This window comes from Hippopotamus amphibius, chromosome 4 (assembly GCF_030028045.1).
Source record: "Hippopotamus amphibius kiboko isolate mHipAmp2 chromosome 4, mHipAmp2.hap2, whole genome shotgun sequence".
Lineage (NCBI taxonomy): Eukaryota > Metazoa > Chordata > Mammalia > Artiodactyla > Hippopotamidae > Hippopotamus > Hippopotamus amphibius.
The window spans coordinates 27,450,395-27,522,483 of NC_080189.1; the positions used below are offsets into that span (position 1 = coordinate 27,450,395).

A 72,089-nucleotide genomic window follows, 5' to 3' on the forward strand; every position below is an offset into this window, starting at 1 on the left:
AAAGGGAGTGTGATAATTTCTACATTGTCACAATGGAATGGTAACGTGATTGACAGAGAGATATAAGGCTTCAGTGGCAAATGGTAAGGAAATTTACAGCAATGGGAAAAACAGAGAACAGTTACATAAAGCAGGGTTTACACAGTGAGGTCGCAGAGACCAGAATGGCTTCTCATGTTCCCCCGCGTTCCAGTGAGAATGTACAGCTTTGGATGATGCTGCCAGAGTGCAGTGGGGATCCCGCTAGCTGGGAGAAGCTTCCTTTGCCATTTTCAAGGGTTTTTTAATTCCCTATTACTGGTATCAGCCAGGCTGTTCTGGAGACTCTGGCTATATGCCTGCCTCCTGACTAGGTGCAAATAACTAGCACAAAACAAAATTAGCACCTTCCCAAGTGTTTACATGGTGGTGGGATGAAGAAAGTTTCTGTTACTCATGATCAGGCTTCAGCAGGCCTGGGCTTCAAAGAGCATCCCTCTTGCAAACAACTAGCTCACAAAGATTCGATATGGAAACCTTTAAAGCACCTGGCCCATGAGGGGCACCCAATCGATTGAAAACTACGATTCCGTGACATGAATAATATTGGCCATGTTACTGTATTACTAAAACATCAAGTAAAGATAATATTCTATAAGCTGGGTTCTCTTTATTGCTAAAGTCACTCATAACAGCAAGATATCATTATTATGTTATTCTGTATATTATCATCTAATTTACTATACTTAGAGTACATTCAGATTTTTTTATTCCCTACGTTGTATATTTACTACATCCTAAGTTTCCTGGAAAAATACTTCACCTTCGAATGTAACTAATACTGGTGGTTATATAATATTTTATTCATTATTTTTCTCAGGAACAATGGTGTGCATGCTTAAAGATGATTATTCACATATTGAACTGGTTTTAGTCAAAATGAGCTTTTCTTGGTTTTCTTCATGTTAAGAATAGCAAACTATACTATTTTTGAATACAAACCATGCATTTAAAAAAGCCATTCAGTTGCATTTACGTTACAAAGGAAAGCATGCAAAACTTGTGATTGTGTTTTTACATAGCTTTAATATTTTCTTTATATATGATGCCATATTTGTGTTTTCCACAATCTAGATATAAAACCACTTTATATTCAACTCCAGTTACTCTTACGATGTGAAGAAACTGTTAATAAGGACTGTTGGCTGTCGGCAAAATTAAGAAGTGATTAAAGTTTAGAGTATGAAGGCAAATCTGATCATGCCATGCCACTCAAATAGCATGACACCTCGCCATCAGCAAACACACACCATTCATGTACACACACACACACCTGAAAGACTCCCTTGACTTTATATATGTCTCGGGATAGAGTCAAAACCCTCTCCCACACCTCTGAAGTCTCATATAATCTGGCTCCATCACTGCTTTTAGCCCCACTGCATTCTGCAATTCCTTGGCGTGCTCTGCTTTAGCCACAGTGACCTCCTTTCAGTCTCTCAACTGATCATACCCTCTCCTGTCACCATGCCTTTAAGACATGGATGTTCTTCTACCTGGAGCATCCTCCCTTCCCCTGTTGAGTAGTTAACTTCTAAGAATTCTTCAGAACCTCTTTATAGAAGTGCTCTTTGACCTTCAGGATTTGATAAAATACTCCATCCAGAGTCTAAGCATCACATAGCTCACCATCAAATTTGTCTCCACTGCAGTTTCACATTTGCTTGTGCCAGCACTTCATATGCCTGCCTCCCCATCCCCATTAGACCGTGAGGTGGGTGAGGGAGAGTCCTTGTCATTTTCTGCTCACCATTACAGCTCCCCAGAGCCCAGCACTGTGCTTTGAAGTAGCAGAAGCTTGATAAATATTTGTAGGGTGAAAAGGGTGAAAAGTGAATACGAGCCGTGTGTGACAGCATGTAATGTTGGCCAAATTTCAAGCTCATACATTAGTGCAATTGAATGTCAGAAGACATAATAGATGGTTTAATTTATCTCTTTGGAATATTGAGATGTAACAATTTCAGTGAATGAAGTGTGATTTGTTCCTACCCCTGCTTTTGATTCCTTAGGGAATCATTTGCCAAGTGCCTTTGATGAAAATATTTTCATTTTGCTTAATTTTTGTTTGTTTTCTTGTTGTCCTCAGGGAGCAGAATGCCTGTCTGACTCCCCCTGACAGATCAGCTATGGCAGGTCTGCTGTTATAGAAAATTCTCCACCCCAAAGGCCGTAGATCTCCTGCAGGGAAGACTGAGCAAATGCTGTCATTAGCAGCCATGCACAGCTGAAGACATGCAGTGAGAAAATATGTCAGGCATTGTTTCAATGTACAGGTTTTAATAGAAAACCATGAAGAATTTTCAGGATATTGATTACAGATTAAAACAACAATAACCTTTAACTTAAATCCTGAAAGTTACCCCTTGTCATTTTTCTTTTCTTATTTTTCTTGCCCATTTAAAAAAAATGCATTTGCCCCCATATTTTTCAGGGAAAGATGCTTTCATCAGAGAATTTTTTAGCTATACTATTTCGCTTCATTTTTTACATAGTCTATTTCATATTTCTTTGTTTAAAATCATAAAAGAAACCTTCCCTAAAGCTAGGACAAAAGGCATATTGAGCATCCTTAGATAAGGTCTGTCTTTTCTTTTTTTTTAAATGTGCATGCAAGCACACTGCACTGTCTTGTGCATAACAGTCAATGAATATTTGTTGAATTAGTAAGTATTTAAAATAGTTATATAATCTGTATACTTCTCCTCTAATAAATCATTCTAAAAAACAGTTAACACTTCATTTAATTTGGTCAAGACAAAATGTCTTTTAGTATTCAAAATTATTAACTAGAGTAATAATCCTTCGCTCTGTATGGGACAACAAAGTTGGGTGAATGGGCTAATTTGACCAAGAATGAGTTCCCTTGAAAATAACAGTAGTGTGAATAATAGTCAGCATTAAAGGCAGATTGTTAATGGGTACTTCTGAGATAATTGTCTTCAGGATCTTTTCTTTCAGGTTGTTATACTTTAGGGCATATCTATGCTTTGTTGATAATTAAAGAAGGACTTGAAAGGAATGAAAACATTAGAGGCTCAAGTGTAAGACGTAGAAAAGGAGCCACAGAATGATATATACTGGCATCTAAACAAATAGTTGTAATAGAAATTCTCTTCTCTGATGAGTAGAACCTGTTGTTGGTTACATCACTGAAAAGCAGTGAATTTAATGAAAAGAATCATTAAAAAGTTATTAATACTTACCTTAAATATTTTATTTTAATCTAAAACATATAAATTTACTGGTTAGTCACCAATCTTTTGAGATGAGGTCAAGAATTTGAGTGGTATCTTCTGACTGAAGGTCCTCATCTTCTTTCTTATACAAACCACATCCATAATGCATCATTCACATTTGCAGTTTGAGTTTCATCATACAAGTTTATGCTTGTAAAGCCATCTAAAAGTGTAAGCATTTTAAGTTTTTATCATAATATTTTACAGTTGTCTCAGTCATACCTAATTTAACAGCATTTAATCAATTCTTTATAAAATATTCAAAGAAACATCTTTATTTTCATGAAAACATCTCATCAACTTTTATATAATGTTAATTTACATAATTACCTTGACAAGAACAACTGGCTTTCACAGGTAAAGAAACAAGCACAACCAATTTTGACTTCAGTAACCAACATAGTCCAAGGAGCAGGGAGGGAGCAGAAGAGCCCAGGTTACCTAGAGAATAGTCTATCAGCAACTGGGCAGGTCATCTGCAGCCTGTGTTTTACAGGTGGAATGAAGAGTATTAGTGAATCCAACAATGTGACTAATTCTAACCAAACAATTTTCTTTTAAAAAATTACTTTTGCTTATTTTAAAGATAACATGTCGATTATAGAAATTTTAAAAAATATATGAAAATAAAAAAACACATGAACATAATGCACCACCTGGAAAATCACTATAAATATTTTCCATCATTTCTTCAGTCATTCTAAATCCATAAAGTTCTTTTATGCATGAATCACATACAATAGTTTTAAAGATAGTCTGTGTTTTTAGTTAATAGTGCATGTATCAATATGCACTAAAATATAACAATATGTGCTTATAATTAGCTGGTCATAACTCATAAATATTAGTAGTGATGTTGGACCTATAATTAGAGTTTCTAGATCTCCTTCTCTTCCATAAAACCCTGTAGAAAAGAGAGATTTTTTAACAATATAAAGGATATGAACCACTAATATGAAAATTATATAAACATTTAAAATACTTATAACTTTTTGGAATACTATATTCTTTAAACTGTGACTTAACCATTTACAAATGAAGATACGTGGGTATAGAAAGATTAGAGACACTCCCAAGATTACGCTGCTGGTAATTAACGGTAGAGTCAGAATTAAAGCCCAGATCTCTTTTCCATATTGTAATATATACTGGTACCTGATAAAAACCTAGTCTTTATGATCTAAGTGAATAGTATCCTGTAATGGTCTGAGGGTATGTATTTTCCTAAATGTATTTTCCTCTAATAAAATGGCAGATTTCTAATACCTTTAAATATATTTCCATTAATAATTAAAAATTGTAGCAATTTTATAAACAATTAGAGCAGCAACAAATATCTTCAAAAAACAAAACTCTGAATTGCATTTTCAAAATGGTACCTGAAATCAAAAGAATTTCAAACCTGTTAGAGATAAAAGCACCCTATGTTATTGCCTCCTAAGTCCTGTATATAATTTTGAAGCCCAGTTTTAGACTGTAGACATCTCCAAATTAAGAATTACCTCGGCTCAGCTCACTTCACCAGGCATCTAGCAAAACGCCACATAAAATGGTGCAGATTCTTGTTGGTTGACTGACTGCCTCCCGTCTTTTTTTTTTTTTTTTTTCTTTAATATAATCTCCAAGCTTTCTTAACTGTTGTACGTATTTTACTTCTCTTCATCTTGTGCCTGGAAAGAAAAAATGCTTTCTTCACGCACCTCCCATACTTGGTACTAGAGCTAGGTAGAATGTTGTCCGAAGCTAAGGACCTGGGATGATTAAACCATGCGGTTGTATTTCCCAGAAAAGTGTGTGTGGCTGGTGGTAAGACAAATAACTGGTCCTTGTAAAAGCTTCAATCTCTTCATTGATATTCAAGCAACTAAAACAAATCAGTTCAACAACAGTTACTGAGGACCTGCTGTAGGTCAAGGTGTGCTTTGAATTTACATACATTACTTTTTCAATCATTACAGCAACTTTGCAAGTAAACGAAGTGAACACCCCTGACTTTCCCTGATCAGAACTCTGTCTCATATTGGGAAATACCCCCACAATTCTTCTGTGAACTCACTTCTTTGCATAGGCAGGTGTCTGTGGAAGCTGTCTATTTCAGTTTTTCACATGTTCTCTGACCACATCTGAGAAACCCAGGTATGATCATCTGATCATGTTAGGTCCTTCCTTTCCTGGAGTAATGGAACTAAAAAAGGGAAGTCAATATCTTTCTCCCTCTAATGAGTGAATTCTTTAATGTGTAAATGTGTAAGATGTTGGCAGGTGTATTTTATCACATATTTGAGGTGCAAAAAAAGCTGGGATGCTGGAAGAAAGAAAAGATGGCAACTGGCAGAAAGAAGCAGAGACAAAGGATGGATCGAGATTCAGATTAGAATCCTGTGCCTTCATTCACTCCCATCATGTCTTCAAGGCTTTCTGTAAGACCTCCTGGCAGGGGTCTGCCCTCTGAAAATCACTGGCTCTCAAGTTTATTCGTAATGCATCTGTTTATTGCCTCTCTGACCTGTCTCTCCCTCCTTCTACCTTCAACTCTATTCCCAGCCACACAGTACTACTGCCTCTATTACCAATCTATCACATTGAATTTTAGTTCTGCCCCAGTTTCTTCTGGATGTCCAACACTCCTCTCCCTGCCTTCCTTCCCCACCTTCCCCCATATTCACTTGGAGGGCTCAGTTTAAAACTTTATTCTTCAAGGGCATCTCTTTTGACCCCTTGAGAGTAAAACACCTCTTTATGTTTTCATAAGCAACCCCTATTTTCCTATTCTAGAGATAACTTTGTCATCCTATATTCTAATTAAATGCTATGTACTTGATTGGATTCTCTGTTACAGTGTGAGCTCCTTGAGAATGCAGATCATAACTGTTTTGTTTACCACTACACATCTAGCACACATAGCACTCTTCCTGGCACAGAGCAGGTAAGCAATAAGTATTGTTGAATAAATAAAAGATTAATATATATTTAAATATCACAGAGTAAGTAGACCTCAGTCAAATATCTCTAAGTATTGTGATTAAGCACTCTTCAAAAAATAAAATTGACATTAAGCTTTTTTGTTTTAAAGAACACTCATACATGTGGAATCTAGAAAAATGGTACAGATGAACCTATTTTCAGGGCAGGAATAGAAACATAGATGTAGAGAACGGACATGTGGACATAGGGAGTGGAAAGGGAGGGTGGGACAAATTGAGAGATTAGGATTGATATATATACAGATAACTAGCAGGAATGTGCTATAAAGCACAGGAAGCTCAGCTCGGTGCTCTGTGATGACCTAGATAGGTGGGATGGGGATGGGGTGGGAGGGAGGTCGAAGAGGGAGGGGATACAGGTATACATGTAGCTGATTCACTTCATTCTATGGAGAAACTAACACAACACTGTGAAGCAATTATACTCCAATGAAAAACAAAACAAAAAACCAAAACCTAAACCAAAAAGCATGACATAAACACCCCAAATTCTCATACACCATTCCTAGCGACACTGAACTGCTGGTTCTATACACTTCATTCTTTTTCTCTTCTCCCTCTCTTGGCTAGGGTCAGTCCCTCTGCTTATAACATGGGTTCTTCTTCCTCCACTTAAGTAACTGACTCCTACCCTCCTGCCCGATTACCTTCTATCTCCTTCAGGAAGCCTCTCTGAACCATGACTGGTAGCCCTTCCTCAACACTCTCAAAGAACTTAGTTTTTAGTTCAAGTTCTGCATCTGCTTTACTGTATGATATAGGGTAAATAACCTCACCCACTTTGGCCTCAGTTTCCTTATTTCTAAAGTGAAGGGGTTGTACTGGATTATTCATCTTTAATTTCTTTTTAGCAGCCAAATTCTCTTAGTTTATAAATAAAATTCCTTTATGAAGTCCAATCTATCCATTAATGGAAGTCTTGTCAGGGCGTGAATGTATCTTCTCCCCAGTGAGCTAAGAAGCATCTTGGAATCATGGAAACGACCCCAGCCTATACTGCCTAAAAGAGGCCACCCTTGTGCCAGGAAGTGCCTTTCTCAGAAGGTAGACCACTGCAAGGGGCCTTGGTCATATTATCACTTAAATGTCCTCTCTCTAGTACAAGGGGAAATAATCGGCTTCTTTGTCATCTGAAAGTGGAAATGAAAGCCTCCCCTTCTCCTAAAAGGGATACTCAGGGGAGGAGATTGGGTTTATAAAGGAGTGAACATGAAGCCAGTCCTGAAAAAGCAATCTGTGGACCAGCTGGGGCCTTGGAAGTAGCTGCATATGGAAACCTGAAAATACAAACACTAAAGCACTAGTAGTCTCAAGTATCCAAGGTTGATTACCTTGAGCCACATCTTAACATTTTATTCATTTGACCGTTCAAAATTTCTATGTTATCAGATCAATTTGTTGTAGTGATAATACCCAGTCCCACCCTCTCCACATACTAAATTAAAAATAAAGCAAATCTTCTAAAACTAGTGAACACAAATTAGAGAAGTTTTACTGGTAAAGTGCATTGTTTCCTCTTTGTTGACCAATCTCTGGGGTGAAGTTTTACGACTCTCACAAAGCAAAGCTTGTCTTGGCACCATGTATATTTCAACTACTAATCAAGAAAATAATGGCTAAAAGTGCCAAGACTCAAGGCTTAGATGAGTCCATTGAATCGATTCCTTTGCTGGAGCTAAAATTTAATAGCTTGCCAAGAGAGCCAATCAATGATGCATTCTTTTTAGAAGTCCTTCTATCTCAGTGTTTCACTTTTCATATAGAAATGCATGTTCTTCCTTAATGGCTTTGTATAGAAAAATTATATTCTAATGAGTTTGCTAAAAATTCAAATTTACTAATATTTAAAAATTTTAAACAAAGATAATGCTTCTGTGGTCTGGCTTGACTTAGTTTTATACTTGAGTATTTTTTTTTAACGACCATTTACATGATGAAAATAGCCTTTTTGTAAAAAATAAATTTATTTATTTATTTGGCTGCATTGAATCTTCATTGCTGTGCTCAGGCTTTCTCTAGTTGCGGCTAGCGGAGGCTATTCTTCATTGCAGTGCACAGGCTTCTCACTGCAGTGGGTTCTCTTGTTGCGGAGCATGGTCTCTAGGCCCACGGGTTTCACTAGTTGCAGCATGCACTCTCCGTAGTTGTGGCACACAGGCTTAGTTGCTCTGTGGCATGTGGGATCTTCCTGGACCAGGGATGGAACCCATGTCCCCTGCATTGGCAGGCGGATTCTTAACCAGGAAAGTCCTATACTTGGGTATTATGCAGTGTGAACATTACACAGAAAACTGATTTAAAGAATAATGCTCGGTCAGAGATGGAGCAAAAATAGAACAGGATGATTTGTTGAGGAGAGTCATAGAAGGAGTCTTATTGATACAAAATACAGCTTGGATCCAAACAATGAAAGAAGGAAGTAAAATAGGTATCTTTATAATACCATGTTTTCTTTAGATAACTGTTGAAAAGCTCTGCCTAGTGTGATTATTTACAGGATTTAAAACTACTGTGATGTAATTGCTAGGGAAAATGTATTATTTGAGAAGTTATGAGAGACAAAAGCCCGAGGTGGTCTGGTCTCCTGCTATATCATAATGACTCAGTACCAACCAAATATGTTTGTTTCTCAATGGATTTTCATCAAAAGGTGGGGCTGCGTTTCACAGAGAATTTACCTCTAAAGAATTGAGAAAGGTTAGAATGTTTGTTTATATATGTGTTAATGGATCTTTAATGTAACCCTTTTTGACATTCAAGTTTCTTTTGCAACATAGTGTAGGTTTCTAAGCATATTTGATGTAGCCCAACACTGCATTTTCTTCTGTCATCGTTAAAGGACTATTTTAATTATTGTTGATTCATTTAAAAATTTAAATATGTTAACATTGATATTTGACTTTTAAGGTAGACATCATGTTGGTATTTTACCCAAACATTACCACTTGTTCCCACCAATTGATTCTAGTTGGGAGTTGAGCTCTCATATGTGGCACAGGGACAGGATGGAGCAGGTAATCAACAGAGACTTCTAAACTAACAATTTACACTAACAATGAAAGAGCAGAAAGAGAAATTAAGGAAACACTCCCATTCACCATTGCAACAAAAGAATAAAATACCTAGGAATAAACCTGCCTAAGGAGGCAAAAGACCTATACGCAGAAAACTGTAAGACACTGATGACAGAAATCAAAGATGATACAAACAGGTGGAGGGACATACCATGTTCTTGGATTGGAAGAATCAACACTGTGAAAATGATTATACTATCCAAAGCAATTTACAGATTCAATGCAATCCCGATCAAATTACCAATGGCATTTTTCACTGAACTAGGACAAGAAATTTTATGATTTGTATGGAAATGCAAAAGACCCCAAAGAGCCAAAGCAATCTTGAGAAGGAAAGATGGAGCTGGTGGAATTAGGCTTCCTGACTTCAAACTATATGACAAGGCCACGGTGATCAAGACAGTATGGTACTGGCACAAAAACAGAAATATAGATCAATGGAACAGAATAGAGAGCTAAGAGATAAACCTACACACATATGGGCAGCTTATCTTTGACAAAGGAGGCAAGAAAATACAATGGAAAAAAGACAGCCTCTTCAATAAATGGTGCTGGGAAAATTGGACAGCTACATGTAAAAGAATGAAATTAAAACACTCCCTAACACTATACACAAAAATAAACTCAAAATGGATTAAAGACCTACATGTAAGGCCAGACACTATAAAACTCCTAGAGGAAAACATAGGCAGAACACTCTATGATATAAATCAAAGCAAGATCCTTTTTGACCCATCTCCTAGAATCATGGAAATAAAATCAAGAATCAACAAATGGGACCTCATGAAACTTAAAAGCTTTTGCACAGTGAAGGAAACCATAAACAAGACAAGAAGACAACACTCAAAATGGGAGAAAATACTTGCCAATGAAACAACTGACAAAGGATTAATTTCCCAAACATACAAGCAGCTCATGCAGCTTAATACCAAAAATAACAAATAATCCAATCCAAAAATGGGTGGAAGACTTAAACAGACATTTCTGCAGAGAAGACATGCAGATGGCTAACAAACACATGAAAAGATGCTCAACATCACTAATCATTAGAGATATGCAAGTCAAAGCAACAATGAGGTATCACCTCACACTGGCCATCACCAAAACATCTAGAAACAATAAATGCTGGAGAGGGTGCACAGAAAAGGGAACCCTCCTGCACTGTTGGTGGGAATGTAAATTCGTACAGCCACTATGGAAAACAGTATGGAGGTTCCTTAATAACTAAAAATAGAACTACCATATGACACAGCAATCCCACTACTGGGCATATACCCAGAGAAAACCATAATCCAAAAAGAAACATGTACCATAATGTTCGTTGCAGCACTATTTACAATAGCCAGGACATGGAAGCAACCTAAATGCCCATCAACAGATGAATGGATAAAGAAGATGTGGCACATATATACAATGGAATATTACTCAACTATAAAAAGGAATGAAGTTGAGTTATTTTTAGTGAGGTGGATAGACCTAGAGTCTGTCATACAGAACGAAGTAAGCCAGAAAGAGAAAAACAAATACCATATGCTAACACATATATATGGAATCTAAAAAAATGGTACTGGTGAACCCAGTGACAGGGCAAGAATAAAGATGCAGGTGTAGAGAATGGACTTGAGGACACAGGGTGGTGGGGTGGGGGGGTGAAGGGGAAGCTGGGACTAAGTGAGAGAGTAGCATTGACATATATACACTACCAACTATAAAATAGATAGCTAGTGGGAAGCTGCTGCATAGCATAGGGAGATCAACTCGATGATGGGTGATGACTTAGAGCACTGGGAGGGAGTCAAGGGAAGGAGGGGATATAGGATATATGTATAAATACAGCTGATTCACTTTGATGTACAGCAAAAACTTGCACAACAGTGTAAAGAAATTATATTCCAATAAAGAGCTTAAAAAAAGATAATAATTTCTATAGATCTAACATACAACATGGTGACTATAATTAATAAATGCATTATACATTTGAAAGTTACAAAGAGAGTAGATCCTAAATGTTCTTTACAACAAAAAATGGTAATTATGTGATTTGATGGAAGTGTTCACTAACACTATGGTGTATCATTTTGCAATATGTAAGTGAATCAAATCAACACATTGTACAACGGTAACACTGACATGTTATATGTTATATGTCAATTACATCCCAATAAAGCTAAAGAAGGAGAAAAAAATAAATTAACACTTTGTAATTTAGTGACAGAGAGAGTATACAACCACAAACTGTTTGTAAAAAGACATATTTTGAATCTCAGAGCATAATAATCTGTTGGTTGCATGTTACAATTTCTTTTAGAAAATTGTCCTTTTGATTCTATGAAGCCAGACAAAAGGACAGGAAAATTACTTGAAAAATGAATTGGGTGCTGAGTAAAACTTCTTCCCTTGTTCAGTGATGTATCTTAGAACCTGAAATAGTAATTTTTCTTATTTTGTAATGTGCTTTATTTCAGCACACCAAACACTAAATGAAGTGTAATAGACTGTATAGAAATGGCAAGATGTAATAATTTATATGTTCTCTTTTGTATATATGTAAAGTCAACATTATATATTATAAACCCTGTGGAATGCTGACACAGAAAAATCCATGTTCAAATCAGTTCCTGTACAGGTAAACCACCTCTGATATAAACCAGACAATGATTAGCCAACATCTTTTCTGATCTGCTTTTCTAAAACAGAAACTACAGAAATAGAGAAATTGTGACTATTCCCATTTTAAAAATTATAGTTACATAGGAGATAAACTTTGGGAAACGATATGAAAGACTTGTTTTTCCTTTGCAGTGAATGCTTTCTAAGTTTGCTTATATAATAAGCCTATTACTTTAGACTTTTATTTATCAAGGATGATCTCCTTCAAGGTTTTTATGTTCTTGATCGCCTGTAAAAACAAATAGTTGAACTACTAAAAACAACAACACAAATATTGTACATTTGTAAAGTCTTCTCATATCTGTGTAATTATCATAACAATTTGCATGGGCAGAACTGAGAGGAGATATGAGTATCCTTGTTTTACAGATAAGAAAATTGTATTTCCCAAAAGATAAATGATTGACTTTGTCCCAGACTCCCACCAGGGTGGTTAGAGGTCTCTTTGATTTTGTTCATGGTCACAATAAGTCTTTACTTAAGGAGCCAGAGCATGGCACATCCAAGTTGGAAGGCATCACTGTTCAGGTTAAGGAGGGGGCTACTTATGAATAAGAAGCTATCATTTCAGACAAGCACAGGCAGCCCCTCCACCAGGATTTTCCTAAACTACTCTCCAAGCTGGCTACCTCAGGTCTTCAGCTTACCACTTTGAGAATGATGCCCAACTCAAGCCAATTACAAAATTTTCATTGTATTTTCTCCTGTCTCTCTAGATATTCTTTTTATTTATTTTTTTTATTTCAAAATATGTAAGGAAATAGAGATTAAGAGAACAAAATAATGGATGGGGAAAGGTTGTCTTTTTAAAAGGATGGTCAGTGAAAGGCTTTCTAATAAAGTGATTTTTGAGTGCTTACAAACATATATCCAATAATCCCATAGAAAATCCTAATAAATTGATTTCAACACGACCTATTTTTTAAAAAATACTAGAATATACTCAGACCTCCCTGGTGGCCCGGTGGTTAAGAATCCACATGCCAATGCAGGGGACATGGGTTCTAGGCCTGGTCTGGGAAGATCCCACATGCTGTGGAGCAACAAAGGCCATGCACAACTACTGAGCCTGTGCTCTAGAGCCCATGAGTCACAACTACTGAAGCCCATGCACCTAGAGTTGGTGCTCCTCAAAAAGAGAAGCCACCTCACTGAAAAGCCCATGCACTGAAATGGAGAGTAGCCCCCATTCACTGCAACTAGAGAAAGCCCATGTGCAACAAGGAAGACCAAATACAGCCAAAAGCTAATTAAAAAAAAAAAAATGAGAAGAAAGATGGTGGTGAAGTAGAAGGACGTGGAATGCATCCCTCTCCACAGATACATCAGGAATACACCAAAAGATGCAATAATTCACACAGAGAACCAGCTGAACACCAGCAAACGAACCTGAACACCAGAAAGGACTGCAAAGATCCCGACATAAGTGGGTAGGACAGAGGGGGGAAGAAAAGGAGAAAGAGGAGAAGAAAGGAAAGGGACGGGTCCCACACCCTGGGGTGGGGGTATCTGAAACAGAGGGGAGATTGCCAAATTTGGGGAAACGTCACTTATCTGATGGGGAAACGGCTTCTCCAACAGGGAATTTCCCTGGGGCAGAAGGGAGACATTTGGGACTGTTCAAAGAGGGTGAAGAGGCTGAGCTGTGGCAGATGGGAAAGAGTGAGAAACACATAGAGGGTCTGCACCACAGCTCAGCGTGTCTGGACTGAGACATTGGTTCACAGCTGAACAGGGGTTCTGGGAGCTGGAACATGGAAACCAGAGAACTGGTTCAGGGTGAGAAACATTGTTGGCAGTGGGGAGATGGACTGAGAGGACAGGAGGGAAGAAATCTGCAGCAGAAAATGCCTACTGTAGAAAGGTGGGCGGCCATGGCGGTGGCTCAATACTGCTGACTCACAAGCAGGGGGGAGGAGCTGCGGGTGTAGCCTATCTCTTGGCCTGAGCCTCCAGTGTCCCTCTGCAACAGGCACCACCCAAGCCGCCCAAGCCTCTGCGACCCAGGCAGGGCACCACTGCTCACTCATCCCCAGGGGAAGGAGCCACTACTGTACCCTCTCTCTCCCTACACACCAGCGCTTACAGATGAACAATAAAGGAATCTCTGCTGGTCGCAGAGTAATACAAAGAACCCAAGGCAGGTGAAGGACACTTACAGCTGAGACCCCAAGGAAACAGAAATATTATTATTAATTCTATTGATCTGGTGCATTCTGGGTCAGTTCTAGTTTTTTTTCTTTTTTAATTTAATTTTATTAATTATGATCTTAGTCCTAAGGGATCTACATGCTTTATTACACAGTTTTAGTCTATTTTTTATTCTATTTTTATTTTTAGCCTGTTGATATATTTCTATTTCTAGCTAAGTTTTTTGTAGCACTGACTGTATCTCTCCTACCTTCTTTTCATCTCTTTTATACATTTTTATTTTTTTCTTTTTCTTTTCATATTTCAAGTCATACTATGCTCTTCTGTTGCCCTGTCTTCTATCCTTTTTTAATTTCTTTTATTTTAATATACTTATAATCAATATTATCGCCCGGCTCTGTTTGCTTGCTTTATTCTCCAGATGACACACTGCTTTGGTTGTTATTATTAGGTTTGGTCTTTATCTTAGTTCTAATTATAATTGTCTGATTTTGTTTTGGGAATCTTCAGTCTGTCGGATTATACTCTCACTCTTTATTATATTTGATCCTAGCTTTCAAAATTTCCCTGCATGTGTGTGTGTGTGTGTGTGTTTTAAATTAATTTTGATCTTAGTCCTAAGGGATCTACATGTATTATAACATATTTTTTTATTCTTTTCTTCTATTTTTTCTTCTTTTTTTTAGACTTTTTACATATTTCTACTTCTATCTAAGTTTTTTGTAGTGCTAAATTTATCTCTTCTACCCTCTTTCCTTCTCTATCTTTTATACATTTCTATTTTTTCTCTCTTTTCTTTTTCTTTTCATATTTCCAGTCACACTATGCTCTTCCATTGCCCTGTCTTCTATCCTTTTTTGGTTTATTTTATCTTAATATACTTATAAGCAATATTATTGGTCTGCTCTGTTTCCTTGCTTTATTCTCCAGATGACACACTGCTTTGGTTTTTATTCTTAGGTTTTGTCTTTATCTTAGTTCTAAGTATAATTGTCTGATTTCGTTCTGAGACTCTTCAGTCTGTCTGGTGGTACTCTTGCTCTTTATTATGTTTCATCCTAGCTTTCAAAATCTCCCTGGATTTGTGTTTGTGAGTGTGTGGGAGTTTTTTTTGGTTGTTGTTGTTGTTGTTGTTGTTTTTTGGATTTGAATTTCTGTTGGTTTTCTCTTTGATTGTCTGATGGCATACTGGGGTTCTTCTGTCAGGTCTTTCTAGTGCATTATGTTCTATTGGATTCAGTACTTGTGTGTCTTATACATGTATGTGTTTCCTTGACTTAGTATTTGTTTGACTCAACACTCTGCCATTAGTGTCAGGCTTGGACAGTCTTCTTTAAACCCCTTAATTGCCAGGACAAGCAACCTCTGAAGTCTGGACTACTCCATCAGAAGTCAAGAAGGAGGCTCTGGGGAGGGAGCACTGAATCCAGAATGCTAAACTACTAGGGAGTCCTCACACACAAGGAAGATTAACTGCAGAGAACTCTCACAGAGCCCTGTATCAGAGTCTAAGACTTGGCTTCATCTGACTGTCTGCAACTGCCAGTGCTGGACACCTCACACCAAACTACAAACAAGACAGGAACACAAACCCACCCATCAGCACACAGACTACCAAAAGCCATATTAACCTCAGAGATACCCAAAATCACACCACCTGACATGGCCCTGCTCATCAGAGAGAAAAGACACAGAGCCACACACCAGAAGGCAGACACCAGACCCCCCACCAGGAAGCCTACTCAAGATACTGGACAAACCCCACCACAGGGGCAGAGGGCAGAAACAAGAGGAATTACTACTAGGCAGCATAGGGAAAGGAGACAGCAAATCTTATAAATTAGACAAAATGAGAAAACAAAGAAACACCATGCAGGCAAAGGAGCAGGAAAAAAACCCCACAAGAGCAAATAAATGAAGAGGAAATAGGAAAATTTCCTGAAAAAAAATTCAGAGTAATGATAGTACAGATGATCCAAAATCTAGATAATAAAATACAGAAAATACAAGAAACAGTTAATAAAGACTCAGAAGAACTAAAGAGCAAACAAACAGTAATGGACAACAAAATAAATGAAATTAAAAAATACTCTACATGGTATAAACAGCAGAATAACACAGGCAGAAGAATGAATAAGTGAGTTGGAAGATAGAATGGGGGAAATAATTGCCACAGAGCAGGAAAGAGAAAAAAAGAATCAAAAGAATGGAATACAGTCTCAGAGACCTTGGTGACAACATTAAGCACACCAACATTCGAATCATAGGCATCCCAGAGGAAGAAGAACAAAAGAAAGGATCTGAGAAAATATTTGAAGAGGTTATAGTAGAAAACTTCCCCAACACGGGAAAGGAAATAATGAATGAAATCCAAGAAGCACAGAGAGTCCCATACAGAATAAACCCAAGGAGAAATACACCAAGACACATATTCATCAAACTAATGACAATTAAACACAAAGAAAAAATATGAAAAGCAGCAAGAGAAAAGCAACAAATAACATATAAGGGAAAACCCATAAGGATAACAGCTGATCTTTCTACAGAAACTCTGCAGGCCAGAAGGGAATGGCAGGATATACTGAAAGTCCTGAAAGAGAAAAACCTGCAGCCAAGAATACTCTACCCAGCAAGAATCTCATTCAGATTCGACGGAGAAATCAAAAGCTTTCCAGACAAGCAAAAGTTAAGAGAATTCAGCACCACCAAACCAGCCTTACAACAACTGCTAAAGGAACTTTTCTAAGTAGGAAACACAAGAGAAGGAAAACACCTACAAAAACAAACCCAAAACCATTAAGAAAATGGTAATAGGAACACACATGTCAATAATCACCTTAAATGTAAATGGATCAAATGCTCCAACCAAAAGACACAGACTGGCTGAATGGATATAAAAACAAGACCCTTCTATATGCCGCCTACAAGAAACCCACTTCAGATCAAGGGACACATATAGACTGACAGTAAAGGGATGGAAAAAGATATTCCATGCAAATGGAAGTCCAAAGAAAGCTGGAGTAACAATACTCATATCAGACAAATTAGACTTTAAAGGAAAGACTATTACAAGAGGCAAGGAAGGACACTCCATAATGATCAAGGGATCCATCCAAGAAGAACATATAACAATTGTAAATATCTATGCACCCAACATAGGAGCACCTCAATACAGAAGGCAAATACTAACAGCCATAAAAGGGGAAATCGACAGTAATACAATAATAGTGGGAGACTTGAACACCCCACTTACATCAATGGACAGATCATCCAGAAAATAAAGACACACAAGTTTTAAATGACACATTAGACCATCTCGACTTAATTGATATTTATAGGACCTTCCATCCAAAAACAACAGAATACACTTTCTCCTCAAGTGCACATGGAACATTTTCCAGGATAGATCACATCTTGGGTCACAAATCAAGCCTCGGTAAATTCAAGAAAAGTGAAATCATATGAAGCATCTTCTCTGACCACAATGCCACGAGACCAGATATCAATTAGAGGGAAAAAACTGTAAAAAATACAAACACATGGATGCTAAACAATATGCTATCAAACAACCAAGAAATCACTAAAGAAATCCAAGAGGAAATCAAAAAATATCTAGAAATAAATGACAATGAAAACACAACAACCCAAAACCTATGGGATGTAGCAAAAGCAGTTCTAAGAGGGAAGTGTATAGCAATACACTCTGACCTCAAGAAACAAGAAAAATACCAAATAAACAACCTAACCTTACACCTAAAACAATTAGAGAAAGAAGAACCAAAAAACCCCAAAGTGAGCAGAAGGAAAGAAATCATAAAGATCAGATTAGAAATAAATGAAAAAGAAATGAAGGAAACAATCGTAAAGATCAATGAAACTAAAAGCTGGTTCTTTGAGATGATAAACAAAATTGATAAACCATTAGCCAGACTCATCAGGAAAAAAAGGGAGAAGATGCAAATCAACAGAATTAGAAATGAAAACGGCGAAGTAATAACTGACACCGCAGAAATACAAAAGATCATAAGAAACTACTACAAGCAACTATATGCCAATAAATTGTATTACGTGGAAGAAATGGATAAATTCTTTGAAAAGTACAATCTTCCAAGACTGAACCAGGAAGAAATAGAAACCATGAACAGACCAATCACAAGTATGGAAATTAAGACTCTGATTAAAAATCTCCCAACACACAAAACCCCAGGGCCAGATGGCTTCACAGGCGAATTCTATCAAACATTTAGAGAAGAGCTAACACCTATCCTTCTCAAACTCTTCCAAGATATAGCAGAAGGAGGAACACTCCCAAACTCATTCTACGAGGCCACCATCACCCTGATACCAAAACCAGGCAAAGATGTCACCAAAAAAGAAAATTACAGGCCAATATCACCGATGAATATAGATGCAAAAATCCTCAACAAAATAGTAGCCAACAGAATCCAACAGCACGTTAAAAAAATCATACACCATGATCAAGTGGGGTTTATCCCTGGGATGCAAGGATTCTTCAATATACACAAATCAATCAATGTGATACATCATATTAACAAATTAAAGGATAAAAACCATATAATCATCTCAATAGATGCAGAAAATGCTTTTGACAAAGTTCAACATCGATTTATGATAAAAACTCTCTAGAAAATGGGCATAGAAGGAAATTACCTCAACATAATAAAAGCCATATATGAGAAACCAAAAGCCAACATCCTTCTACATGGTGAAAAACTGAAAGCACTCCCTCTAAGAACAGGAACAAGACAAGTGTGCCCACTCTCACCATTATTATTCAACATAGTTTTGGAAGTGTTAGCCACAGCAATTAGAGAAGAAAATGAAAGAAAAGGAATCCAAATTGGAAAAGAAGAAGTAAAATTGTCACTCTTTGCAGATGACATGATATTATACATAGAAAACCCTAAAGACTCTACCAGAAAACTGCTAACACTAATTGATGAGCTTAGTTAAGTAGCAGGATACAAAATTAATGCTCAGAAATCTCTTGCATTCCTATACACTAACAACAGAAGAGCAGAAAGAGAAATTAAGGAAACTCTCCCATTTACGATTACAACAAAAAGAATAAAATACCTAGGAATAAACCTGCCTAAGGAGGCAAAAGATCTGTATGCAGAACACTATAAGACACTGATGAAAGAAATCAAAGATGATACAAACAGATGGAGAGACATACCATGTTCTTGGATTGGAAGAATCAACATTTTGAAAATGACTATCCTACCCAAAGCAATTTACAGATTCAACGCAATCCCTATCAAATTACCAATGGCATTTTTCACCAAACTAGAACAAGAAATCTTATGATTTGTATGCAAATGCAAAAGACCCTGAATAGCCAAAGCAATCTTGAGAAGGAAAGACAGAGTTGGTGGAATTAGGCTTCCTGACTTTGAACTATACTACAAGGCCACAGTGATCAAGACAGTATGGTACTGGCACAAAAACAGAAATATAGATCAATGGAACAGAATAGAGAACTCACAGGTAAATCCAAGCACATATGGGCAGCTTATCTTTGACAAAGGAGGCAAGAAAATACAATGGAAAAAAGACAGCCTCTTCAATAAGTGGTGCTGGGAAAACTGGACAGCTACATGTAAAAGAATGAAATTAGAACACTTCTTAACACCATACACAAAAATAAACTCAAAATGGATTAAAGACCTACATGTAAGGCCAGACACTGTAAAACTCCTAGAGGAAAACATAGGCAGAACACTCTATGACATACATCAAAGCAAGATCCTTTATGACCCACCTCCTAGAATCATGGAAATAAAATCAAGAATAAACAAATGGGACCTCATGAAACTTAAAAGCTTTTGCACAGCGAAGGAAACCATAAACAAGATAAGAAGACAACCCTCAGAATGGGAGAAAATACTTGCCAACGAAACAACGGACAAAGGATTAATTTCCCAAACATACAAGCAGCTCATGCCACTTAATACCAAAAAAGCAAATAACCCAATCCACAAGTGGGTGGAAGACCTCAACAGACGTTTCTCCAAAGAAGACATACAGATGACCAACAAACACATGAAAAGATGCTCAACATCACTAATCATCAGAAAAATGCAAGTCAAAGCCACAATGACACATCACCTCACACCAGTCAGAATGGCCATCATCAAAAATGCTAGAAACAATCAATGTTGGAGAGGGTGTGGAGAAAAGGGAACTCTCCTGCACTGCTGGTGGGACTGTAAGTTGGTACAGCCACTATGGAAAACAGTTTGGAGGTTCTTTAAAAAACTAAAAATAAAACTACCATATGATCCAGTAATCCCACTCCTGGGCATATACCCAGAGAAAGCATGTACCATAATGTTCACTGCAGCACTATTTATAATAGCCAGGACATGGAAGCAACCTAAATGCCCATCAACAGATGAATGGATAAAGAAGATGTGACACATATTTACAATGGAATATTACTCAGCCATAAAAAGAAATGAAATGGAGCTATATGTAATGAGGTGGATAAACCTAGAGTCTGTCATATAGAGTGAAGTAAGCCAGAAAGAGAAGAGCAAATATTTTATGCTAACTGATATATACGGAAACTAAAAAAAAAAAAAAAAAAAAGGTACTGATGAATCCAGTGACAGAGCAAGAATAAGGATGCAGATGCAGAGAATGGACTGGAGGACACGGGGTTTGGGGGGACGGGGGCAAAGGGGAAGCTGGACGAAGTGAGAGAGTAGCATTGACATATATACACTACCTACTGTAAAATAGATAGCTAGTGTGAAGTTGCTGTATAACAAAGGGAGATCAATTCGATGATGGGTGATGCCTTAGAGGGCCGGGACAGGGAGAGTGGGAGGGAGTCGCAGGAGGGAGGGGATATGGGGATATATGTATAAATAAAGCTGATTCACTCTGGTGTACCTCAAAAGCTGGTACAAGTGTATAAAGCAATTATATTCTAATAAAGAGCTTAACAAAATAAATAAATAAATAAAAATTAAAAAAAAATTTTAAAAATTATGCTAATATTCACTTTTATTGGTAGCAAATGTGAATGCCTTAAAAAAATACTATAACATACGTTAGGGTTTATCCCACGAATGCTAGGCTAGCTTAACATTTAGAACATTTTAAAAAAAATTTACAAAATTGAGATATTTAAGACAGAGATATATTTATCTCAACAGATGCAGGAGAAACATTTGTTTAAATGTAATTATCATTCATTAAAACTGTTAGCAAAGTAGAAATAGAAAATAAGCTTCCTTAATACAACAAATATTAACTAATAAAACATAGCGAATATTAATGTCAAAATATCTAAAGTATTCCCTTTAAAATGAAAACAAGACGTGGATCACCTCTTTTAGTCAGCACTGTACTGGAAGTGTTTGACAATGAAATAAAGCAGGGAAAACAAGTGGTTTTTGTAAAGAAATTTGATGTAATTTGTAGATTAGTTAAATCTACATATAAAAGGTTGAAGTTATTAACAAATTTTGTACCTTAACCAGATATTGACTTATATAAACTGCAGAAATAAAGATAGCATGATGTTGGTACAGGGATAGCTAAATAGACCAATGAATCCAATGAAATAGAATAGAAAACATGAAAGCATACATAAAGTTATGTGGGAGTTTGATAAAATAAGAGAACTGTCATTACAAACGGTAGGAATGGTTGGGCTAGTCAGTAAATGGTACTGAAAAAAGTTGACGGTCCATATAGGGGAAAATAAAATTATATATCTTTCTTCATTTTATATATAAAATATACTTCATATTAGAGATCTCAATACAAAAACTGAATATTTAAAACTTTGAGAAAAATTTTTAGGAAACTGTCATTATGACATCAAAACAGGAAAGATTGAATAAGCGAAACTCAAGAAGCAAAAGTATAAAAGACAATATTGATAAGTATATCTAAAAGTTTTACATTTCTGAACCAACTAGAACACCATCAACAAAGTAAAAATCAAGCCACAAGTTGGAAGCAGACTGTGGTACAGAAGTAATGAGATCCAGTGTCTATCTAGGATGGGATCGGGAAAGTCACAAAAGAGGAAACCCATATTAGCAATAAAAGGTGGCAAGATGCTCAATGTCACTAGTAATTACAGAGCTGCAAATTATAATAACAATGAAATGCCATCTCACCTCCATGAGGCTGGCAAAAATGAATGAGAATGACAATATCAAAACAATCCTTTGAGGGAATAGGAAGAAAAGGGGGACTTTCATATCCTGCTCTTGGAGGAGAAAGTAACTTGTCAATACCTTAAAAAGCTGATGGTGTTAATATACTATGAACCTGAAATATCATGCCTAAGTATGAACCCTAGAGGAGCTCTTGCATGTGGGCATAAGGAAACTTCTATGCTTGCTTTTAAGGTTAAAAAGAATGGAAAAAACACAAATGCTAACCAATATAGGAATTCAAAAATTAACTATAGCATATTCATAAAAAGGACAAACTAGACTTACATGTATCAATAAGGCTGAATCTCAGAATTATAAATGTAAAAGGAAAAGAGCAAAATTCAATGCCTTAACTATTTTATGCCACCATTTGTGTAACTCTTAAAAAAGCACACAAAACAGTATGATAAATCATATATGATCTATCATAAAAGTATAAAATATGGCTGAAAAAGTACACATCACCTTCAGAACATTAGTCACCTCAGATGATAGAGAAATCTCCTACTTTGTAGTATTTCATTAAAAAAAAATCAGGAGGGGGTAATCTGGGTTAGTTGTGAACAAGAGAAGAAAAATGTGCCAATATAAAACCAGAGATACTGCCTCCCCTCTCATCTCATTAAGGTGAAGTTTGGGTTATACATGTGAGCTATTTTTGTATCCTTTTTTCACTCTAGATCACATTAATGTATCACTAATTTCCACCTCTACATAGAAAGGAATTCAAATTCAGCAGGGAAATATCTTTTTGCACCCTTCCCAAAAACTCCACTGGTACTTGACAGGTGGCTTAAAGTGGCTTAAAAAACACAAATTCATTATCTTATCATGCTGGAGGTCAGAAGTCTAAAATGATCAGACAGCACCTATTCCCTGCCTTTTCCAGTTTCTAGAGATCTCCAGCATTACTTTAGCTCAGGGTATCACTTCACTCAGACCCTCCTACCTCCCTCTTGCACGGACCCTTGTGATTTCAATGGACCTGCTTGGATAATCTATGATCTTCTCCCCATCTCAAGATCTTTAACTAAATCACATCTGCAAAGTCTCTTTTACCATGTAAAGTAACATTTTCACAGGTATTAGGAATTAGGATGTGGACATCTTTTGAAGGGTCATTATTTTACCTACAACAATAGGCATTATGTCTCATTGTGTTTTCTCCTGTCTCTCTAGATGTTCCATTTTTTCAAAATGTGTTTATTTCTTCCCTATCTCTTGCTCTTTCTTAATCAATCTGTTTGATATTTGTCTGCTGAATTAGCTATACCCTGACAGCTGTGGCCAGAGTGTGGGATTTTATAGTATAAAGTCTGGAAAGGCCTGGTCAGCCAGGCTAGAAGTTCCTTTCAAGTTAATTTCCCCCTACCTGCCATTTCCCTCTTCTTCATCAAACAAAACTACTTTCATTGTGCCCAGTGGTTCTAAAGTAACCCCTGGTAGGATGCCTCCTAACCCCATGTTAAAGGGAATGGGGCATCCTTCGCATCCCCACTCTGCGTCCCACTCCCAGAACTGCTCATTCTCTATGATGGAAGCCTCTGAGCTTCCTTTCTTTCCCGTCCCTCAGTTCTTGGAAATACCTAAAGAGGTGAGCGCCTCACCTTCACGCTCCCTCGAGGACCCAGGCCTGGACACGTGCATGGGCCACAGCCGATCAGAAGTGAACGCACGGGTCTCTCCCCCTCTCCCCGCAACCCGGCTCTGGGACCGGTCAGACTGGTTCCGACATCTGGGGAATTAATACGTCCCGCCCATCCCTAGCCTCGAGCCGCGCAGGCTCCACGCCTCCGCCCTTGTTCCCTCGCCGCTTCCAGCTCCTACATGTGAAAGCCGCTACAAAGGGTTTGAATGAAACGTGTGTGGATTTAGTGAGTCGTAAGCCACCAGGGGATCCCGTGTCCCCACACACCAGCATCTCTCGCAGGAGGCCGAGGAGGGGGAGGAGGCGAGGAGCGCAGCGTTGAGTTTCACGGGCGCGCGCAGCGGCTGGAGCGGCGGGGAGAGGCCGGGCCACCTCCCCCCTCCCCGCCATGCACCGCCTCGCCCGCGGCGGTTCCAGGCACCACGCTCTCCGCCCGGGCTGCGCCCGCTGTCACCGCGACCAGCTCCTGCGGCCGCCGGCACCGTCCACGGAGGAGCAGCGCCAGCCCTCCCCACCCCACCCCCACCACCGAATCCCTTCTCGGCGGGGACTCGGCGCCCAGCAGCCCGCGCCGCCCGCTGGTCAACTTTGAGCAAGAGGAGAAACAACTTTGGCAGTGGCCGCGGGTTTCGAATCCCGCTTCTGCTCGTCCGCAGTAGCCTCGCCAGGCGCTGGGGTTAGGTGGGGCAAGAGGTCCCCGGGCTCATCTGAGCGGCGTCCGGCTGTTTGCAACCTGTTTCCAGCGAGCGGGAGCGGGATTGTGGCTACTAGTCATCTGAAGGAGGGGAACTTGTTTTTCTTTCCCTTGGGCGACCTCGGCTTGTTACTGGATAAAGCTGTATCGAAAGGATGTAAATAGGCAGAGCAACTGTTACCAGGAAGGCAGCCACCCCAAGGCAGGGAAGAGCGTGGGGCTGCGTCCGGGCTTCTCCCAGTTGCAGCATTAACCAACAATCAGGTGTTGGTTTGCAAGTTTTCAAGGTCAGCCACCGGGAGCAGCGATTCCCTCTCTGAACCTTGGGGATACCCAGCGCTCGGGTTGGATTTGGCTGAGACATGCCCCGGACGCCAAACGAGGAAGGCTTGTAGAGGGGGAGGGTTGTGACCCCAAGACCCATCCCCCAACCTCCCCTTAATCTCGCGTCCCCCACTGTCGGGGCGGGGGTTAGTATGTGACATGTGTCTAACTCTCAGCGGCAACTTAGGCAGCAGGTGTCGGTCCTAAGCAGGAGCCGCCGCTGCCGGGTGCGCCCTCGCCCAGCCATGCGGGCCGCGGGCGCACCTCTCGCCCGCACCTCGCGGCTGCTGCTTCTGCTCCTGCTCCAGGTTTCCGCTTCTCCTGCCCTCGGGTCCGCCCGTGTGCCCAGGAACGAAAATTGTCTGGGGGAAAGCTGTTCACCTACACTGATCCAGCGTCGCAGCAGGGACGCTTGGGGACCGGGAAATTCTGCAGGAGACCTTCTGCCGACCCGTGCGCCCCGGGAGGAGGAGCAGGAGGCAGCGGTGCGCTCGGCGCCCTCGTGGGACCTACCGGCGGCCCCCGGCGGTGACCCAGGTGCAGGCGGAGGGGCGGAGGCGTCGGCAGCGGAGCCCTCGGGACCTCCAGCCAGGCCACCTGGCGCCTGGCGGTGGAAAGGTGCCCAGGGTCAGGAACCCCCTGAAACTTTGGGGAGAGGGAACCCCACGCCTCTCCAGCTCTTCCTTCACACCTCAGAGGAGAAGGAGAAGGGTCCCAGAGGCGCTGGCATTTCTGGGCGCAGCCGGGAGCAGAGCGTGAGGAAGGAACCCACTGCCAGCGACCTTTATTATTGGCCAAGGAGAGCCGGGAAACTCCAGGGTTCCCACTACGACCCCCAACCCAAGCCAGTAGTCAGTGGTCCGTCGGGGCACGAAGGGCGGACGATTGCACCCCCTGGCAGGGCGCTGGCTCAGAATGGGTCCTCCCTTGAAGGCGTTCGCGAACGCGGGGGTCCCCGGCGGGGGAACAGCACGAACCGGCGCTTGCGACTGAAGAACCCCTTCTACCCGCTGACCCAGGAGTCATACGGAGCCTACGCGGTCATGTGTTTGTCGGTGGTGATCTTCGGGACCGGCATCATCGGCAACCTGGCGGTGATGTGCATCGTGTGTCATAACTACTACATGCGGAGCATCTCCAACTCCCTCTTGGCCAACCTGGCCTTCTGGGACTTCCTCATCATCTTCTTCTGCCTTCCGCTTGTCATCTTTCATGAGCTGACCAAGAAGTGGCTGCTGGAGGACTTCTCATGCAAGATCGTGCCCTATATAGAGGTAATGCATTCCAGGGGGGTTTCAGGCTACTGGCTTTATTCATTTCCGGGATTTATAGCATGAGAACTGCTGCTCCACGCACCTACCTGGCTGCTGAACCCCTTCACTTTTTCTCTGGTTCCCTCCGCCATTTCTCTTGCCAATCATTATAGACATTGGCCTTTATATACTGGGGGCAGGGGCGGACCCAGAGCAGCTTTGTCCACTCATCTTCAAACTCATCTGCTCTTGGATTGGGGAATAATTGTGATCTCATAATATATAGAATTGTTTAGATTTTAAATTCATCTCTCTGAATATGGTGTCACATATATTTCTGATGTGGAGACCTTCGGAGATTCTAGAGTTAATATGTAGCCTGTCCATGGTAGTCATTATCAGAACCTAGCAAGAAAAAAACCCTGTATCATTTATCTGCTAGGTTTCTAGTGCTCCAATATGGTTTCTTCCCCAAGAATATTATTGCATTTTTTCTTAAATATCAAAATTGGAGTAATATTTTATGTAACAGAGGAAATCTGCTTTTCTTTCTTTGTCACGTGGCCTTGATATATTAGTAACCTCCCAAATTAGTTTAAGTGTCTGGCTGTCTGCCATGCTATCCCATCTAAATTCTTATGTCATTTCTGTTTTTTTTTTTTTCCTTCTCAAATTTGTAACCGTTTTATTTATTTTGTATGAATGAGCTTAAGCAGAAATAACACTTTGTACATTATGGCACAGAATTTATTTAACATTCTCAAAGTTTATAATATATATTTGTCATTTGTTATGATATAAGAGATTGGCTATTTTAAGGGATTGACTCTAAGGCTAGAAAATTCAAGAAGGGGACACATAATAGGTTCCAAACTTTGGAAACAAAAATCTTTGAGTAAAATTTTACTGTTACATCCTACAGCTAGTGCCCTTAACCGTTATTATGGTAGTTGGAATTTGCTCTTTAAACGGCCTGTCTTTAAACACCAGCTCTTGGAAGGGGCCCAAGTACTTTGTTGCCAGTTGTGTTTTTAGCCAGCTGGCCCTTGATTTCCTCCATTCAGACCGCCCATTTCATTTATGGAAGCAGAAGAAGGGAAACTGTAAATATTCCAGAGCCCCTGATCCTGTCTGGCACCAGGGCCAGTGACACTGTGTTCAACATTGTTCCAGGACCTAAAGCTAGGGGATAAGTAAACAGAAAACGGTACCTACTTAGAAGGACCGAAGCAAGAGACTGTAAATAAGACCCTCTGTTATCCTGGCAGGGATCAGATAGATGCAGGATCATTCCATGCTTGCTAAATCAACTGTTGCTGCTTTACCAAGATCTAGGATTTCTCTTGTTGCCAAGCTCCAAGTAACTGAAACATCTAATTTACTTGGTAGACAGCTCATTTTTGAATTGCAGAGAAGGAAGGTAAATTTATGGAAGAGAATATGCATCTACCAGTTGCTTTTTCAAGGTCAATTTCAATTTAAGATTTCTCTGATTGTTTGAATAATACAGAAGAAATTGACATATGCAAAAAAGGAACAAAAGTAAATTATAAAGTGAACAGGAGAGTTACTGCCAATAAGAGGGAAGCATATTGGCTTATTTAAATATACTGGACAGGATGAAATCTTTATACATTAGAGAATAGAACAAAGAAACTGGGGAAAGAAAACAAATTACCAAAGTTCTTGGGAAAAAAAAAACATTAAAAGAAAAGAATCCCATTCAAAGTTGGAGAAGAATATACAAACTTTTGTTAGTTAATGCGACCTGTCAGTTTTGAGTGGTGGTGTTTATCATGTATGTGTTTTAATTTTCTTTCTCTCTAATTCTGAGGATTTTAAAAAATGTATACTTTCATTTGTATTTCATTTTAAAATTTAATTCTCAGCTCCTTAAGAATAATAATGATTGTTATTTTTTTTACTCTTTATTTTCTCCCTCCTTCATAGCCCTTTCTATTTTTTAGTTATTGGTACTAGGCTTTTTTTTATCCCTAGAGAAGCAAAAGTGCAGAGAAAAAGATTCACTCATTTTTTTTCTTGAACAAACTATAATATACATTTATTCTGTTAGAATAATGAATAAAAACCATAAGATTTAGTGCTTCTATATTCATACCTAATCCTGTTCTTTTGAAATAATTCTATAACATTTCAGCATGCTCTGTGAAAACGATCAGACAGTAGTATTAGCTCCATACCTCCTGATTATGAGAACAAGAAATACAATCCAAATTTAAGAATAAAGCATTTCTGCCTCCAGGAGGCACTGCTATTTTCACAGAAGTAAGAGGGATCTAAGGCCTATTCCATGTTGGGTTTCTGGAAAAAAACAAAAAAAACAAAAAAAACAAACAAAAAAAACCAGATGCTCATCTGGAGATCTGCTTCAGGAAGTTTATTGGGGTGTGATCTCAGGTTCAACACCTGTTAGGGAATGAAGGAAGCTGGATTGGGCAGAGGGAGAATTTGGACTGTGATGCAGATGCCACAGAGACCTCAGCTGGCACCACAGGGAGCTGTAGGGCTGGGGTGGTCCTACAGGGTTGTCCTGAATGGAGGCAAAAGAGCCCAGACTTTATACCCCCTAATGTACCTGTCATTGGATGCAAGTTGCTCCCAGGAAGGGGGCATAACCTTGAGCTGGGTGGATCTGTTTGCTCAAGAGCAGTTCCTAGAGAGAGATGCAGCTAAGAGCCATCAACAACCAATAGTTCCAGCAGCTGGGGGAATCAGCATTTCATTCCTAAGGACTTTTGGGAGGAAGCAATCTGGGTGGGGAACTACAGCATCCACTACAGTGGCTTTTGAATTATCATGTTAAATTAGAACCAGATGGCATTCTAACCCAATCCCCTCATTTTAAAGATGAAACATGACCCTCAGAAAAGAGAAATGACCATCTGAAGTATATATACGTAGTCAATGGCAACCAGACCCTTAGTCTCAACACTTGACGTTGATATTTACTTATTAGGCAAACATCTATGAGGCAAAATGATGTCCAGTGAGTGTTGTTGCTTTTTTTTTTCTTTTTCTTTCTGCTCCTTGGCGTCTTTTAAAAGGACTTTTGTATCCAACAGACAGGAAAAAATAATAACCTCAGTTAACATCATTTGTTATATAATGAAATTTATAACGTTCTATATTCTTAAATTTCATCTTGTTTCCCATAAATTAACAGTAATTTCCATAGTGGGTAGCTCATTAAATTTTTAAAAATTGTGATAATCTGGGGCAACTGCAATTTATGTGCCAAACATGATTATTTTAATAATCAAAGTTCTATAGGTTATATTCTATGTTTTTAAAAATCACAAAGTGTTTTAGGTTGGGGAGGACATTACAAATATTTTTTAAAATTTTCTCCCCAGTTTGCTCTCATTCCAAATCTTTTTCTTCTTGACTACAAGACTTCTGAAAATTATTTGACCTTTTTTTCCTCCTTTTATTATCTAGATTTTGCCATTACTTTTTAGTCTCTTAACATTTGTTTTATTTGTTGGATATTATTCCTTTTTTCCCCCCAAAACACACCCTGTTATTGATTTATAATGTATGATTTACCCCCTTTCTAGTAGTCTTTTTTGCCTTTTTCAATGTTTTTATTTTTAAAATTTTCTGTTATTTTAAAATTTTAACCACAATTGATTTTTATTGATCTTTACAAAATTTCTCTCCCGTTTTCTCTCTTGCCTTCTTTTCCTTCTCTACCACAGTTCTTTTTTCTACAGCTTGAGTATTAGCATAATCTTAAGGAGGAAGTAGAATTTGGGGGAGAATTGGTTTCTGTAGAAATATAGGTGTTTCTTCAGCAGAAATGATAGGTCTTTGCAATTGGCACTCAACTCTTCTTTTTATTTCAATTTGTGGACATAAAGTTTAAGGAAGACACCAGCTTCCAGAGTATATCTCTAGAAAGGGAGTTTTATTATATTTAATATTGCTATGAGTGGGAAAACAGTGGGAACGTTTGTAGTTGATAATTTCTTTCTTTCTATTCCAGGATTATGATGTCTCTGTGGCCTAGTAATAAGTCCCATAAAGACCAAGGGCAGACGGAATGGTAGGAAAGGGGGTTAGGAGAGAAGGAAATCTGGGTGGATGGTGGCCATCCTAACAGACACATCATTTTAAACTGGCTTTTTAGAGAGTCATCAGAAAAAAAAACGATACTCAAAGCAATAGTTGTATGTAAAGAGAGAGCGTGTAGATGTGGGTTGGATCTGGAGGTCTGGGTGTGGATTGCAGTAGGAGAATGACAAAGGAGTTCCCTATCACACCATTCTCTTAGGGATCTAACAAATGGTTAAAGCCAAAAACTGCAGGCATTGAATGTGGCAACTGCAACAACTCTCTGCTCATTACTTGATGAAAGTCAACTAGAGTCACTGTATCATCTGATCCAGATCCACTGCTAACTATTTATTTCCATTTGGATGTTAATTGGAAGTTTTGAATAATATGGACACCTCCTTAGTTTAAAGAACTCATACCTTCTTGGTGTGTGGTAGGGAAGAAGACTTCAAATAGTTCTAAGTTAACCCCAGATCTAACTGTATTTTTTTATTTTCCTGGGATACAAGATTCCTGCATGAGGGTGGAGAGTGGATAAGGGGACTGCATCTCACCAGGGCCTCTGGACCAGGGATGATATATGAAAGGTCTAGAATCTTTTGTGAGGAAAAGAGCCGGATTCTCCAATGGTTTTAGAAATACTGGTTTTAAACTGAGTGAGGCAAATGACTTTTTCATTGTCTTAGATTGTAGCTGGCACTGACAGATATGCAAAGAAGGGTACTGAAGCTGAAGATGATATTGCCATATAGGTATGTGAGTCTACACAGATTTTCCTAGAATTCCTAGATTCAAGTGCTAGCACATTGATCACAGCAGACAGTAAATTTGCTTGAGGGGTGGATTAGCCATTGGGCATTCTGACAGAGTTTTAAGTGGAAACATAACAGTTCTGTGAGCCATTTGAAAGTTACTAATAATATTCTCAGGGAAAATATACACACTGTATGAGAATGGTGCTTAACAAATATTGTATGACTCCTTATTAATCCCTTTATAATAATTTTCACGTTCCCATGCACGTGACAATATTTGGCTGATAACTCCAGCAGAAAAGAAAAAAAGTTATGGAGCGTGCTTCTATGTATAACTCCATTCATGAACAGTATATGGTGAAGTTTACTGAATTTGGGTTCCACATAAGAAAAAAAAGCAGTATGATATTCAAATGTAAAATTCAAATAATCTCCTTAACTATTGATTGTAATAAGAATGTCATCCTTTCTCGAAGCATGCCAGTGAAGTATAAACAGGAACATGGCTTTTTCTTTACTTGCCTTCTGGAGATATTGGTTGGCATTCAGCTTTTAAGGATTAGACACAAAACAGCAGCACCCAATAACTGATTAAAGAACAGCTTGAATGATTCATTATTTTCTATAGTCTTTTTCCATAGATGTCATCATTCATTCATTTATTTACTATCCATTCATTCATCAAACATTTATTGGGCTTTTCTTCTACGCTAGATACTATTAGGACAAAACAGGAATGGAAGAAGGAAGGGAAGAGAGGAAAAAGTTTCTAGAGATGAGTAACACAGATATGTTACTGATGTGTAGACGGGTGAAATCATGTGCTACAGTGTGATGAAAAGTATAAGAGAGGCTTACACAAGGTGTTATGGAAGTTTGAGGATGGCCTGGGAATGGGTTAGCTTACAGTTGTACTTAGTGATGACCAAAGATGGAGAAATTCAAGTGAAAACTATGTTCCCTCTCATTCTTTTCCAATCATAGTCTTACTCTTAGTTTTCATAAATGCATACAGCCTTAGAGCCATGGTGAAAAGTTGCAACTATGAAAATCTTTTGATTCTTGTTTTCTCAATTTTTCCTGGGATAGGAGGTCTATAATACAATTCAGCAGATAGAACAGTCCTAGAAATTTCATTTAAAATACAGAATTATTCTAAATATTATTAAATATTAAATTATTATTTAGAATACACTCCCTGAGATAACAATTTCTGCTTTGGAATTAGTCATCCTTATTAGCCATAAGGACATGAAGTAAATCAAATTTTTAAATTTTATTTAAATGAATGGTTTATTTGACAATATAATAACAGTACATTAAATTGAGTCCTTTTCTTCTGAAAATCTCAAAAACATACGTATTGTTTAATTTGACCTTAGAGAACCTACGAAGAAAGGCTGACAAGGGAGATACTTTAGACCCTATTATAGAGTCAGGGAAAGGGAAACATAAAGAATGGACCTTCCTGAGAACTAGATTAATCTCTCAAGCCCACAGTCAAAGTGAGGACTTATCCTCAGTTCCTGAGGGCTGCCAAAGTATCTGGTTATATCAACAAAGCATCCCTCAACAGTGAAAAAGAAGCAAATATTTCTGCAAAAGCAAAATAGATCTGAGCTTATGAGTCTACCCCTTCACCCTTGTACTGCATATGCCTTGAGAGAACGATCCTGCCTTTAATAGCTCTTCCTATCTGCTGCAACTAGATTTAACCGTGTCCCTTTGGAAGCACAGGGGTCTGAATCTGGGATGTGGACCGAGTTGGGAGAGGGATGGGCAGACTGCTGTGCAGTGAGGTTTGTCTCTGGCACTGCACTTCTGTTCCCATACTCTGGGGATCCTTTGTCATTTTTCTTACCATGAATTGACCTGCCAAGGTCCCATAATTAACTCAACATGTTGCCAAGACTAACTCTTAAGTAACCTTAAGAGAATGGTATTCTCCATGCCAGAAGAGATGATCTCATTTAAAATTTCAAGATGGACTGGTGAATGCAATTGCTACAACCTCAAATATGAGCCCTTTCTATTTGCAAAGTGGGTACAGACACTTTCCATAAGACCTCCATAAGAACCGGATATAATCGCACTTCCAGACTTATTCTTGAGACAGAATACTTTCAGTTTGTGAATTTATGATGGCTTTCAATGTGATCTGTCAGCACACTTGAATGGTTCATAGTATGAATGAGGCCAAGAACACTGATTTGGTTCTAGCCTAGGATGAGTCATTTCAATGAGGTCTATGACTGTACTCAAGGCTGCCACTTTTTACTCCCTCTTCAGCACTCCCTGCTTTCAGGGAACTTTCCTCTTACCTCTACTATATTCTCCTTGGTTCAGATTTCTCTCATATAAGAAAAGTATCTGTTAACTAATTCACAGTAAGATGTGAGATTTAGAGATAGTGCCTTTATAAGAGGAATGAATAAAGAGTACTTCCTTAACCTACTACTGAGATGGAATTTTGGTTAAGACCAGACAAATTTTGTCTTAAAATGTGTTTTGGTTAAGACCAGACAAATTTTGTCTTAAAATGTGTTTCCCACCTGCACAAATGGGTGAAGCCAGCTCTGATTTTGTCTTTAGTTTAGATTCACCGTCATGCAAATCAATGTCATTAATCACGAGAAAAAATAGGTAAAAATGTGTTACTGTTCTTTGGAAACTCATCAGGACCCTTAGGTGAAAAACAGAAATTCCAGTTCATTTTTAGATTGATTAGAAGCATCATAATAATATCAAGGATTGAAATCTGGACTTTGGGCTTGTGGAAAATACTACATTTTGAAATGAATTTCTAATTATTGAGAATAAATATGGAATATATAAATTCCTTAAGACCTGTTGATTCCAATAGATGGCTTTTTAGGACAGATGATGTTAATCTTGCTTCATTTGCATTATTAACTAATGAGCACTGGTATGTTTATAATTAAATTATAACACTTTAGGTAAGTTGTAGGAAAATGATTTTTTTTTTAACTGCAAAAGAATGTACTTCTACAAAAGTCAGAAGTTGTAATTGTTAGGAATGTCAACTGGAACTATAAAGGTAAAGAAAAATTTATAGAATCAAGACAAAATTTAGTTTCCGTTGTTTTTTAAATAAGTAAGAGCATGTTACTAAGTTTAAAAAAGAGGGAGGAAAGTTGAAAATGAGGCAATAATGACAGTCGGCATCGTCCAAAAAAATTTTTTCCTGTGACATTGGAAATCATGTATAGATGAAACAGGCTGGGTATAATTGAAATAGATATTTATGATATGGGGTTGTATCACATTAAATCTCAGTGATATTGGTAAAGGTAAGAAGGCTTCTTTTTGACTACGGAAGAGTGTCTGCGAAGGGCTCTGTTTCATTGCAGGGATGTGTGCTTGCCTGTGAGGGTTGAGGTACACCTCTCCCACTCACTCTATGTTGGTTTGGCATAAGCATGTCACTGCCATAGCATCATGATTTGCATGTGCTCTGAAAAGAAGACCTTTTGACAAAGGCCATCTCATTCACAGTGGTCGGATAAACCCTGGCTCTGAGAAACACGCTCTCTCCACTGCTGCTCAAAGAATTGTCTCTGAAGGGGAAGTTGCCCTGAAGTGTTGCAAGGATAAGGAGTCTGGAAAATGCAAGAGGAAGCCAGGGAACACAAGCTCAAGCCATTTAGAGTTTCAAGGGAAACTCTACCCTTGCTCCTCCCGCTTTTTTTTCATGACTGATTGTTAGGTCTCTAACCATGGACTTATAATAGGTTATCATTCATGGCCCAAATGAATGGGTTTTCTTAACAATGATGCCCTTGTTGCGAGGATTACTTGTGTACAAAGGACAGCCCATAAATAGATGCATTTAAACATCTTTTGAGGTAAAATATGTTAGGCTAGAGTACACTTATGACTTTGGCTAGAAATTTTCCTGTTTTATAAAAAGCAGTGTATTCCAGTTGCTTCACTGTACTTTAGTATGTAGATTCGATTTCATATGAAAGAATTTTTGCTTGGAAGTACATTGGGCTTTTCTTTCCCCATCAGTGTCATCACTGATGTATATCAGAGGGTTTATCAAAAGACATTATTTATTTGGTATGTGTTGTACCTTCATAGCGTAACCTCATTCATAAAGTTTTCTCATTTGTTTGTCTTGAAGTCAGCTTCTGAGAAGTGGAGCAATAGCTACAACAGGAGTTCCATAGATGACTGTTTTTCATCAAGTATCCATGTGCTCTTTCTTCACATCATTTTGAATGAACAGGGATTTAATATAGTCCTGGGTGGGGAAGATGGCCCTGACTGCCTCATGGCTGGATGTTTGTACTGAGTTAGCACCTTGAGTGGTAGGGAGGACATTTTGACACTGGAGCTGCCTCTTTCCCAAATGAGTGTCTCCACTTACCCTGTGCCTGTCCAACGCCTGGAAGCAACGCTGCAGGTGACCACAGGTGACCACGCAGGTGACTGCAGCTGCCCACAACCTCACTGTTCTGGATGTTGCCTGGGCAGGGGCTGAAGTAGCTTTACTGTTATTATTCCAGGACACAAAGAAGAGCAGAACACTGCCGTTGGAGGAAAAGATTTTAAGGTAGTTTATTTTGATTCTCTAGTGTCTTTGTATTTGGATGCCAATCCCCTCAAAATGCTCAGTATCTTATTTTTCCAAATAAAGATTTCTGTTTCCAGCTTTCCTCTGATCTTGATTCTCAAAATTAGTAGTCTTGTCTATTCAAAGTGTTTACAGTTCTGCTTAATTATTCCTCCCATTGCAGTTTAATTAATAAGAGATTGCATCTCACTCATTCCATCCCTCAGAATGTTGCTTCAAAGAACTACCCATCTAAGCTAATGCTTAACAGCTTTACTCCCAAGAGCATATTTCCTAGTGATATTGAATTTTAGCAATCAGATATGGTCATTAAATGCCGAAGATCCAGCCTTCATGATATAGTTTTATAATTGTATATAATTGCACCATTCATCTTGGTAGAATTTCTAATGAGCTGTATGTAAACAAGTATATTTAAAAATTGCGGGAGAAATCTTTTCATGTTACCCCAACATTTAGCAATTCTAATTACATGGATAGATTCCATATCTGAGTAAGCAGAAATTAGCCCACCACCCATTATCCAAATGATTTTTATCAATTAATTTTTGAGGCACGCAGTTAATTCTTTACAAAGGTTTACAGCCTCCTGTAAATAATTTGGGAAAATACTGAGCGGGGACCTTGTACCTTTCCTCCTCTTTCATGTCATAAAATCAAGTGCATAAGTGAATTTACAGAAAAATATCTGGAGTAATAACATTGCAGGCAGTGGCGACAGGAGGGAGTAGCTATGTGGGACTGGCATTTGAGCTGCGGTTGCTGTTGGCAACTGCGTTGTAAGCGCTATCTGCATTTGCGGTGGTGTTTGCTTCCGCAGTTCCTTTAACGACTCTCTCTGTAGCTCTTGCGACCTTCCTGGACAGTTCAGCTGGATCCTAATTGCGGAGAATCCTATCAGAGAGAAGTACAATTGAAAATAGGAAGCTGGATGCAGGAGCTTCCTGAAATTTGTGTATGACTACTGGGAAGAGTCCCTCAATCCATGATTCGTCAAGAGGACTATAGGTCAAATATATTTACTGAAGCTCTTGGGAATATGGTTGAAGAACTGAGCATCTTCAGATAAAATGCAATGTAGAAGGATTCCTGAGTGAAATGTTGAAGTACATGTAAATCCTGTTTAAAATATTTTTTTTAAAATCTTTTGAGATGAATTATACAGAATCTGGAACCCCCCCACCCCCCTTTTTTTTCTTTTTGAAGCAGTGAACATGTAATTAAGAGTGGATATGCAGCACAGTTTAGGATATCTTAAGGAGTGGTAATCTAACACACCTGTGTTAGTACTTGTCCACCCACATTCATTTGTTATTTGCTATTACCTCTCATAAAATGCTTTATAACAGACTTGGAGATAGGTGTGCAAGCTCCTGTGATCATTGGTCCAGATTTAAATCTCTAGATTTAAAATTAAGGAGATTGATCAGGGGAGGAGATGCTATCTCCTGCGTGTTGTGCGTTCTTTGTAAGTAATGATAGAAAATTACCAAGCAAATACATGTTCTGAGCTTCTAAGAGGTTGCGTCTCTTCAAAGTCTAGTATTTTCATATCACCAAGCTGTCCTTTTAAAGGAAATGTTATTCATAATTTAAAAACAAAGCACAGCATAAACCTTTGTAGCTTTGTATTTGTGGACTGACTCAGGATACAGAGTGACAAGGAAACATGCACAAGATTTGCGTCAGTGAAGACGGTGCAGAAAGCCTTGGTGAGGATTTGTGTACATTTGATAGCGTGATAATTTTTTGTTTTTGCCTTACAGTCTTATAGAGAGATGAATTAAAACATTGGAAAAGCTAATATATAAATAGAAACTTTCAAAAACCTGTAAAATAAAATACAGCAATTTTCAAATAATACTGTTTGAAATAATACTTTAGAAAATGTCACATCCTTCTCAGATTTCCATTCAAAGTATGGCATTAAAAAAATTAACTGGCATTAAAACAAAATCTGATTTTAAGACAGTTGCACAGTGTGGACTTCACTTTTAGAATTATTTTGAGTCTCCAGCATAGATGCAAAACATATTTCCATCAAGGCAAACAACTCATTAAGGTGAAAGTTAATTTTAAAAAGGTGAATGTAGAGATGACTTTTTTTAATGGCAGGCATATTAGATTGATATTTTTTATACTGGTGTTTATGGGAAACTTTATGCAGATTTTGTAGAACAAGAACTGTGGTTATAAGTTCAACCTTGACTTCTTAATTTGCCCTCATCTAGACTTCGTTGGTCATTTTTCTTCATTTTTGAACAGTTAACCACTTATATCTCATTTTCAGACTGTCTCCACCAATAGTTATGAGAATAGTCAGAGCATGGATGCAGCGTCCTTATTTCCCACATGAGAACTAGTAGACACTGACTAATGTGTAGTGCGTAAGAAGAGAGAATATTTGACATTGGAACTCTCATAGAATCCACAAGGCAAGTTGCCTTGTTCTGGGGAGAGTGACAGCTTGAATGTAGTAGATTAACAACTAATGTTTTGAGTGCTAAAATTGTTAAGACAAATGGTTTTCCTTTTGTCAACATGATCCCTTCAAGTTTTAAAAATTTAGACATTAATGTATAATATATATATGTATGTATATATGTACGTATATATATATTTCCTTGCCCCTTTGCCAAGTCAAGACTTACACCTGTGCCTCTTAAACATTTCCACTAGCAGGCAAGGGAGAGTGAATTTCGGGTGCACCCCAAAGCATCCCATCCACCTAGGGAATTTTCTTTTAATCTCCTGTTTTATCTTAACCCTCATGAACATTTTGCATCCTACCCATTGTCCTTGTTTAAATATATAAATAATGACTCAATTTATTAAACATTAAATTGCTTTAATCTCCTTCCCAACGGTGGCATAAATCTGATGCTCTCAGATGATTACTGTGTTTATCTTGTGACTTTGAGAACCACCTTGCCCCTCTTGGTTGACTATGACCTAGCTGATCTTCATGGATCCTTCCAGCTTTATTTTTTTTGGCTCCATGACCCTGAACCACTATATTTCTTCTTTCTTCTTCTAGTTTTATTTGTTGTCCTTACAATGATTCAGCTGACGTCACCAACCCAGTTACCCATGCCTCATTCCAGGAAATTGTTCTTTTTTCCTGTACTTTTTGCCCATCTGTGTTTATTGCCGAATGTTTTGATCTTTCAGAGATGACCCAGGATAAATATATTCTGTGTTCCTCGCGCAGGTTGCTTCTCTTGGAGTCACTACCTTCACCTTATGTGCTCTGTGTATAGACCGCTTCCGTGCGGCCACCAACGTCCAGATGTACTATGAAATGATAGAGAACTGTTCTTCAACAACTGCCAAGCTTGCAGTTATATGGGTGGGCGCTCTCCTATTGGCACTGCCAGAAGTGGTACTCCGCCAGCTGAGCAAGGAGGACCTGGGCTTCAGTGGGCGAGCCCCTGCGGAACGCTGTGTCATCAAGATCTCCCCGGATCTACCCGACACCATCTATGTTTTAGCTCTCACCTACGACAGCGCCAGACTCTGGTGGTATTTCGGCTGTTACTTCTGTTTACCCACACTTTTCACCATCACCTGCTCTTTAGTGACCGCAAGGAAAATCCGCAAAGCCGAGAAAGCCTGTACCCGGGGGAATAAGCGGCAGATTCAGCTAGAAAGCCAGATGAACTGTACAGTCGTGGCTTTGACCATTTTATATGGATTTTGCATTATTCCTGAAAACATCTGCAACATTGTGACTGCTTATATGGCTACAGGGGTTTCCCAGCAGACAATGGACCTTCTCAATATCATCAGCCAGTTCCTTTTGTTCTTTAAGTCCTGTGTCACCCCTGTGCTCCTTTTCTGTCTCTGCAAACCCTTCAGTCGGGCCTTCATGGAGTGCTGCTGCTGCTGCTGTGACGAGTGCATCCAGAAGTCTTCCACGGTGACCAGCGATGACAATGACAACGAGTACACCACGGAACTGGAGCTGTCACCTTTCAGCACCATACGCCGCGAGATGTCCACCTTTGCTTCTGTTGGAACTCACTGCTGAAAGACAGCCTTTGGTTTGCTTAGATTTCTTTCTTTGTTCGGTTTTCATATCCTGTGAAAGTTTTTACTTCATATTTTTCCTCACTGGGAAAAACATTGCAAAAAAGGAGAGAAATATTAACTACCGTAGAACTCATTTTGCAAATTAATATTTGTGCTTTGAAACAAAAGTTTATATTTAGTTATTTAAGAAGTATGAGGCGGCCAATAGTTTTAGATCATTTTATCTGGTATGGTGCTAATATTTTATTTGGAAAAAGTGACTGCACCTTAACTTAATTGCTAACTTTCTTTTGTTCTTTTAAAAATATAACCCCTGTATATTGATTATAGCCATGTGATTTTGCAGGTTATTTTATGTTTGAGTTGTGATTGAAAGTATATTGTATATGGTATCGTGAGGTGAGATGTAGTTAAGATACATTCACAAAGTAGCACCAAATAAATGACACTTTATTCTTTAACCTCATTGTCAATCTACTTTTAACCGAGATTCAATAAATCTTTTAATTGCCTTAAATACACAGTTACTGATTCTATGCACAAGTTAAAATCGGCCTTATTGTTTTATAATTCTGTTTTCCTTTAAGGCAGGCAATCACTATGTTATAAAGAAGTTTTCTTAACAGCACTCTTTTATATGCACGATTCATAAAACTATGTTGCATGTTTAAAAAATGTATTTTTAATATTCAGATAGAGATGTAAAATTACTTGCAAATATTTATAAAATATGAATAAATAGACAGCAGAGTAGGAAGGAACTATCTTTTTAAAAAGAAATTCACCTCTGAACTAGCATGTAGAGCTATAGGTTTTCCCATGAGGAATTATGAGCAGAACCAAGGACTAAAAAACAATGCACTTGTCATCTGATTTCATCTAAACGTTGACCTTTGAAGCACCATGAATTCTACATGAAGCACTTTGAATTCTAATTTTTCTCCTTTTAAAAAATGAACTTGATTGACTCTGTGTGCCTTAATTTCTTTAAGAAATTGCAGTATAGTGGAATAATAAAATATTTCCACATCTCGATTAGAACACTTGAATGTTCAAATACTACCTTTACATTGATATTCTGTAAACTCCCAGCAAAAAACTAACCCTCTCCGTTTGAATTATGTGAATTCCTTAAGGAGGTCAAGTTAAAGCAGTTATGTAGGATGGCTGTCATGTGGAACACATGCCTAATCAGATGGCAGAGGCAGTGACCTAAGCAACACAGTGTGGTTGCAATGTTGCTGTCTTCAGAAAAATCACATAGGGGAACCCAATTTTCTGGCTGGAAACTGTCCTATGTGTTTTCTGCTTGTCAGTTTCTGTACTATTTAGCTTAACTGAGTAGTACTTTCTTCCAGACTGTAACATGATGTTATTTAAATCATTAAAATTTAGTGCTAGAAAAAATTAAAAGTACTTAATTCAGACCACTCGTCTTCTGCGTGAAACCCAGATTAACTAAATGACAGTGCCCAGAATATCTCCTTTTTCCCAGCCCAGTACTCTTCAAAGGGGGTGGAAACCTCACTGTCTGTATTCTAAGGGATCTGAGGAAGAATAAAAACAAGGCACCATTGTCCTCTTACAGCTTCCTGTAATAGGTCTTTAGAAAACAACTGAGGATGCTTAAACTAGCTTCTGGCTGTTGAGCAGATCAACAATTATAATTCCACAGTATCTCTCATGATATTTAGTCAACTTTATGGATCAAGAAACTGATTGAGCACATGGTGTAGAAAAGGTTCTGTGCTATGATCTGCAGTAAAGGAAAGTAAAGAGAGCTTAGGGTCAGACTTTACAAAAGCAGGCAGGGGTGGGATGAGAAGCAAGGAATAAGACACATACATAAACAATTATGACATAAACTGGGACTGGTTAGGAAGGTGTAAAGTTCTATGATAATTCAGAGAGAGCGTCTCAGATGGGAGGAAATGACAAAAGGCTTTATGGGATAACCGGAGGGACAGGCCTTTGGAAGGAGTTGAAGAAAAGCAGTGTGAGACGCAGACACTTCAGGAGAAGAGAGGGAACTAAACAGAAGAATAGAGGAAGGCATCCTGGGGTGTGACTGAAGAATAAATAAATAAATAGTCCAGTTTGTTTCCTATGCTACGAGTGAATAGAAACCTGGTGGAAAATCCTGATGACTGTATGTGTTGAGACCGTATGATAAATAGGCATGGTTTTATGTCTTTGGCATTCCAAATGTTCTGTGTTGACGTGAGAAGCCCTGCCCTCCCTCTACCCGCTACTCTCAAATAACGTGTTCATTAGCAGTGGGGTATAGCAGCTTCCTCTCCCCACATTCACACCTGGACCTGAAAAATGTTTGGTAGGGAGCTCGATTCCTCTGAGAAACATTTAAGCTACTTCTATCAAGAAATTTTCTTCTCTGACCCTTCCCCGTCATGTTAAAAATAGATGGATTTTTCCCGATCTTCATGGATTCTCCAAGATAACAGGTTGAGGTTTCTTCCTGATGATTTTAATTCATCTTGTATTTTAAAATACTCTCCAACTACTTTCCATTGGTTTGGCTTTCTCTGTTCTCTTTCTAGGTAGCATATTCCCAGTATATCCGATTATGGCTAAACCTTCTCATAAAGAGGAAGAAAGAACATTAAAGTTCTACAATTTCACTATCATGTTTTATGTGTGTTTTCTCCTTCTTTCTGGGGAGTAGGAAAATATATGCCATATTTTCTTTGTCCTGGTCTTTTAGTGAAAGCAATTGAGGAGTATTTACTGAACCCCAGTTTTGCTTTGCTACCTTGTTTTTGAATTCAAAGCATTCAGCATGGTGCCTACAATAAATGGGAATTACATTACTTCAGAGCTCAAAGTGATCCCAAAGTCTCCCAGTATTAATTACCCAGCGCTTTCTGTGTATGTACAAAACTGATTTTCTGAGAAGTTAAGTTACACAAGGTCACATAATTTGACTCTGATTGAATATTGACTTAGCATGAGCACTCTAAGAATAGAAGATCTCCTTTTAGGGGTTATAAATAATAATTCTTTTCTACTTAACCAGCAAGCTATGAAATACGGTCTTGATTAAGATAACATGTAGTAAGTGTTCAATAAGTACTTGCTCAATGAAAGGCTAAACAAATCTTTACATGAAAGAACACTCAGAAAACACAGTTAGCAAAAATACAGATGGAAAACCAGGACTGTGAGTTAAGGAGCAGTGACAAAAGAAAAAGAAAGTATAGTTTTTTGGTAACTGTGTTCAGACCATAAAATTAGCAGTCTAGCACTAATCAAATGATATAAATATCTCTGGCCATATACATGGTGTATATACATATATATATATATGTTCTAGACAAATTATAAAAACTAGATGCTATAATTGACTCTTCAAATCTCTCTGTCCCAAAGTTATTAAGTCCAAGTATTCTAAAGGCCACTTTAGTCCTTTGCACATTTTATTCTTTTAATCATTCACTCCATTCATTCAGTTTGTGCAGTGGCAGCGTGGTAGCCAGTGAGGTTTATCTGAGGCACAATTATTGCTAATTGAAAACATCTACATGCCAGACACTATGCTAAATCCTAGGGACAGAATGGTGTGTGATTTAGATACAATTCAGGCCCTTGTAGAGTTTACATTATGTGCAGTGCCTACACATACGATTATTCCCTACACATAGATTATTCCCTATATCAAATAGTTAGTGAAAATGTGAATAGTGCTGAGAAAGAAAAGTTCAGGAAGAAAAGTGCTCTGAGAGTTTGTTATAGGGAATCCTAACCTAGTGGTGGTGTCAGAGAAAATTCTCTTGGAGAAGAGCTCAGGTAGAGGAAGGGAGTGTATTAAGGCTCTGTGTGGACAGAGAAAGAACAAGTCCAGGAACCAAGAAGGACCGAGAAGTCTGGCATGCAAAAAGCAAAGAAAGGCAAGCATAGAGGAGCATAAGATCAGAGTTTGTATGAAACAAGTTGCTGTTCATTTACAAAGGGTTTTGGTTATATGTAGGTAGAATAACTTCACCTCATCAATGTTAGACTGCCCTTCTGTGGTTCATGGGAAACTACTTATCATTTTTATTAGAAAACTGACTTCCTTTTATATTTTAATATAACAGCCTCACAATTCTGTTTTGATTTTTCATTATATTTCACTGAATTGTTTCTACACTTTGACCCCAAATATTGCAATATGAAGTAAGATAATAATTCATTAATTGAAGAGATTATATTGTTATAAGTAGAAGATAATTGTTACTTACTATCAAGTTATGAGATCTTTGATTCCTAGAACTCTGGTGCTAAATCAGTTGTCCATTGCATTTATAAATTTGTAGAGGATTAGCAGTCTTTTGGTTCCAGTGCTCAAAATTTAAAGATTGATTTAAAAAAACAGTTATAGTAATCAATCTCAAAGTGGTCATTCTCTTGAACTAGTAATACTTTAATCAATTGCATGGCTGTTAAATGACATTTTCATTTCCTGTTAGTCCAACTGTTGTCAATTCCACAAACTGAATTCAATATTTTTCTTCAATTTCTAAGAGATATAAATAATTCATATGCAATACATTCTGTGAAATCCATAGAAACCTTCTGAGTTGAATGTCTTGCTATATAGATAGGGATGTGACCAGTTTATTTTACTTTCTCTCTCTCTCTATATATATATATGTATGTACGTGTATATACATATATATATACACACACACCAAATTTAAGTATAATCAGAGACATTTTTAAATTTCCTATTTAATATTTATTTTCCTGAGTTTTAAGAGAAAAAACTCTTTTGTAATTTTATTCCTTTTATTTGTATTTGTATTGATAATGTATTTAGAAATTTAGGTCTACCAGGATTTCTTTTCTCTAATCCAATAAAGTATGATGCATTTGATAAAATTTGAAAGTTTGCTGCAGACAGAATTTGGAAGTTTAAGGGAACAGTGTCTCTGAGGAGAAAAAGAAAGAGAGAAAGAGTGAAAGAGAGAGAGAAGAGAGGAGAGGACATTTGGGGTGTCTAGAAGAAATTGTGATGGTTGTGAGGGAAGCTTTCAAAGGAGTTCATAAAAATGACATAATCATATTTTTCCTATACCTTCTTCTCCCACTAATGACTTTTGTTCCTGAATGTGTTACTGTTTCTAATTCGGTTTACCAAGAAGAGTGGGCTCTGATCACCCGTGCTTTCAAGGCAATGAAACAATGACCTATATCAGGAAGCATTTTGGTAATGGGGAAATTATGTCGGGAGGTATGATTATGTGCTTTCGTCATTCTAAAAACACATCCATGTTTTTGTTTAAGAACAGGTTTTAAACATGTAGACACATTTCAAAACTCTTCAGCTTGCTCCTAATACATTGACATTTCAAGATTCAAGTTCAAAGATTTTAAGAACAGTTTATAGAGACAAGTAGGTTCTTTTGTGAATTATCAGTATGTGAACAGGAGAGACATCAAGAATCACACTTAAGTCCCTGAAAGTCACGTGCATCATTTTCTTTTATTTTGAAAATATGCTCTTGTACCGTATAGTTATGATATTGTGGACAAAGTTTCTTTCTATTAAGTTTTAATCCTACTTTCACTGCTCCTGGAAAGAAGACTCTTTTTGGTTTCTCTATGTTTAGCTTAGCCGTAGTGACTTGGTGTTGGGGCAGCATTCTATCCTGATTTACTCTGATTTGAATTCCAAATTGATCACACAAACCCCACATCAACAGGTTGGCATTATTCTAAGGGCATAATACAGTGATTGTTGGAGAAGTGTGGCTTGAAAGTCCACCCAGGGTGTCAGAGAGTAAATGGACCTTTTGTTGGCTTTGGGGGTTGGATTATTTTTCTTTGTCTTGGTGATTTGGAGATTGTTGGACAGAAATTTAACTTTTTCTTTTTTTTTTTTCATTTTGGCAAGAGATTAAAAAATCTCAATAGTGTTTCTTTAAAAGGCTTCATTGACCTTCATAAAACTTTGTTTCTGAATTAACTTTTATTTGCTGAAAACCTTTGGGCAGGACAAGCTGGACATTTACATGGCATTTGCAACAATTAGAAAGTTCACTGGTTGGGACTGATCTTTGGTCACCGAGTTTAAAAAGATGGGATGCTGTAATGCCCACAGATTGTGTGATTGTGTAAACCTCGCTCATAAAGGATTTTAGCTGAAGAGTCTTTGTCTAGGGCAGGCCTGTGAGATCCAGCTGCAGTGGCCTGGGAATGAATGCCTTTGTGTCAATGGTCAGCTCCTTCTGATGTTTGATCAGCCCCTATTTGTATGGCAACCTATTTCTCCATCAGCAGAGTACGCATAGAATGCTGGACTTTGTAATCTGGTTGAGAAAATGCACGGGTATTCAGAGGTTTCCCCTATACTGTCACCTTTGGATGATTAAATCTAGTGGAAAGAAGTGTTACCTGAATAATAAAAAACACAGAATGACTGATCCAGATGAAGTTGAGTTAGGATTGTGACTTTGTTTCCAGTGCTGCAATTTCCTGTGACCAAGATGAGCTATCTGACTTGGCCATGTTGATTTATCAAGTTAACTACAAAGTTTACAGGATCTTTACCTCATTTGCTCCAGACCCAAGGACTATGTCATCAGGATCCAGGCACTGAAGAAGCAGAGACAATAACTTTTATGTTAGAATCTTTTGAAAAGTAAAGAAACTCATACAAAAGCCAGCCCCCCCCCCCCCGCCCCCACACACACACTGCTATATACAATGATACGGAAGTGGAAAGTTAAACTGGTAATTCGTTTCCTGATCTAGCTGTGGTAAGTGCACTTAAACCTCCGGTGTCTTTCTGTTTTAAATCATAACCTCAGAAATTCTCCAGCAGAAAGTCTCCAGCAATCGTTACATCATAAGAGACTGGGAGCAATGTTTCTCTGCAGAAATACATTTGGCATTTAGGACAAGACAGTTCTTTGTTCTTTGTTGTGTGTGACTTCCCCAATATTGTAGCATGTTTGGTGTACCTGACCCCCCAGGACCTAGATACCAGTAACATCTCCTAGTAGTTGTGACAAGAGAAAGCTCCTTTCTTGTCATCCCCACCCCCCCACTGCCCATATTTCTATGTGTCCCAGACAAGTTATGGAGTGGTGCCAGGTCAAGCAGATTGAGAATCTCAGTAAGGTGTTACTATTACTGAAGTATTTTGAAAAATACAGAGGCATAGCCACTATCTATAGTTTACCATGTTTCGTGAAAATTAGAAAAAAAAAATTTAGCTCTAAAATTATAGAATACATATAAACAACTCCTGACTTTAAAAAATATTATCCTAAAAGGATTTTTATTTTTTTAATTAGTTATTTGTAAGGTTATACACACTTTTCCATAGGAACTGTTAGGCTATGTCTCCAAAATTTATTTAACAAATTGTAGACTTTTTTTTTTTTTTTTGAACTTATAGGGTAAGAGATGCTACAGAGATGAATTTGCCAAAGTCTAAAGTCTGTTTCATGGCCTTGAACTCTTTCAGCATAATCCAGGGACAATGTGACTTGGGTTGACAAACTAGCTGACTGAGAGGTGATAGAATATCAGTTAATTTGTATATTTTGGGGTGTATACACATGTTCCACAGTGCCGTGTCCTGCTATCAAAGACCTGAGGATTTACATTAGTAACCACCACTTGGTTGCTTGGTGAGTGAAGGGAAATGACAGGTATGGATGGCTAGTCCCTCTAGGTCATGGCGATGCCTGGACAAAGTCCTTTCATGACTGAGATGTCCACGTCCCTCAGATCCTTTCCTTTGGAAACTGATAGATAAGCTGCAAGAATTTACTTCTGTGTTCATTTCACTCATTAAATTGAATGCTGTTTCTAGACAAGTTTACTGTTTCTGCATGTCTAAGAAATGATCTGTTACTTCCTACTTAAGGTTGACATTAATTTTACCTTCAGAAGGAGAAATAGTCTTCTTTATACCTCAGGGTTACTCTGGAAGAAACTCAGAGCCATCTCATATACAGCAGATACTAGTTATGGAGATAAAATAGCATCAATAATAGTAAATATTTATAGTATTTACTGTATTCCAGAAGTGGAAATAAGATAAATGTTAGAAAACAGGTCTTTGTCAATACACAAACATTTAAAAAACTCTTAAAAGACCTCAGTGAATTAAGGATTATATAATACATTTAAACAGGTTGCTGCAGTACTTTTTCATGAGTTTATGATCCTTTATTGTTTTCTCTAGGTAATAAGAATATTGTACCTCCATAAACAATTGGTCATACTTATGTCTTGGCCTCATTTTTCTTCCATCAAATCATTTTTTCCTCCATTAGGCACTGAGTGAGCAGTTTCTAAGCATTAAACATCACTCACCGCATTTCAGACAGGTCCTATGACAAATTACAACTTCCTCAGACATTAAAAATACATTGATCAAGAGAAGTTGTAAGACGGAAGAAAAATTAATCCACACTCCTCTTAGAAAGAAAAAAAGAAACCACATTTTTGAATAAACGTTGAGCTGAACAGACCCCGGAGTCTTAAAGGTATCTACCAGTTTCATGTCCCATCTGAGGTCAGGGCACTGTAGTACATGTTATAGACAGCCCACCCATATTCTGTTCTCTGTTGTGGGACAGCAAAGGACCATGTGGATTGCATCTCTCAGCTCCAAAGGTAGGCTCATTGATTCTTTTTTTTTTTTTTTTTTAATTCTTATCCTATCTTTCTCCCCAGAATAATTTGCTTGGTTACTTAACTCATGCTTCAGTCAATCAGCTCATGGCATTTCTCTCACCACTGTGATGTGGCCACAGCGGGTCTAAATTTGTCCAGTCTATGTGTCCTAATTCAGTGTATTAATATTCTGTGGCTATTGTAACAAATTTAGATAAATTTAATAGCTTATACAGTATGAGTTTATTCTGCTACAGGTCTGTAGGCCAGAAATCAGACACCTGTATCATTAGGCTAAGGCCAAAGTGTTGGCAGGGCTGAACTCCTTTCTGGAGGTTCTAAGGGAAAATCCCTTTCCTTGTCTTTCCAGCTTCTGTAGGCTGACTGCATTTTTTAACTTGTGACACGCCCTTCCTCAATCTTCAAAGCCAGGAACACTGCATCTCTCTGGCCACTCTTCTGTGGTCACATCTCCCTCTGATTACAGCTGGGAAAGCTTCTCTGCTTTTAAGGACTCATGTGATTAGATTGGGTTCATTTGATCCAGGATAATTTTCCATTTTAACATCCTTAACCTTAATCATATCTGCAAAGTCTCTCTGCCACATAAGGTAACATATTCACAATTTCTAAAGATCGGAACATGGACATGTTTGGAGAGGGTCATTATTTTACCTATGACACCCAGATTTTTGTTCAATAGTGGAGAAACTGACTATATTCTGGACAATTTTATTTGTGAGTTATGACCTGAACTTGCTGCAACAAATTTGCTATCCTAAAGAAGACCAAGCTGAGTATAAAGTCCATGTGAGGCAGCAGCAGAGCTGGGATACAAAGCAGAGAAATTAAGTAAGACTCATTTACGTGCAACATACTTTCTCTAGACTTTGCAGTAATGTGAGCCACTATATTTCCCTTTGTGTTTAAGCTGGTTTTAGTTGAATATTCTATTATTTTCACCTGAAGAATCCTAACATATATATACTCCAAGTGGTTCATTTTAGTGTAAGTTATACCATGATTTTTAAAACATGTAGAGAATAAATTAGTTCAACTTCCTAGCAGCAAACTAACGATTGTCACAAAGACAAAACTAAATAGTATGGCATTGATGCAGCAGAAGTACATCACCAGCTGAACTGGCCCAGCATAAACTTTCCCAGGAAGGATAATCCAGAATTGAATAGGGCAACCTGGACCCAATCAAATCTTCCCTTTAGGCTATGTACTTGCTGGGTGAATAAATGGATGGCAGGTCACTTAAGCGCAGATCATTGCACAAGTCTGCTGTCCATCCTTGTCTTAAAAGTTTGTGAATATCAGTACCCAGAAAAATTCTGGGCCCATGCGGCTATTCGATCTTCCTGCAGAACAGAACATGCAATCAATTTCCATCCTTGCAGGTGATCTAACTGCATTTTCTTACTTCTAAGTGTGAGAAAACTCACTAACACATTTCTCAAGGCTTTTCATGCAGGTTGATTGTTTATTGTTGCTCTTGGCGTGGACGACACTCAGTGTTCACGCTTCTGTGTTTAGAGTAGGGATAACTTAAGTAGATTCCTGTAACATAAAGTTTACGTAGTGATGATGGCTAATGACTACGGCTATTTATAAAACTGGCTTTTGGATTAGGTAGAAGAGTTCCAGTAAAAATATTTAATCACACCTACCATCCTATTCAGCTTCTCTTATTTTATTATCTGCAATTTAAAAATTTATTAAACTTTAAAATCTTTATAAATCTTAAAATGCAGATACTTCCAGAAGAGGTTAATATATAGGATTTAAGGTTATAGATCTTTTCTCAGAAATGGATTTGGATAGGAGGGGAAATAAAAGAATAAAAAATATAGGGAATTCCCAGATTTAGATATTAGGAGAGGTTTACTTCCAAATGTAAGGAAATAGCACAAAAGGCAAAACAACCTTTGTTTAAATCAAAATTCTTCCAGAATCAACTCAGAAGAATGAACGTTGATTAAGTAACACTAGTGGTAAAAATAATATAATATTCAGCTTCAGGTAGAAGGAGATTCTTTTCAACCCCAGCATTGCAAAACAAGAAGAGTCCCAGAGAGAACACATCACTAAATTCAAAGGAGAGAAAAATGGATACCAAACAAAAGATATTGACACAGACTTTTTTATAAGAATGGCAGTTATGTTCCTTCCTAAACAGTCATCCCTCCGTATCTGCATGGGATTCATTCCAGGACCCCTCAGATTCCAATATCCCAGGAGGCTCAAGACCCTTATGTAAATACTACACCATTTTATATAAGGAACTACTTGTTTATAACCTGTACGCATCCTGCCATATACTTTAAATCATCTCTAGATTACTTATAATACCTAATACAATGTAAATGCTATGTAAATAACTGTAAATACAGCATAAATGCTAAGTAAATAGTTACTGGGGTGAGGCAAGTTCAAGTTTTGCTTTTTGGAACTGCCTGGAATTTTTCTTTATATTTTTGATTTGCAGTTGGTTGAATTGTGTATGCAGAGCCTGCGGATGCGAAGGGCCCACTTTACAGTCATTCTTAATAAATTCAGTTTAATTAAAGCAATCAAACAAATTATTGGATATAATATATAAAGAATGCAGTACCATAGACCGAGCAGCATCAGTGTACTTCCTTCTGATGTTTCAGGTAACTAAGGAGTTGGGTTTTGTTATAACTTGCAAAGTGGGTATCATGAAATTAGGTCAACATCGTTTGGTAAAAGAAAAATAAAGAATTACATTTTCAAGCTAAATTCTTCCTCCTCTTTGCTTCATTTTCCTTAGGGAAAAACTTTTCAACCATAAAAACTGATAATTAACAAGGCAGGAAGGAAATAATGAGAGGAAAACATTACTTAGGCGTAAAAGGGATTATTATCAACATCAGAGATCACTGGTTTTCAAATATTTTGCATCAAGTGAGAGAATAGAAATTGTAATCATATATTTAACAGAGTAAAGGAGAAGTGCAGGTATTTTTAAAATTTTCAACAATAAAAGTATATAATCATCACCAACGTAGTTCAGAAAACGCACTAGTAAAATATGGCAAAAAATACTCGTTAGTTTCTGTAGTTTTCATTACCTCATGCAAATTATCTCTGCATCTAAGATCCCTAATAATTTTCTGTTGACTATGAATTTAAGCTTAATTTTAAACTATTTTTACTACTTACAATATAGTATTGATTTTTTCCAAGCAGGCTGACAAGGATTAAAAAAAAATATCAAAAGCTCTACTGGCAGGAGTCTTACCACATGATTCCAACAAAATTTTCAAAAGGTTGAAGTCATATAATGCTTAGAGTTAAACTAGGTTTTAACACTCAATATTTTAAAATTCATGCTTTTTCCCTTGTAAAAATAAGTTAAAAATATGATGGTTTAAAAATAAATATTATGAAAATAATGACTGCAAAGGCAGGCATTTAAACCTTGAATCTGTGGTCCAGGAAGATACATTTTTTTATGTTCTCTTAGGATAATATGTCTGCTTTTAATTAAATGTCTGAGGAAAATTGTGTATTGTTTTGATTTATTAACAAGAAAGTAAGCGTTGCCATAATAGTCAATATCAATTACATAGAAAAGAATAAATACCAAATCTCTCAAACTGAATAAAAAATTTTTCTCCATTGGAATTCAATCTGTAGCTTTAAAAAAAAACCGAGGTGCAGCAGGGCAGCCTTAATATAGAATTTTTATTAAGTCTGGATAAATTTAAAATCAAATTGAAATTGTATAAAAGAGTTCTATTTTGTCCTAATGCTCTAGAAGTACTCTTGTCAGGCAGCCAAAAGGAGACTTCATTATTGGATGTCCTAAAAGTTTGCTTCTTGAGTAGTTGCTCCCCAAAAATCTCCTGGCCCTTCAGAAACCCATGCGGAGCTCATAGAGGCAATAAGCTTCAATGTGTAGTTTCCAATTCTTCATTCAGTTTTTTTTGGCATTCCTGGTTTTTTTTGGGGGGGGGTGGAGGGGGCAGCTGGAGGACATCAGAATAAATTTATGTTTGAAATGGGTACAGAAGAGCTAGGAAAAGAACTGCAAATCTAAGGAACTTGAGGCTTCTGAAGACTTAGTATCAGGGCTCACCTTCATGTTGAAATTTCTTTCTCTGTATTCTTTTAAAATGTGGCCTGTCTCTGTTCCAGGCTCAAAGTTGGAAGACTCAAAGGGTGGGGGTGGAAGTGATCTGGAGGATCACTCATTCACATGCTTGCTGGTTGATGCTGGCTGTTGGCTAAGACGTCAGCTAGGGCTATGGGCTGGAACACCTACTTTTTACCTCTTTGTGTGACCTGAGCTTCCTCCCCATGGGGAGCCTGGGTTCTAAGGGCCAGTGCCCCAAGTGGAAACAGATGGGAGCTACATCTTTTTTATAATCAAGCATCAGAAATCAAAGTGTCACTTTATGGCTTGGAGCTGTCAGAAGCCTTCCCAAATTCAAGGACTGGGGAAATAGACTCCACTTCCTGATGCGGAGGGGCAGTTTTAAACCAAAATGAGGCTTTTCAGAATATATGGAACCAGAAATATTACTGTGGTCATTTTGGAAAATACAATCTTTCACATCCTGTAGAAAGGCAGCTCTAATCACTAAATCACCTTGTCATAGAAAGTCTAAATTTGCTTTATAGCAGCCCATTCATTCACTCTAACCCTACTCTCTGTATATGAATAGTGTAAACAGTGTATTACATGACAGCTCTTTATACACTTAAATTCTGTCACTTTGAAGCTTTCTTTTCTTTATTTAAATACTCCCATTTTCTTTTAAAATTCCTATGGATATACTCTGACTTATCAGTATCCTTAAAATGTGCTCTCCCAAAGTGAACACAATATTCTAACATTTCAGACCAGATTTTAGTAAAGAATAAAATAAACTGTGAGCCTTCTTATTCATGTATTATATCTTAGATGGTGCAGCCTAAAGTAACCAGCTTTTAAAGTAAATCACACTATTATTTTAAATTGGGTACATTTTTAACTAAATCTGATATTTTCTTCTGTGGTGAAAGTTCCAGCTTGACTTGATTTCTTTTCTGTTTTATTCTTTTTTTCTCTTCTCCCCTTCCTCCCTCCCTTTCTCCCTCCTTCCCTTCCTTCCTTCCTTTCAGTCCCTCTTTATTATTGTTCCCTGAATTTAGAATGTGAATGAGTATTATTTTCTCCTCTAAATGTTCTTCATATCAGATTTAGGACAAGATGTATGCTAGTTTAGCCTATCAATTTCTTTATGAAATTATAACACTGCTCTACTATCAATAAACCATTCTCTCAGGTCATATACTTACTGGTCCAGTTCTATATCCAAGGCAGATATAAAGCCATGAAAATTAGAAATGAGAGAAGAAAAATGTCTTCTGTCACTCAGGGAGGAAAATACATAATGAAAACTGAGTAGTAAACACTAGTTTAAATTCTTCTGAAAAGCCTGCCAGGGCTTGACCTATTTGGATGAATCTTCGAATAATAAAAGTAATGATGAAAAGATTAATGAAACAACTGCAACTAATACTAGTCATTTAAAAATATGAGGGTGAGTCAAAAACTATCCACACTCCAGTTATATTAAAACTGCTATAAATTCTACAGCCAGAGTGCGGATAATTCTTGACTCACCCTCGTAAATAATTTCTTGCAACAAACTGAAAGATGAGCTGTATTACTATTTCTATTTTACAACTAACGAAACTGAGCTTTAGGGAAATGAAATAACTTGTTCAGGATTAAAACAGCTAGTAAGTGGCTCAACTTGGGATTCAACTATTGACGTGGTGGAGAAGATCGACTTTGACAGTGTGTCCAGCATCATGGCCTCCTCCCAGTAACTGTGCAGGTGTTTAATAAAGATTTGTTGACTTCTTAAAAAAAAAAAAGTTCTACTCCCATATTGTATGCCTTTCTAACTATGTCATGGATTTGCCCTTCTGAAGAATGCAATTGATTTTTTTCAAGTCAGTTATCGCATAATAACACAAGGAGTTACAGCAATGGAAGGATTCTCCAGCTAATATAAGTGACAAAATAAATTTATTAAAAGGATGGGGTGCTTATATCTGAAAATACAGGAACCATGGTAGCTCTGGGATCCAGATTAGGAACGAAGATAAGGTCTTTTCTGGAAAGCACCATGGAGATAAATCTAACCAAACTGTTTTCTGCACTAGCACCATTCTGCTAAGATCTTCAGTGGAGTTTCACTGGCCCTGGTTGGGTCATATGCTCACCTTGTGGCCTATGGGAGAGAACGGTGATTGACAGCCCCCCAAGATTGCCATAATAGTGTTTGGAAAGTGGTGGGCCATTCTCTCAAGGGAAGTAGGGATGTTATTACCAGGAGAAGCAGAAGGACCTTGGGCAGCCAAAAACAACAGATGTTCACTATGTTACCTTCTAGGTCTGTTGGGGAAATTAGATGAGATAAGATGTATGAGATGGCTGTGACACAGTGCTCAAAAAGCAGTTATTATTATTATAATCATCAATTAAGTCAAACCCACAGTCAGTGCCTGACACATCAAACATGCAATTCAGAAACATAAATAACATTAATTGAGTTTTCTGCAAGGGCAAAAGACTTACCCCATGGGAGGCTACTGCACATACTCCTGAACATTCAGAGTTGTCAGGTAGGAAGCCAACCAGCTAAGCACTTCAAGTGCAGAAACACCAGTAATTGTCTCTCTTATTCCTTTCCAAGCCAGTGCCTAGACTAGGACAAGCTCCATTAATGGGGAGGCTAGCCTAGGCAGGCAGTGACTATAGGTTTAGAGCCAGTGTTGCTTTGGAGACACCAGAGCAGGACAGTAGTTGGTTCACTGGATGATGCTCAAAGGCACATGAGGGTCCAATTGGGGAGCTGAATCTCAATTCACGTGCTAGAAAAGTGGTGTGTGGTCACAGAGCCAGTAAGAGCGAAGGGTTGGCAGCAATTTGGGGAGGATGTGCTTAACCCAACAGGGCACCTGATACTCTGTTCCAGCCAGTGTAGTGAGGAGGGGAAATGCAGGCCCAGGGTGGTCAGACCACTTGATTTTCGAGAGAACTAGAAATCCTGAATTTTTAGGCGGTTAGTTTGCAGTGAATTCAAAAAGTCTAAAATATACTATGTAATCTAACACTGTGCAGGCCAAATAAAACCCATTTGTTGCTTAAATTTGTCCCATGGTGGTCTGTTTGCCATTTCTGTTCCAAGAAATGTTATCAGCCCATAACCTCATCGTCGGAAAGTAAGTTCTCTTTGCTCACAGTCGTGTGCTCCACGGGTTGCTGCATTTTCTACAATATTTTCCCACTCATGCTGCTATTCATTGCTATTCATATTAGCATGCATTTAATTATAGAGGGGAGGTGTCGGGGAGAAGGGGAGAGGAGCATTGGGGAGGACTTTTCTCAGGCAATGACTCACATTGCTGTACCTATTCCTCAGGTTTAGGCTATGAAGCTAAACTACCTCCAGAAACGCAGTCTGATGAGGGTGGCTGCACATGGTTCTTGGAAAAAGGAGGAAAACAGAATTCTCCCCCCCCACTCCCCAAATCTCTTCAAATGCTCACTCGACAACATACTTGTGGAGTTGAGAACTGGGGTAAGAGATGCATTATTATGTTCAGGTTTTTCTTTTGTGACATTTCCTTCCTCAGGGCTTCTCTCTGTGAAACTATTCTGGGGAACTTCTGCTTTCTGAATAAGATCTCTGCTGGGTTTTCATACAGTGATAAACACCAAAGGCTCCCATCGTACTCTGCTTAGATTTTTGCATGCTGCGAGTTTTGTCTTCTGGGCAATTTTCTTCCAGCGGCTGGGCATTCCCAAATGACACTGTGAATATCTCCAAGGGTCAAAGAAAATTAGGTATTTTTTTTCAGCAGAGCTTTATCTTATGCTGTGATGCTCCACAGCACCTAGCTTAGTACTAGTCACAGAATAAATGCTTCTTGATTGATTTATAGCAGGAGTGACCTTACATAAAGCACAAATATAGGACGATGTCAATAGGGTACCTTGAAAATTCCTCAAGATATCTATCTGTAAATATCTTCTCCTATCAGTTTACTAAGGTGCTTAAAATTTACATCATTAGTCACTCTTTTGGACCTTCTTCTAAAGATACAATGTAATTGTTATCAAGAGAAGTATGCTTTATTCTATTAGCTACCGTTATTTTAAACAATGAAATAATTGTAAAATAATGTGTAAAATTAAAAATACATACCAAAGGCCTGTCCAGGACAATGGCTGCTTAAGACATGAGAAGGACCCTGGGACTCTAAAGGGTAGGTGGTGCTCACCAGGAGACAAGCAGAGGTTGTCTGGAGGGAAATTGTGTCAATAAACATTTATCTTCTCTTGAAAGTTTGTCAAGATTTTTGGTTTTGGCATAGTTTCCAATGGATCTCAAAGCTTCAGAAAATTTACCAAGGTTCCGGTTACATCTCCAGTTATTTCCAGGAGAACAATCTGCAATCTATGGAACAGATGAGAATGAAAGAGTAATAAAATATTATAGCATCCTCTAGTTTGTGATCAGTGTATGATTGAAACTGTTGCTGTTTATAGCCTCTCACTGATGTCACCTTCAGTAAACTCCACATATAAAAGAGAAGGATCAAGTGTACTTCCCAACTTTAAGTGGTTTTCTTGAGTGTTCTTAATTTAATAGAGTATCTAAAAAATATTTTGAGAAATCTGAGTAGGAGGTGCACTGCAGCCACATACTCAAATACACTTGCCACATCCCAGTGGAAGCTGAGTGGTTAAGTGGTTTAGTAGTAATTATAAATGTTATCAGCAAATCTGTCACATCTCATTATGAATTATGAAGTATGCTTTGTTTCTTCAGTTCTAAAACTACCCATTAGAGCTTTCTTAATAACCTTAGACACTTAGTGACCATTTTCTCCTGTGAGGCTTCTGTTCTCTCCCTGTGAGAACACTCAGCTTTCATCTTGGGTTTATCCAGTCTTAAGACAGATCAAATGAATATTTGACCAGAATCCTCAGGTTTTATAATATTGTAAAAATACGCACTCGGTTAAAGAGTTAAATAACTTTATGATGTACATTTTTATTATTATTATTCATTTATTTATTTATTTGCCTGTGTTGGGTCTTCATTGCTGCACATGGGCTTTCTATAGTTGCAGCGAGCGGGGGTTACTCTTCGTTCTGGTGTGCAGCCTTCTCATTGCGGTGGCTTCTCTTGTTGCAGAGCAGAGGCACTAGGCCTGCGGACTTCAGTAGTTGCAGCATGTGGGTTCAGTAGTTGTGGCTCTTGGGCTTAGTTGCTCCACGGCATGTGGGATCTTCCTGGACCAGGGATTGAACCCGTTTCCCCTGCATTGGCAGGCAGATTCTTAACCACTGTGCCACCAGGGAAGTCCCGATGAATGTATAGTTTTTAAGCAAATATCTTTTGAGTATTTCAGAGCTGCACTACTGGGTTTTACTGGAGCTGCATGCATGTGCAAGATGCAGATCCCATTCCAAATAACAGTGGAGCTATGCTCTCCACCTGGAGACATGCTGATGGAGATGGATGTTGCAAGTGTGATTGTTGGAACATCTTGACAGAATTTGCCAGTATCGTTAAATTAACTTTATAAATGCAAGCTAACGTGGAATAAGACAGGTATCAAATATGTGCACTAAGACTGTATATCAGTAGAGTCTATTGTTGGATGGAACATGCCCAACCCGATGGCATGACTATTGGCAAATGCCCTACTGGTGATGAAGTAAACTTTAGGATCCCAGGATCACAGAGTATATACACATGACTGAATAAATTACTCTATATTGCAATTTGTATTTCTTCAGTGACAAATGTTAATTATCAGTTATTAATTTGTCTATATAAATCAATGAATTAAAATGATGAATTGCAAATATCATTAAATAATACATTTTAATCAATAATTCTACTCAGAGGAACTAAAAAAATTATAAATGCACATATGCTGTACCTATAAGTTTATAGAAACATTCCATTTAATCATTCCATTTAATCAGCCATAGAATGATGTAGCCACAGATGATGAGTCATGAAATTGTCAATTTCAAAGACTAAAACAGTCAAATATTGGCAGTTTCATATAGCTCAGCTTGAGTTGAGAAAGACAAAACTTTGAATGATTAAATAATTTGTACAAGCTCATATAGGTTGTAGTGGCAGAGTCACCTATGATCTAAAGTCGTCCATATGCACCTGTCTTGGCCACTTGACTTTCAGTATTCAGTCCTGTCCAGTGTCTCAGTGACAGCTCCAGCTACCTGGCAGTAACACCTCAGTCAAAACCACCTGAACACAGAAACACTTCCGTGTTCTGGTGGGACACAGGGACACATTACAATCTATTTCATGCCCGAACCATTACAGTCAGCATCATTCAATTTTCTTCCCTTTCAATAAGGTCTTGTCCTTGGTTATACATCCCGAGTGAGCAATGAAGCAGTCAAGAGGAGAACTTATCCCACTTTCTTTAGAAGCAAACCAACCAGAATATTCAGGAGTATAGGCAGGAACAAACGAACCAAGTCCATTAAAAGACAAAGTTCATATATGCATCTTTTATAAGCCAATAAAATTGATTTTAATTAGTGGTCTAGATGTGCTCACTGAGACGCTGTTCTACTGTATGATACATATATCTCCCCCACCCTCCACATACATGCTATTTGAAGCAGGAAGCAAAAATAGCCTTGGGTCTTATCATAATTCTTTTTTTTTATTTTACTATGTTCTTGAACCCATTTGCCATAGCTGCATTTCTTGTTTGCGTCTTTGCCGCAGTAATTCAAAATATATTGCATTAAAGGAAATTAATTTGAGACTGAAATTAAAAAGAGTAAAATTGTTTTTTTTTCCTTCTAAGAGATTCAGGTATATATGCATGTATTTTTTCCTTTCTCCTCCTTTTTTTTTCTAATAGTCTCCTGTACATGCAGCATTGTAGTGATATTTTATTTTGAGCTAATGAACAAGGACCAAATTTGGCACGAGCTACTGTTTACCCGGTGGAGAGATGTTAGATTAAGTCAGTCATGATTTCATTTTCTAAAAACAATTTTACAGATCCATTTCTGTTCTGCAGTGGCTACTATCATCTTTTTCTTTTCTTTATCTCACTAAGATTTTTATCTCTTGGCATTTTTAAGGAACCAAAAATAAATATGTTTCCATTTTTAAAAAGTCCATTTAAACTATAATGTTAGGGGAAAATGAGCTTTTGAATATCCTACAAAGATCTAACATTTTAGTTTCTTCTTTGTTTTTTACATCTAGCCCTACAGAACTAGTACTGTGAGAATTTTTTTTTTTTAAGGATATTAAGCCCAGACCGTAAATAAGGTATATATTTTATTTCATGATCGTGGAGAGCATAAGATAAATTGAAAGCTGGAATACTGATTTAATTAATATAGTCCCAAAATACGCTATAATGATAGCTGATAATATGGAATTATATGGTTATGACTTAAACTGGAAATGATATCTAAAGCAAGATTTGGCAAACTCTGGCATATGGGTCAAAATCAGCCTGCTGCTTATTTTCATAAAGAGACATAGTTATTGGTTTGTGTATTGACTATGGAAGCTTTCCTGCTACAACAATAGAACTGAGGAGTTGCAACAGAGATCATATGATATACAAAGAAACTATTTACTATCTTGCCCACTTTTCCTCTTGACCCCAGGTCTATAGTAAAAGTATTTCAAAAGAAGTCCTATGAAATGAATTCAAAGCAGAAGATGAAGATTCAATCCTATTTTATATATGAATTAAAAGGTAGGGAAGGGACGTCCTAGGTGGCACAGTGGTGAAGAATCTGCCTGTCAATGCAGAGGACACAAGTTCCAGCCCTGGTCTGGGAAGACTCCCACATGCCAAGGAGCAACTAAGCCCGTGCGCCACAACTATTGAGCCTGTGCTCTAGATCCCGTGAGCCACAACTATTGAGTCCAATCCGTGTGCCGCAGCTACTGAAGCCCACATGCCTAGAGGCCATGCTCCGCAACAAGACAAGCCACTGCAATGAGGAGCCCGTGCACCACAATGAAGAGTAGTCCCCACTCACTGCAACTAGAGAAAGCCCGTGTGCAGCAATGAAGACTCCATGCAGCCAATAAATAAATAAATAAATAAATAAATAAATAAATAAATAAATAAGTGGTAGGGAAGAAATTTTCCTAGGATCACAGGCTAAATTGGCATTCCTTTAATGGACTTGCAATTCAAAGAAAACCTGCTAAGCAGAGATTGGTGAATATAGGACATGATGCAGTCAGCAGAATGCCGCTTTATAACTAACATTATTGGGCACACAATTTTCACTAAATAGTTGCACTGAGAGCTATACTTGACTAAAAATATTAAACTAATAAAAAGTTGTAAACTTTGGTGATAAAGTTACAACTTGCTTTATTCTAATCTAGAGCTCCCTGACAACATAATTGTCCACTAATTTTGATGCCAAAGAATTAAGGCATTTCTTTTGTTTATTCCAAGTCTTCAGGGAAGTTGGAGCTTGTATTAGTCAGGATAGACCAGGTTGTGATGATACAGCAATAAACAACTTCTGAATGTCGGTGGCCTTAATAAACAAAGGTTTAAATCTTGTTCAAAGTGTAGTGTACGTCTAGTGACTGCCCTCCCTGCCACACCCTGCCCCGCCCCAGGCTCCTGTCTTCCCTGTGATGGCTCAGCTCTGCATCTCCATATCAACACATGCTTCCATGATTGCAGCAGCCAAGGAAGAGAGTTCTGAAAAGTCTCCAGTGGCAACTAAGTGCATCTGCCCAGAGAAGACACACATCACCTCTGCTCACATTCTATTAAAAAAAAAGTCATATAGCTATTCTAACCTTAAGGAGACAAGGAAATGTAATCACCCTGTGCATCCAGAATGAAGATAGGAAATTTTGAGAAGCAACACAATAGTAGTTTTCCACATCTACCCTCAACGTCCTCTCCAGGAGTGTCTTTGGAATAACATATATTTACCCTTTCATGAACAGAAGACAATAAGTGGGAAAATGTTGGTGTTCAAAGTATATGCAGGTAGGCAAGTGTATAGGTTGATAGTATTGTTGCAAAGATTAAACTAGATTTCTGAATTGGTTGTTATGTATTCCATCCTCTGCCCCACTAGCCTGCATCCCTTAGCTACCAGTGTTTGGTGGAAAACAAAGGCTCTTTTCTGACTAGGTTCCCAGTGCAACAACTAATTTGAAATAACATTATTATTTCTGCACCTACAAGCTCAGCTTCAATGACAAGCAAAGCAAAACAAAACAAAACTGAACTAGTTGCTCCTCACCCTGAATTCTGCAAGAAGAGTGTTCCAAATCAGTTCTTTCCTTGTCCTTCAAGCCAGGGACAAACTCCAAAAGCCATACCTCCAGCAGTTCCTTCTTGGTTCACTCAATTCCTCCTTATCCTCTGTATGTAGGAACAAACATCAACATTCTTGTTCCAGTGGCTTTGTTCTAATTCACATTTTCTCCTCTGATTTTCTCTTTGGTTCTAATACATTTTTGTCTCTGTTTCTCTCATGGATCAACAGCTATGTTATAGACTGAATATTTGCATCCATGTGTTGGAATCTAATCCCCAGTGTGATGGTGTTTGAAGATGGGGGCCTTCAAGAACTAGTCAGTGATGAGCATAAAGTTCACATGAATGGACTTAGTGCTCTTATAAGAAGAGGTCAAAGAGCTCTTTGTGCTCTTATAAGAAGAGGTCAAAGAGCTCTCAATGAGCTAGCTCACTCATCTTTCTACCATGTGAGAATACAGTGAGGAGTCAGCCATCCGCAATGTAGGTAAGTGCCCTCACAAGAACCTGACCATGCTGACTCCATGATCTCAGACTTACAACATCCAAAACTATGAGAAGTGAACCTTTGTTGTTTAAGCCACTCAGTCTATGATAATTTGTGTTGGCAGCCTGAACTGATTAAGATTGCTTCGCCACAAATGTATAACATCATATAATATTCATGAGATAATGTCAATCTCCTCACACACAGCTGGAGAAAAGCTATTCATGATGATCATTTTATTTACTATTGATACATCAATTTTAGTGAGATTTTGTTAGAACAACAGGTGATTTTATTTTTGGAGTTTTTTCCTACAGTGCAGATGGAAGTAATGGGTGTTCCAAACTTTGTAAACAACTTTATGCCTGTCCCCACCCACTCACACATGTTTGTAGTGTTCATCAAACTTCCCTTTCCCAAAGTCTCTTATGTTTTTCTCTTAACGTGATGAATTTTTGTTTGACTTTCTTAGTGTGTACACATTGTAAAATGGTCCTCAGTTTCTTTTACATTAAATTTCTTTTTCTAAAAGTAGCAAAGGAAAATGCTTACTTTAAACAAAATTAGTCATTGCCACATGTGGACTAAAGATTAATTCTGAAAATTTCACAGTATATGCAATTTCCTATGCTTTAAGTTGGAATCCCTCACAAAGAAGATATTTGAGTTCTGTTGGTTGGTAGGATCCTCAACTGTTAATAAATCTTACTGTATTTGGTTTGTATTTCTCACTTTAGGGATAAGACATGAGATAGAGCCCAAAGTAATTGTATCTCTGTACTGCTGTTTAGTTTCCAGCACTTCAGTATCAACTGAGATCCCTCATTAATCTTATATATCCTTTCCCCAGTATCCAATTTGGAAAGGACTAAGCCATCTGAAACTAAAAACAGCTATCAATTGATTAATATCTTGCAGGTGTCTGAAGGGGAAGTGAGTAGAGACCAACTTCAAAATGGTGTCCAGAATTCATAAGTCTTTGTCTTGCCATAAGAGCAGATCAATGACCATCACCAGTGGGCAATTGAGCATAGGCTTGACAGTTTTCTATTAACGCTAGGTGTTATAGATGATGCCCTCTCACATCCAAATATTCATGTGATTCACAGTTGGCATCTTGCTGAAGATTAACGGCCCAATGTGAAATGATGGGTTTGTGATGGATTTCACTTATGACTGTTTTTTGACTATTTCGCTTAACATTCCTCTCTAGCTGGAAATTCACCAGCTGGAGTCATTGAACTCATTCAATGCAACATTTTAAATCTGCACACATATACCAGGCATATCTTTTTAAAACCTTCTTCCCTCTAAAACTGTGAGTCAAAGAAATAAAAATTTTTTTTCTCATCTAGCCAATGGAAATTGTTCTTTTGTAGGTATAAATCTCTGGGTGACTGTTTCAAGTTTCAATTCATTATAGGGTATGCTTTATAATGTAACACATTCATATAACATACTAGTCACAGGCTAGTCATAAAGTCCCATTCTTAACTGTTTAAGGGAATGTAAAAGAAAGCAAGACAATAACTGGAAAAAAGAGAAACATTTTCAAAATTGTGATGGCGTTCAATAAAAATAAAAACAGAAGTTTAAAATCAAACCAAACAGTTTAGTAAAATTTGAAGATTTTAGTTCTGGCTTACTGTGTTATATGATACTCTTTGTATTACGATGCTTGTTGACTGATTTCAATATAACCATACATGATATTCTGGGCTCTAATTTCCTTGGCTATCAGTAATGTTCTTCATACAACCGCAATCACTTACTCCCATACTTACACCTGGATATTGAGTTTTTTCTCTCTTTCTTGTAGAAAACTACTTCTTACCCTAACCTCTTTCCTTACATGGCCAACTCTGCTTCCACTACTCTCACTCTCCAATAAAAACCCTGACTCCTATTTCAGGAAATAAAATAGTTAACAGGAACTAAAAGAAGACAACTTTCCAAAATTACACGACTCCTTCTACTCATCTAATCATCACAGCTTACATCCTCTGTCTTCCTGTCATCATGAGGGATGCAAGTGGTCCTGGTTCCTAATTGATCAGCTGTTTCTGTTGAGCACTCACTTCCATCCTCTCTCATCTACTCAGTGGCTTTGGCTATCATGTCCTGTCTCTCCCATCAGTTTTCCCTCTCTGCTATATCATTCCCATAAATATAAAAAAAAAAGTTATATCTCCTTTTAAAAACAAACAACCTCTCTTGGTCCCACTTCTCTCTATCTACTGTGTCTTTAAAGCAAAATTTTTCAGAAGTGTTGTCTATAATCTGTGTCTAATTCATTTCTTCCTCAGCTCTCTTAAATCCACTAGAAATAGGCATTTGTTCCTTCTGTGCCACTAAAAATTTTCTTGTTATGCTCACCAATAACCTTTCCATCCGCTCAATCAGCAAATCCCATTGGATCTAGCCTCACAGTGTACCTGAAATCTCATGACTTTATATCACTTCTATTGCTATCACCCTGGTCAGGTCACCTGGACTCTAAGCCACCTGGGTTACTGCAACAGCCCCCCAACATGTCTCCCTGCTCGAACTCCCCCCCCATTATATAGCCCCTCCCTACAACACCATTTTTAGTATAACAATGTGCTTTTTTAAAAAGTAAGATCAAACCAATCACCTTTTTAAAAGTTCCAGTGCTTCCTGTCTTCTTTAAAGTAAAAGCCAGTGTCCATATAATGGCCTGTGGGATTGGACACCCCTCCTTAACTTTTTGACCTTTTCTCCACCTAATCTCTCTCTTGCTCATTTTACACCAGCCTCCTTGATGTTCCTTGAACATTCCAGAACACTTCTGCCTCCGGGTTTCTGCCCTTGTTTTCTTGCTTTCTGCCTGGAATGAGTTCCCCTATGTAGTTCACCAGGCTCGCTAGCTCACTTTCTTCAGGTCTTTGCTCAGATATCTCCTTTTCATTAAAGTCTTCCCTGACCATCATTTAAATTTCCCCCCACCCCCTGCCATTCGCCCCACCTATCCTGCTTAATTTCCTCAACAATTATCATGATCTGGAATACTGTATATCTTTCCTTATTAACTCTTGGACTCATTTTGCATCACTGCAGTGTTAGCTCAATGACAGCAGGAATTTCGGTCATTTTCCTCTGTTGCTGTAGCTCCAGCAGGACAGTGCCTGGCACATGGTAGGCCTTTAATAAAATGTCTTAAATTATAAATGAATGGTACTTCATACTATGCTTGGTTGGACTTACATGGCAGATGGTGGCGAAACTACTACGGCATTTCTTTTAAAGTGGTTCCCTCTCCACTCCCACAGGAAACTCTATTACAAAACTGATTGCAATCCTTTGTCTTCCGAGGATGTTTTGGTTTTTTGAGGGCACATATGGCGATTTTAATTTTTATACTTTTATCACCTGGGAAAAGTGTATATGCAATAAATGTTGAGTGAGTAAATATGTGAAAGAACAAAGAACAGACAGCAAAGACCCAGCTATTCTGGGTCTGTTTTGTAAGTCAAAACCCTGCCTGAAGATTGAGGCTCTAAACATCCTTGTCAATAGGGTCATGAGGACGATAATGCCTCAGGTTACTCTCTGACCATAAAGAACATTCTATGCTGCTCTGAAACTAGTTCAGAAATCAACACTGTGGATAACCTCAGTTGTATAGGAGTCAGATGACGCCAAATAAATTAGATTTTAAAACAGGTAGAAACAGAGTTGGCTTTCAAGGTTACCTTTAGTTTCCTCACTTAGTCACAAACCGCTGATGGCTGCTTTCCTAACATCATACTTATCACATTATCATTTACATGTACCAATCTGTATCCTCTCAATTTCTTTAGCAAACATTGAGCATTTATTACATAGTTGGCATAAGAGGCAGAGGTAATACAACATAGCAATGAAGAAAAATCAGACATGGTCCTGGCCTTTTGGACCTTACAGTGATTACAAATTGCTACTATGATACAGAATGGGGCATTTTTTAAATCTTAAAAAAAAACCCAGCTTTATTGAGACATACTTCCCATACTATGAAGGTGACCATTTTGAAGTATACATTTCACTGTTTTTTAGTATAGTCACAGTGTTATGCAACCATTTCCAGAATTTGAGACTATTTTTGATATCCCCCCAAAACTCTTGAGCCTACAGTCACTCAGTCCCTCCCTTCCTTATCCCCAGGCAACCACTAATCCTCTTTGTGCTCCTGTGGATTTGTCTACTCTAGACGCATCATATAAATGGAACCATACTATATGTTGCCTTTGTGGCTGGCTTTTCTCATTTAGTGTGATGTTTTCAAGGCTAATTTATATTGTAGCATGTATCAGTACTTTAATCCTTCTTATTGCAGAATAATATTCCATTGCATGGATATACCATATTTTGTTTAACCACTCATCAGTTGATACACATTTGGGTTGTTAACAATTTTTTGGCTGTTGTAAATAATGCTGCTATGAGCATTCATGTACAGGTTTTTGTGTGGACATATATTTTTCATTCCTCCTGAGTTTATACCTAGTAGTGGAATTGCTGGATCATACAATAACTCTGAGTTTAACATTTTGAAAAATTGCCAAACTGTTTTCCAATGTGGCTGCACCATTTTCAATCTCGCCAACAATATGTATGTTGGTTCCAACTTCTCTACATCGTCGCTGACACTCGTGAATGTCTGTTTTTTATTTTAACCTTCCCAGTTGGTATACAGTGGTGTCTAATTATGGTTTTGGTTTGCATTTCCCTAATAACTCATAATATTGAGCATCTCTTCATCTGCTTATTGGCCGTTAAGAAGAGTATATTCTGAGAAGATTTATTTTCAGGGAAGGCCTTTCTTAGGACAAGTTATTTTAATAAATATGAAATGTAAGTAGGATTTAGCTGGAATGAGAATGACAGAAAGAACTCCTCATGCTGGGAGCACAGCTGTTATAAGGATCCTGAGGTTCAAAGGCACTTGATTTTTGGAGGAGCTGAAAGAACGTCAGTGTGGCTGGCCAGTAGTGAGTGAAGCCAAAGGTGGCAGTGAAAGGTTTCGAGAGAGCAGCAAGAACTAAAGCATGCAAACACTTCAGAGGACATAATTCAGCAAATTAGTTTCATTCACAGGGTATAGGGAAGACAGCAGATTTTTAAGCAGAGAAGTTAATGTGATTTATGTTAAAAATAGCTGATGCTACATAGCACTTATATTCTAGGCACCATTCTAAGAGCTTAATTCTTACATATATTTATTACATCCATAACCCTATAAGATGGTATATTATTTTCCTATTGCTGCTGCAACAAATTACCATAAACTTAATGGTTTAAAACAACACAGCTTATTATCTTACAGTTCTGGAGGTCAGAATCAGTTTCACTAGGCTAAAATCAAGGTGTCAACAGTGCTGTGTATCGTCTAGAAGCCCTAGGGGAGAATCCATTTCCTTGCCTTTTTTCTGTTTCTGGAGGCTGGACTTTTTTTTCTGTTTCACAAGCCACATTTCTAAGCTCATGAACCTGCATCACTCTGACCACTGCTTCTGTCTTCACATCTTGATAACTTCTAGGGAGACATTATTCTGCTATCAAGGTATGTGCTATTATTTTCTACATAGTAACTTGTTCACAGTCACATAGATAATGACAGCACCGCGATTTAAACTAGAGGCCTGATTCCAGAAAGCATATCTTTACCCCAGATTTTCACAAATGTATAACTATTTCTTTTCCAATACCGCTGCCCTATTGAACTCTGCATCAGAATATGGTTAATATAATTGATGTGATTCTCCTGTGTTCTTGTGGGTGAAGTTCAATATATCTGGTTCCTTTTAAACTTGCGGGGTTTTTTTTCCTCTAGTTTTTATAAATGCTCTCTTACCTGTTAACATTGGTATCTTCCTTTTACCTTTCCAACAACCTGGCTATTTCATGGAAAAATCTAAATGGTAGATTTCTGCCTGTTAAAACAGGAAAGAAAAAAATTTTTAATAAATTTTATTTATTATTTATTTATTTATTGGCTGCGTTTGCACACAGGCTTTCCCTAGTTGCGGCCAGTGGGGGCTACTCTTCGTTGCAGTGCACAGGCTTCTCGTTGCTGTGACTTCTCTTGCTGCAGAGCAGAGGCTCTAGGCACACGGGCTTCAGTAGTTATGGCGCGTGGGCTTAGTTGCTCCGCGGCACGTGGAATCTTCCCAGGCCAGGGATCGAACCTGTGTCCCCTCATTGGCAGGTGGATTCTTAACCTCTGTGCCACCAGGGAAGCCCCCAGGAAAGAAAATTTGACATTTGTGACAGTCAGCTGTTCTGAATATTCTAGTATAATTATCAGTTTTCACAAATGCATATATAGTAAAGGAATGTCCAGGATACGTCTGTCATCTTAGGTCACTTGAACTCTCCAAGGCTAAATGTTGATGAATAATTTCTACCTCAGAGGGTTTTGTTGTTCAGAGGATTTAATGGAGGGAAAAATATATAAAATCATTTTATGAAAATTAGAGGTACACACGTTTAGTACCTATATGAAGAGAGATCCTAACTACAACTTCTCTGTTAAAACCTGAATAAATTAAATAATAGCAGTTTTAAAGTCTGAAGTTTCTTTAAGCGTAGTCAGTTATCTCACAAATTCAATAGAAAATGTAGCCTACAATGGAAAATTTAATATCTGAATTTGTATGCTTTTAACTAATTGCTATTGGTAGAACAATTTCTTTTGTCTTTTGGAAAAAAATTTTGCCTCAACTTTTCCTCGTTTGTAATTTAGCCTTTCTAATTTATTATAATTATCTTCAAAATAAATACAGCTTTTTATTGTTTGGGGGAAGCAAGTATTGGAGCCAACAAACATGTCCCTCATTAATATACAATGTCTTACATCTTACATCATATGTGAACAAAGCTTTGCTTTTTGAATTGTTGACTAGAGCTGTCCTAAGTTGCACATATATTAAGATGTGTTCTGAAAATAAGAATGTTCTGTGAAATGAAATGTACATCTTTACTATTGAAAATGTTGATCATACTGTTAAAAAAGTCTTTTTCTGTAAAGGAAAAATGTACCCTTAATAATAGCAAAGGTGTTTACATGTACAGATTCAGATCTAACTCTTACAAATATGTAAAACGATTTAAAAATCTGACTGAGATCTTGGTGAAAAAGAGGATAATAGAAGCTCATCTTAATGGTTGTATCTCTGTCTCTTTAATTACAGTTTCCTTGTAAACACGAAGGTCATACGAAGATGACAAGCCAGCTCTTGCCATCTTGTCCAGTCCATTTCTAAGACACAGGGTGGGGTGGGGGGACTTTTAGGGGTTTCCTACAAATATGGTTCTTTCTTCTTCATCCTTCCTCTACCTTGTCTCATGCTTGAGTGAAGCACAATTCAGAGATTTCTGATGTTGTAGCACAAGCCAAAACTAAGAGTGTGGAAAACTAGGTTTCAGAATCAGCTCTGCCTTAAATATGACCTTGGACCAGTCATTTAGCCTTTTGGGGGACTAATTCAATAAATTACAACCTGGAAGGACTGGACTGGGTGATTCTGAATGTCTCTTCCTGCACGAAGTGTCCACACGATAAAAGTAATAAATAAGCAGGGACAAAATTTTCCAGGAATTGATTATGTAACACACACTGATACAGGGTCGATGAGGTCCAGGGATGGCTGGCACAGGGTCGTTCCTACTTCGCATCCTTAGGCTTTGGAAGCCTCTGCCCAGACACTGAAGTCTTGCCTCTCTCCAGCTGAAGTCCCATGTTTTCTTGGTTTTCTTTGAACTCTGTTTTCTCAGATCCTTTTTGTTTTACCTCCAAACCAAACTTACGCTCTTCCCCTAAACTCTCCTGGTCACTGAAAAAACCAGTTTTCTTCCCCTTGTTTCTTTATTTCTCCAGGATGGAGAAAGTAGAACAAGTAAGTTCTTAAATCCCTACATCTCCTGCATGCACATCTATGTGGGCCTCATGGGATTAGAAACCCCTAGTGTTTTCTGTTTCACTGGTTCTCACTTTTGGCTTTTTTGTTCACTCTTCCTCCTTTTTATTCCTGCTTTTTAATGACCATGTGTGGGTTATTTCTCTCTTCTCTCTCCCTCGCTGCTCATTTTTTGTATCTGCCAGTTAAACAAGTTAAGTGTCTTACCCTTTACAAGTTAGCACATTTAAGCAGCTTCTTCTCTAAAAAAAACATACTTGTGTAATGACTATTAGCAAATCTGAGGTCATAAAATGGGCCTATCCTCACTCATTTCTACATCTCAGTGACCAAAAGAATATTGTATGGGTTTTGCTAAGATGATTACAGCTTGGAAGTGAGAGGATGAATGGTCAAGTATTTGTATTTCTTTAATGAATTCTAATTAAACATTTCATCTGAAATAGCAAGAGTAATAAGCTTTTTCATATACAGTACCAGAAAAATTTGAAGTCAGTTGAAAATATCATGTACTGTAAAGTTGAGAAACCTTCAGAGAACTAGTATGTATGTTTCTGCTATGTTGATACAGCCTCAATTATGTTCCAGTGATTATTCATAATCCATAAGTATAAAATTTAAACTAAAAAATAACATTTTTCTTCAATCAAAAGCTGTCTTGGCATTTAAGAGGTATATTCCAGACAAAGCCTTGTTACTTGGTGTGGTTCTTGAATCAGCAATGTGTGCATCATCCAGGAGCTTGTTAGAAATGTAAAGTCAAAGGCTAATAAATCAGATTCTGCATTTTAAAAACATCCCCAAACAATTCTTTTGCACACTACAGTCTGAGAAATACTGCTGTAGAGAGGATTAATATGAAAAAAGACTAGAATAAATATCCATATAGGTGTGAAAATATAAATACGTGCTTTTCCTTGGTTAATTTCCAAAACTTACAGGGAAATTAACTTTGTGTTTACATGTAAAAATCACTCCATTTTATAAAAATCACAGTATTTTCGTTACAGTTAATCCCAACCGTCTCCAGGGAAAATCGAAATTCAGAGGTAGTGCTATTTACAAGCATTCATTGACCAAAATATGTGATAATAATTTCAAGCAAAACATTAAAGGTCCTCATGCTTGGGAGGCAATATATAAGGAAATTTATTTTTCTATGTATTGGTAAAATAAGTAAGTACTATTGTGTACGGAACATCCCACAGTTTAAAAGCAAGTTGCCTTTATCTTGACTTCGTTTCTCTATACTGTGACCCCCACTTCCATTAAGGGCGTTCTCACAAAGGCTTAATCACACTGTTCTTTGTGTCTCCCACCTAATTATAATCACACTACACTATTCAGTAGAGGGCTAATTGTTTCAAAATAGAGTTCTGAAGCAAAAGCCTCAGGTGTATAGTTAAATGAGGTGTTAATTGGATGGCAGATGCATTAACTTGGGAGTAAGAAAATCAAGGGGATGGTGGTTACTGACACAGCTAGAGGCCAAAGGGTCGCTTTACTAATTTACTAGTCCATTTTTCAAGGTATAAATTTACATCCTTTTGCAATCACAAGATTTGAAATTCAGGTGAGGTCTCGGAGAAATCAAATTGTGGTCAAATGCTAACTGTGATAAGAAGTAGATATATAACTCATTCCTTTTGTATGGTATTTTTCTGTTTACTTGTGCAGAGTAGGGACCCAATTTGAGGAGCCCAACTACTGGATTCCCCTCCTCATACCCCTCTGCCTACCTGCCCGTTCCATTCAGACTAGTCCAGGTGGGGGTGTTTGCTGCCCTCTCTCTCATCTTCAGTACCTCTACCCAACCTGCATGTGTATCTGTGTATCCACCAATAGCCATAACCACTTCCTTACCACAAAATAGGTGCTTCTTTTTGTATATTTCCTAACTTCATCATGTAGCACTTGTCCTGAGACATTGACCATTTACCCCCACC

General features: G+C 38.0%; 1 protein-coding gene and 1 pseudogene across 1 annotated transcript; both read left to right on the forward strand.

The window, feature by feature from the left end:
• Positions 1-24,431: 24,431 nt before the first annotated feature.
• Positions 24,432-40,261, forward strand: GPR37 (G protein-coupled receptor 37). Its single transcript, XM_057732727.1, has 2 exons — positions 24,432-26,301; positions 38,924-40,261. The coding sequence occupies exons 1-2, from the start codon at positions 25,273-25,275 to the stop codon at positions 39,740-39,742; spliced, it is 1,848 nt and encodes a 615-aa protein (XP_057588710.1). The 5' UTR covers positions 24,432-25,272; the 3' UTR covers positions 39,743-40,261.
• A 2,947-nt stretch (positions 40,262-43,208) lies between these two features.
• On the forward strand, positions 43,209-43,361 carry LOC130852881 (U4 spliceosomal RNA; annotated as a pseudogene).
• The last annotated feature ends 28,728 nt before the right edge of the window (positions 43,362-72,089 follow it).

Coding starts and splice junctions, on each gene's coding strand:
- GPR37 (XM_057732727.1), top strand. CDS start 25,273: ATGCGGGCCGCGGGCGCACCTCTCGCCCGCACCTCGCGGCTGCTGCTT. Junction 26,302..38,923: donor AGATCGTGCCCTATATAGAG/GTAATGCATTCC, acceptor TTCCTCGCGCAG/GTTGCTTCTCTTGGAGTCAC.